The sequence below is a fragment of the Erigeron canadensis genome, chromosome 1, assembly GCF_010389155.1.
Source record: "Erigeron canadensis isolate Cc75 chromosome 1, C_canadensis_v1, whole genome shotgun sequence".
NCBI lineage: Eukaryota > Viridiplantae > Streptophyta > Magnoliopsida > Asterales > Asteraceae > Erigeron > Erigeron canadensis.
Window position 1 is genome coordinate 38,446,517 of NC_057761.1, and position 72,089 is coordinate 38,518,605.

A 72,089-nucleotide genomic window follows, 5' to 3' on the forward strand; every position below is an offset into this window, starting at 1 on the left:
TTGGTCGAAAACTTTTAAAAGCTAAAATTTATCTATGTACTTTTTGAACTAAAAGATTTTTTTTTTCAAATAAAAAACTTTAACCTTTTGTAACCAAATTAGATATTAGAGTAAATTGCATTTTGGGTCCCTGTGTTATCAGCCAATTTACAGATGCAATCCAAAATCACTTACCGTTGCAACCGTGGTCCAACTTTCAACTTTTTGTTGCACCTTCAGTCCAAAAAGTGACGTTCGTCTATTTTCCACCGTTAGTTGTGTCATGCGATACACACGTGAATACGTGATGAACAAGTCCTTTTATTGCACCTCATCTATCATAATTAACTAAGTATTACTAAATACTAATATATAGTGATACTATGTAATCTAGACATATATATGTATATAGGTTTGTTTTGTATATATATTATCCTTATTCGCATATCTTTCTCCCATACACCCCAAACACCGCCGGCCACCACAACCATCACCATCCCCAACCAACCGCCGGCGATAACCATCATCTATCATCTCTCTATTGTCATAATATTCTCTCACATATACCTATATATCTAGAAATGAATAACAGACTCATATATGGATATACCTCCAATCTATGTATATTTATGTCTCTTTCATTACATGTACATACATATATATATATATATATAGGTTTTAGGTAAAATAAAACAAGTATTAATGTAAAACAAATAAAACAATAGGTTTCTCTTCACTGAAAATCACCGTGCATCATAAAAATTATTTTGCATCAATTACTTCATGAATCTTCGTGCATCAATTTAACAATGATCTAAGGGTCAAGATCTTGTCTTATTTGTTTTACTTTAATACTTGTTTTACAATACTCAACCCCTATATATATATTAATATATATATATATATCGAATCTATATAACATATTCATATACACTAACAGACATAGGCTCCTACATGATTTTCGATGGTTGTTACCCGGATCTGACAAATATCCAATATATGTGTATATATATACATACATATCGTGTGAAGAATGGTGGGTTGGGGTGCGGTGTACAAATCAAAGAAAATCCGGAAACTTATGTTTAGATATAGCCACCGATTGTATTTTTAAGAAAAATGTTTGAAAAAAGAATTAGAAAATACATGTGTACTTTGTTTGATAGAGATGCTAACACTTGAATTTATATAGCATGATTATTATTTATTTTTTAGGTTATAATTTAGAATAGACAAATAAAAATATAGATATGAGAGATACATATATAGTTAAGAGTGATTGATGTTTGATGATGATTATATGTATTTATGTGTTTGAGAAAAAAGAATATCTTTAACTACCTATAAAGCAAACTAGGTATTCTATATTTAGAATCTCTTAATCTTTTAAAATATTTAAACATATATTTTTATTTACTAAATTAACTTCATTAACTCCTTAAATCACATGAATGATTTTACATCATCTATCTATCTTGTTCGCCGCCGTTGCTACTACAAATCGCCACCACCACCATCGACACACCGCCGCCTACATCGCCACATTGTGTGGGTATTCGTCAAGTTTAAAGAAAGAGATAGTGAATAAGTAAAAAAGTGGGAAAAAAAAAGTTTGACTTAATTGATTTATGATAATGTTTGTATTAAAATGACATATCTATCCATCATATGCTCTCCTCACATGACCCAACAAACGATGAAAATTAGACGAACATCGCTATTTGGACCGAGGTGCAACCAAAAGTTGTAATTTGGACCATGGTTGCAACGATAAGTGAATTTAGATTGTGCATGTAAATTGGAAGATAACACGAGGACCAAAAATGCAATTTACTCTAGGTAAATAAGTGTTTTTTTTTAATTTAAAAACTAAAACTCCAAATATCTCTTTTACAAAACATCCTCATTTTGTTCTTATTCGATAAAATTTGGTTGAATTGAAATTGAATTTACATCTTTAGTGTATTTGGTTGTTCAAACATAAAAGAATCTCATTTCGTTAAAATGTTAACATTTCATAATTTGATGGAATCTTCGTTTAGGAATTTTATTCCGTTCGCCAGTTGAATTCTCAAAAATAAAAAACTTTCCATTCAATTTCATTTTTTCAAATTTCAATTTATGAGAAAGATTTCATTCTTCAACCAAAAATTTATTAAATGGAAGAATTTCATTCCGTTCATCAGTTGAATCCTCAAAAATAAAAATAAAAACTTTATGTTCAATTTCATTTTTTTCAAATTCTAATTTATGTCAAAGATTTCATTCTTTTCAACAAAACATTTATAAACCAACCTCGCCCTTAGGTATACCTATTTCCAATCGTAGAATTATTAAAAGACCATTCTTTATATCCGTCAATCTATTCATCGGTGTTGACCTATTCCCAAATGTTACATCCTAAAAAAGAAAAAGGAAGTTCCCTAAAGCTTTCTTCAAACATTAAATGAGAGGTGGAAATAAAACTTTAGTTTAAAAATTAAATCCCGTCAAGTGCGCTCAAACTCTTTCCCACAAAACATAACAAGTCCAATAAACAAAAACTCAAGTCTTCTCTTGTTATATTCATTCCAGATACTTTAATAGCGACGTGTGTGAAAAATAAATCACATATTCGATCTATTGTCATATAATGAAAAGTCAAGTCTCCTCTTGTCATATTCATGCAAGACCGATTGAAAATTAAAATCTCTCAGCAGTAGCTAAATGAAACCAGGTTGAATACCACCCATGACACAATGTTTTTAATACAGCATTGCATCAGCGCAAAGATACGATAGCGAATAATATTGGACACTTTTAACATGTTTTGACAATATTAACAGATTACGATTTCAAAATCTTTATTGCATAAAAGAATTTATTAAAATATGAAAGTTAGCTCCACCAGTTAGTATATATTTTGTACGAGTAGCACCAACAAAAGACCTACAATCTTTTTCTACAAAGCTATAGATGCATAATTTTTTTATTTATGGACCCTTACTAGTGAACCTAAAAAGGAACTCAAGCTATAAAAATGAATAAACCGACCATATATTCTTGCATTTAACTCTATTACTTTCAACAATAATAAAAAGGCGGCTTAATGTAACCGAAGGCATAAAGCGAATTTTAATAGGGGGTCTTTTTGATTAATAAAATTGTTGATACTTTATTATAAGTTTATTTTTTAGTTTTCATGTGAAATATTCATTTGAAAACTAAATTTTTTGTGAAAACTAAAAAACTGATAAAAACACACTGTTAAGTTTTAACACAATGTGTTTTTATAAAACACAATGTGTTTTTATTGTGTAACCTAAAATACGTTGTGTTAAGTTTTAAATCACGGTGTCTTTTTGATAGCGTTGTAAATCGGAAAATTGTTCAAACACACTGTGATATGAACTTAATTAACACAATGTGTTTCGAAAAACATATTAAAAACACATTGTGTTAAATTCAGATCATAGTATATTTGACAGTTTTCTAGTTTTCACAAAAATTTTAGTTTTCAAATGTTCGAAACCCTTCGTTTCATTATATAAATCTTTGAAACTAGTTTGAAAAGATCACTTAACTCAATATCGATAAAGTTATTAGTTAATTTATTTAATTGATCTTTTACGTGATATTGTTAACAAAAATAATAAACCATATATATCAAAAGATCATTCTTTAACGAAACTGTAATGACTTTGACCCTTTTTACATTATATGATATCTAAACTTCTATACTACGACTCGTACTTATTAAAATCATTTACCCCATTGTAAGTTACACAATTTGAAATATACAAAATGATAATTTTACCCTTACAAGTTACACCTTAAATTATAATTAATACTTATTTTATATATTTAGTCAAACTTAATTTCCATTTTTACAATTAACTCATTTTTCTATTTTAATTTATATATTATTAATTCACAAATATGTATTATACGAAATATAAGTAGATATTTTTACATTGAAATAAACAACGGGTTTTTTCACGACATATACATATATAAGGAGATAGTTTTTATATGATTGGTTCATTTTATATGTCATGTCAATTTGTAAAATTATGTTTGTAAACATAACGTTTTCTCTTATGGTTGTATTAAACTTATTATTTTCTTCCCATTTGATTTTTTCACATATATATACATGTAAGTGAACATGTTTGCATATCAATAGTTTTTACTTTCTTCGACTTATTTTTATTTTAATTTGTAACCGATCTTATGTATAACTACAAATATAAGGCCTTCCAAGTCTTGGTGCCAAAAACTTAACTCTTGAGCCACTAACAAAATCAAACACAACAAAATACACAAAAGAACAGATACTAATCTACGACCAAACCATTGACTAGCCATGTAGCCAAGGGCTTCCCAGGTCCAACCATTGGTCGGGTCCGCTTTTAAGTTTTAACCCCTTGAACACGAGCTCGAACCCTCTTTAAATTTTTCCTATAAATCATACTCGATGGCATTGCTATTGCTCATGGTCCATACTATTTTCTCGTAATATGAGCTTGATTATCTCTATCTTCACTATTTTCCTCACCTTTCATATAGCAAAAACCCAAAATGTAACCCGTGGTTCTTCTTTAACGCCGACTGGTGCCACAACTTCATGGTTGTCGCCATCAGGCCTATACGCCTTTGGTTTCTATCCACAAACAAGTGGCTACGCTGTTGGTATCTATATTGCCGGAATTCCAGAAAGGACTGTGGTCTGGACAGCCGGCCGCAACATCCTTCCAATCTCAAATAATGCTACTATACGGTTCACAAATGATGGAGGGCTCACCTTGGACGGAATACAGGGGCAAGAAATCAGTATAGTTGATATTAGTGGTGCTTCTTCTGCTTCCATGCAAGATAATGGCAACTTTGTGCTCTATGATGGGACAACGGTACTGTGGCAAAGCTTTGACCACCCTACCGACACCCTTTTGACTGGGCAACGTCTTGCTAATGGCGAAACGTTAATTTCAAGTGTCTCGGAGACAGACCAGTCCACTGGTATCTTCAGGCTCAAAATGCAAAATGATGGGCACCTCGTGCAGTACCCGAATGTGGAGGAGACTCCAGATACTGGTAGCTATGCTTATTGGGCCTCGGGGACAGCAGGAAATGGACCTAATGTGACACTAAATCTTGATTCGGGTGGTTTTCTCTACTTGTTGAAAAATTCAACGTTTTTAATCAGGAATCTAACTCAAGGAGGTTATCCTAGAGAAAGGGCAATCTATCGAATGAAAATTGATGTAGATGGTCTCTTTAGATTGTATTATCATAATCTAAGCAGCACGGACAAGAATGGATCTGTCATATGGGCATCCACGGATAACAAGTGTGCAGGGAGGGGTCTATGTGGTGTAAACGGGTACTGTTCAGTCATGAACAATGCTGCACTATGTCAATGTTTGCCCGGATTTGAATTTGTCAATCCAAAGATTTGGAGGTTGGGTTGTAAAAGAAACTATACCGTAGAAAACTGCAAGATTGAGGATGCAGGTACCACTTTCTCGATGACACGTTTGAATAATGCTCGATGGGAAGGAGATCCTTATGCTATCCCAGAAGCACCAACCCAAAAAGAGTGCTCACTTGCTTGTTTGAATGACTGCAACTGTGAGGTGGCTTTGTTCACTGATCGAGTATGCAGGTTGCAAAAGCTCCCTATAAGATTCATTGAAGTAGTTCAGAGCGAGTCAAATGTTGGATTAGTCAAAGTATACGCATCTTCAGATCCATCTAATACTACAATCCAACAAAAGAAAGTGCGGAAAATGAAGATATTGGTTATCGGTATTTCACTCATCTCATTAGCCGTACTCATTCTGCTACTTTCTGGAGTACTAATCTTCATCGGTAGAAACCATGTTTTGGCATACAAAAAATTATCTGATAGTCTTAGTGTCAAATTATTCGAGGACATAGGACCTCGGGCTTTTTCATATGGTGAGTTAGAAAGGATGACAGATGGTTTTAAACAAGAATTGGGTAGAGGATCATTTGGGATAGTTTACAAAGGTTTTATGGAGAGTACAAAGAAGGCAGTGGCGGTAAAGAAAATAAAGGAAGAATTTGTTCAGCAAGGCGAAAGAGAGTTTCAAACTGAAACAAACGTGATTGGGAGAACTTATCACCGTAACTTGGCAAGGCTGCTTGGTTATTGTTGTGAGGGTCGTGAAAGACTATTGGTTTTTGAGTACATGACTAACGGATCACTTGCAGATATACTGTTTGAACCCAAAGAAGGCAAATCAAAACCATGTTGGATGGAAAGAATTCAAATAGCAGTTGATATTGCCCGTGGAATCCTCTACCTGCATGAAGAATGTGAAACAGCGATAATTCACTGTGACATAAAGCCTCAAAATATCCTCATGGATGAGTATGGATGTGCCAAGATTTCCGATTTTGGATTGGCAAAACTACTAGAACATGATCAAAGTAAAACTTCCACTTTGATAAGAGGCACAAGGGGCTACGTCGCGCCCGAATGGTACAAGAAGCAACCCATAACAGTTAAAGTGGATGTGTACAGTTTTGGAATTGTTCTGTTTACTATTCTATGCTGTAGGAAGAACATCGACAATAGTCTTCCTGTTGATGAAGCTATTCTTGAAGAATGGGTGTATGACTGTTATGAATCAGGTGAAGTATATAAAGTGGTGGATGATGAAGACGTAGATAAGAAGACACTCGACCGAATGATTAAAATAGGGCTTTGGTGCATTCAAGAGGATCCATCCCTCCGCCCCTCGATGAAGCAAGTGGTGTCGATGCTTGAAGGGACTGTCAAAATCCCAGTACCTCCAAACCCTTATTCATTCCTGAGTGTCGATTAGCTCAAGAAAATAGTAAAAACATTACTGTTTTGGATTTTGTAATTTAGCTAGTTCTTGCAAGTTGTAATTGTCAATCGGAAGTTTGTTTGTTTAACTATATATAATGTTTGAATATGTGATCATTCGTTGAACTGTAATTTCTAAATTTGTATGTTCAGTGTTTATATAATGTATTTGTTTTTGGAAGGGCAGTTCACTGTGTGTTTATACTTTGTAAATTTCTGGTATATATGCATGTTCATACTTCATGAATTACTCGCCTGCGTGTAGAGTACTTACGAGTTATGAATCACAAGTCTGTGTGTGATAGTGTGTTGAAGTGCCCGACTTATATTCACCAGAATCCAACCCGCCCATATTGCCACTTCTAGATACCTCATGCCTGTATAAAGTTTTTTTTTGCCACTGCTTTTCAGCAATAACTGTAGATTTTATTTTCAAACAGTTTTAGTTCAGAGTTCAAACCTTATAAGCTAATATTTGCCAAATATACACTTTGTGGAGACTTGTCAAGAGTTTTATACGCACAGCCATTATTCGAGACTACAATGTTTAATCATTAGTGTCCTGTGTACGTATATGCATAACTTTGTCCAATAAACGCACACATAAATGTCGATAACTTTCTTAGATAAACACACAAGAATCTTTACACACATCTGTACAAAGACCATTCTTTGTATCCGTCATCTATTCATCGGTGTTGAAAAGTCAAGTCTCCTCTTGCTATATTCATGCAAAACTGATTAAAATTGAGATCTCTACAGTAGCTCACTTGAACCAGGTTAAATGCCACCATGTTTTTAATACCAGCAGTGTATTAGCGCAACGATACAATAGAGATTCGATACTTCTAACGACCTTTAACGGGCTTTGACAATTCTAAAAATTTTTGACAGTTTGGGCGATTTCAAAATCTTGCTTAAAAGAGTATTTTGTACGAGTAGCACCAACAAAAAAGCTACAACCTTTTTCAACAAATTTACAGTTTGCTAGTAACGCTAAAAAAGAACATAGATGCATAAAATTTCTGATTTATGGTCAGGCGGATCCAGAGTATTAGAAGTGGGGGCAACCGCCCCCAATGAACTTAGATTGGCTATGGTACTTTGTTAAGCAGATGATTACTTTTTCTTAAGCAAAACCCAAATTGTACCCATCACCAAAAAACAACCTTTAGTCTTTGTCTGTCTGATGAAGGGTACTGTATTGTACATGTGATTTTTATCTCAAAGCTGCAATGCAAGAAAGGGTGTACTGTAAATTTAATATTCTAATGGCCGGTAGGAAAGAAGAAAGAGGATGGCCCACTTTTTGTCTTAATCGTTATTTCTATTAATATTTTTATGAGTATTATTTATAATTTCATTTTACCCCTATGTTTTTTAAGTCACTCCTTATTTATACTAATATATTTTTTTCTTTTATCATAATTTATTTATATTCTAGATTTTTAAGCCTTAGGTACATCTATTTTCTTTTAAAGAACTACCGACATGACTATTGAAAAATAAGACAATTTATTTAATTTGTTGTAGCTTAAATTCAAGCTTCTTTAGAATAAATTAGTGTAATTTCTAAATAAAAACGATATTTACACACAAACGAACGAGCATTCACGAATATAAATGAACGGATGTTTGTGAACGTAAAAACAAAACGGGGGTTGTGCTCATATTCGTTCATTTAACTAAACGAACTAATACTTTTGTTGCATGTTTGTTTATTTAACTAAACGAGCGAACTTCCCGTCAAATGGTACATGAACTAATTGTCGAACTTTTTGTTCATTTAGAGCCCCAATAATTATGCCCCCACTCCACTAATTTTTTGGATCCGTTAAATAACCTATAAAGGAACTCAAGTATAAAAATGAACAAATCACGTGGACCATTCTTGCATCTAACTCTATTATTTTCAAAAAAAAAAAAAACCGACACGGTTCAATGTAATGGGAATCCTAAAGCGAGTTTTTAATAAGGGGTTTTTTAAATGGTTTGAAATCATCACTTAACTCTATGAAGTTGTTAGTTTATTTAATTGATTTTTTATGCAAAATTGATAACGAATATAATAAATCATACTTAAAGATCATTCTTAATAAAACTTCTACAATAAATTTTATTCATCTACAACAATCACTGCTTAATACGTTACATATTGTGCATTAAAATACTCCTATTTATTGTAGATAAATAAATTGTGTTGTAAATTTACCACCATCCTTTATAAATGCCAACATTACAACTTTTGTACGTCTAACTTCGAATCTTATTGCAATGAGATTATACAACTTTTCCAATACACCTGTAATAATTGATTTTACGATTGTGTTTACGTGTTTTCTAACTTATTATTTTCTCCCCTCTTGATTTTTTCATATATACATCGAAGTGGACATGTTTGCATATCAATAACCACATAATTTTATGGTACTTGCTTTCTTCAACTTTTTTTATTCTTGTTTTTATCCGATTTTATGTATAACTATAGAGGTCTTCAAAGTTTTGGGGCTTTACTTGCTTTACTCTTAAACCACTAACAAATTCAAACACAACGAAATACACAAAAGAACATAAACTAGTCTTTGGCCAAACCATTGACTTATGTAGGCATGTAGCCAAGGACATTCCAGGTCCAACCATTGGTCTGGTCCGCTTTTAAGTTTTAACTCCTTGAACACGGGCTCTACCCTTCTTAAGAAGTTTCCTATAAATCATATTAGATGGCATTGCTATTGTTCATTGTCCAAACTAATGGTGACTTCTTTTTCTCATATTATGAGCTTGATTATCTCTATCTTCACCATTTTCCTCACCTTTCATATAGCAAAAACCCAAAATGTAACCCGTGGTTCTTCTTTAACACCAACCGGTTCCACAACTTCATGGTTGTCGCCATCAGGCCTATACGCCTTTGGTTTCTATCCGCAAACAGGTGGCTACGCTGTTGGTATCTATATTGCCGGAATTCCAGAAAGGACTGTGGTCTGGACAGCCAGCCGCGACAACCTGCCAATCTCAAATAATGCTACTGTACGGTTTACAAACAATGGAGGGCTCACCTTGGACGGAACACAGGGCCAAGAAATCAGTATAGTTGATATTAGTGGTGCTTCTTTTGCTTCCATGCAAGATAATGGCAACTTTGTGCTCTATGATGGGACAACGGTACTGTGGCAAAGCTTTGACCACCCTACCGACACCCTTTTGACAGGGCAACGTCTTGCTAATGGACAAACGCTGATTTCAAGTGTCTCGGAGACAGACCAGTCCGGTATCTTCAGGCTCAAAATGCAAAATGATGGGCACCTCGTGCAGTACCCGAATGTGGAGGAGACTCCAGATACTGGTAGCTATGCTTATTGGGCCTCGGGGACAGCAGGAAATGGACCTAATGTGACACTAAATCTTGATTCGGATGGTTTTCTCTACTTGTTGAAAAATTCAACTTTTTTAATTAGGAATCTAACTCAAGGAGGTTATCCTAGAGAAAGGGCAATCTATCGAATGAAAATTGATGTTGATGGCCTCTTTAGATTGTATTATCATAATCTAAGTAACACAGACAAGAATGGATCTGTCATATGGGCATCCTCAGATAACAAGTGTGCAGGGAGGGGTCTTTGTGGTGTAAACGGGTACTGTTCAGTCATGAACAATGCTGCACTATGTCAATGTTTGCCCGGATTTGAATTTGTCAATCCAAAGATTTGGAGATTGGGTTGTAAAAGAAGTTATACCGTAGAAAACTGCAAGATTGAAGATGCAGGTACCGCTTTCTCGATGAAACGTTTGAATAATGCTAGATGGGAAGGAGACCCATATGCTTTCCCAGAAGCACCTACCCAACAAGAGTGCTCAGTTGCTTGTTTGAATGACTGCAACTGTGAGGTGGCACTATTCACCGAACAAGTATGTAAGTTGCAAAAGCTTCCTATAAGATTCATTGAAGTAGTTCCGAGCGAGTCAAATGTTGGATTAGTCAAAGTATACGCATCTTCAGATCTATCTAATACAACAATCCAACATAAGAAAGTGCAACAAATGAAGATATTGGTTATCGGTATTTCACTCATCTCATTAGCCGTACTCATTCTGATACTTTCTGGAGTACTAATCGTGATCGGTAGAAATCATGTTTTGGCATACAAAAAACTATCTGATAATGTTAATGCCCAATTATTCGAGGATATAGGACCTCGGGCTTTTTCATATGGTGAGTTAGAAAGGATGACAGATGGTTTTAAACAAGAATTGGGTAGAGGATCATTTGGGATAGTTTACAAAGGTTTTATGGAGAGTACAAAGAAGGCAGTGGCGGTAAAGAAAATAAAGGAAGAATTTGTTCAGCAAGGCGAAAGAGAGTTTCAAACTGAAACAAACGTGATTGGGAGAACTTATCACCGTAACTTGGCAAGGCTGCTTGGTTATTGTTGTGAGGGTCGTGAAAGACTATTGGTTTTTGAGTACATGACTAACGGATCACTTGCAGATATACTGTTTGAACCCAAAGAAGGCAAATCAAAACCATGTTGGATGGAAAGAATTCAAATAGCAGTTGATATTGCCCGTGGAATCCTCTACCTGCATGAAGAATGTGAAACAGCGATAATTCACTGTGACATAAAGCCTCAAAATATCCTCATGGATGAGTATGGATGTGCCAAGATTTCCGATTTTGGATTGGCAAAACTACTAGAACATGATCAAAGTAAAACTTCCACTTTGATAAGAGGCACAAGGGGCTACGTCGCGCCCGAATGGTACAAGAAGCAACCCATAACAGTTAAAGTGGATGTGTACAGTTTTGGAATTGTTCTGTTTACTATTCTATGCTGTAGGAAGAACATCGACAATAGTCTTCCTGTTGATGAAGCTATTCTTGAAGAATGGGTGTATGACTGTTATGAATCAGGTGAAGTATATAAAGTGGTGGATGATGAAGACGTAGATAAGAAGACACTCGACCGAATGATTAAAATAGGGCTTTGGTGCATTCAAGAGGATCCATCCTTCCGCCCCTCGATGAAGCAAGTGGTGTCGATGCTTGAAGGGACTGTCAAAATCCCAGTACCTCCAAACCCTTATTCATTCCTGAGTGTCGATTAGCTCAAGAAAATAGTAAAAACATTACTGTTTTGGATTTTGTAATTTAGCTAATTCTTGTTAGTTGTACTTGTCAATCGGAAGTTTGTTTGTTTAACTATATATAATGTTTGAATATGTGATTATTCGTTGAATTGTAATTTCTAAATCTGTATGCTCAGTGTTTATATTATTTATGTGTTCTTGGAAGTGAAACTCACTGTGTGTTTATATACGTTGTGAATTGCTGGTATGCATGTTTATACTTCATGAATTACTCGCCTGCGTGTAGAGTACTTACAAGTTATGAATCACAAGTCTTTGTGTTTGATTTTATGAGTTGCCATTCTGTATGTGATAGTGTGTTGAAGTGCCCGATTTATTTTCACCAGAATCCAACCCGCCCATATTGCCACCTCCAGATACCACATGCCTGTATAAAGTTTTTTCCCTAGATTTTGCCAGTGCTTTTCAGCAATAACTGTAGATTTTATTTTCAAACAGTTTTAATTCAGAGTTCAAACCTTATAAGCTAATATTTGCCAAATATACACTTTGTGGAGACTTGTCAAGAGTTTTATACGTACAGCCATTAATGTTTCATCATTAGTGTCCTGTATAGTGTATATCCATAACTTTGTCCAATAAACGCACACATAAATGTCGATAACTTTCTTAGATAATCACACAAGAATCTTTGCAGACATCTGTACAATACTACGATGTATAACACGGAGATAATTTTATGGGAAATTAATGGAGTGGCAGCATAATATTTCTAAAGAGATTACCTTAAATTGAGTAGCAGCATAATATTTTTATTAATCTTGGGAAGATTTTCAGTCAATGCATTTTATACATACAACAATACTAGAAACTGTCAGTTAAACTTACTACATTAAAGTTTGAGAGTCCAATCCAGTGCCGTTGATGAACTTCTATTAGGAACCGAAGCTAACAAAAAGAAACGTTATAAACTTAACATTTATAAGAAATAATCACACTTATAGACTAACTGATTGGGTAAAAAATCGAAAATTAAAAGGTTGGAATGGAAATTATTCTATAATTTTGTATATAACTACTGCACCCATGAACAGTACAGTTAACAGCACCAAAGAGCTATAAGTTAATTCTTTTTTAAGTATTAACTTGACTTCCATCTCCTAAAAGACAATAGTCTCCCACTATTTTTTAACACATGAATAAGAAAAGCCTTGACGTCTATAAATAATCTTTGAAAACAGAACATTTGAATTAGTCACAGGTGTAAAAAGCCTGGATGATAATTCTATGAAATTACATCTGAAAGAGCTTTTAAAATAATGATAAAAATACATTCCTATAAATCATATAGATGGGATTAATATTGTTCATTGTCATAACTAATGGTAACTTCATTTTCACATACTATGAGCTTTATTGTCTCTATCTTCACCATTTTCCTCACCTTTCAAACAGTAAAAACCCAAAATGTAACCCGAGGTTCTTCTTTGACGCCAACTGGTGCCACAACTTCATGGTTGTCGCCATCAGGACTATACGCCTTTGGTTTCTATCCACAAACACGTGGCTATGCTGTTGGTGTATATATTGCCGGAATTCCAGAAAGAACTGTGGTCTGGACAGCCAGCCGTGACCACCTTCCAATCTCAAATAATGCTACTTTACGGTTCACAATTGATGGAGGGCTCACCTTGGACGGAACACAGGGCCAAGAAATCAATATATATGATATTAGCGGTGCTTCTTTTGCTTCCATGCAAGATAACGGCAACTTTGTGCTCTATGAAGGGACAACGGTACTATGGCAAAGCTTTGACCATCCTACCGACACCCTTTTGACTGGGCAACGTCTTGCTAATGGCCAAACGCTGATTTCAAGTGTCTCTGAGGCAGACCAGTCCACAGGTGTCTTTAAGCTCAGAATGCAAAGTGATGGGCACCTCGTGCAATACGCTATGACAGGAACTCCAGATTATATTGGTAGTTTTTATTGGGGCTCTGGCACACAAGGAAATGGACCTAATGTGACACTAAATCTTGATTCGGGTGGTTTTCTCTACTTGTTGAAAAATTCAACTTTTCTAATTAGGAATCTAACCCAAGGAGGTTATCCTAGAGATAGGGCAATCTATCGAATGAAAGTTGATGTGGATGGGATCTTTCGTTTGTATTATCATGATCTACGAGATAGGGGCAAAAATGGATCAGTCATATGGGCATCATCGGATAACAAGTGTGCAGGGAAGGGTCTTTGTGGTGTGAACGGGTACTGTTCCATCATTAATGATGCTGCCCGATGTCAATGTTTGCCCGGGTTTGAATTTGTCAACCAGGAGTTTTGGAGCTTGGGTTGCAAAAGAAACTATACCATAGAAAACTGCAAGATTACTGATGCAGGTAAGGCTTTCCAGATGGTGCCTTTAAATCACGCACGATGGGAGGAAGCCACTTATGCTATTCCAGAAGCATCAACTCAAGAAGAATGCTCACTTGCTTGTTTAAACGACTGCAACTGTGAAGTGGCCCTGTTCACAGAACGAGAATGCAGGTTGCAGAGGCTCCCTTTAAGATTCATTGAAGTAGCTGAGAGTGAGTCGAATGTTGGATTAGTTAAAGTATACACTTCCTCTGTAAATAATGGATCGGATACATGTAATCCATCAACACGTGTTAAGAAGGTGCGGCAATTGAAGATCTTGGTTATCGGTGTTTCACTCATCTCATTCGCCGTACTCATTTTGCTGCTTGCTGGTGTATTAATCTTCTGTAGAAATCATGTTTTCGCATACAAAAAAGTATCTGTTAATCATAATGTCCAATTATTCGATGACATTGGGCCGCGAACATTTTCTTATGGTGAATTAGAGAGAATAACAGATGGTTTTAAAGAAGAGGTGGGTAGGGGATCATTTGGGATAGTTTACAAAGGTATCATTGAAAGCTCAAAGAAGGCGGTGGCCGTGAAGAAACTAAAGAAAGAGTTTGCTCAACAAGGAGAAAGAGAGTTTCAAACGGAAACAAAAGTGATCGGGAAAACTTATCACCGTAACCTCGCAAGGCTGCTTGGTTATTGCTGTGAAGGTTCCGAAAGGCTGTTGGTTTTTGAGTACATGACGAACGGATCACTTGCAGATATACTTTTTGAACCCAAAGCAAGCAAACCAAAACCATGTTGGATGGAGAGAATTCAGATGGCGGTTGATATTGCGCGTGGAATCCTTTACCTGCATGAAGAATGTGAAATGGCGATAATTCACTGTGACATAAAGCCACAAAACATCCTCATGGATGAGTATGGATGTGCCAAGATTTCCGATTTTGGATTGGCAAAACTACTACAACATGATCAAACTAGAACATCCACATTGATAAGAGGCACAAGGGGTTATGTTGCGCCAGAATGGTACAAGAAGCAACCCATAACAGTTAAAGTGGATGTGTATAGTTTTGGAATTGTCCTGTTTAGTATTCTATGCGGTAGGAAGAATGTCGACAATAGTCTTCCTGTTGAGGAAGCTATCCTTGAAGAATGGGTGTATGACTGTTATGCATCAGGTGAAGTGTATAAACTGGTGGATGACGAGGATGTAGATAAAAAGACACTCGACCGAATGATCAAAATAGGGCTTTGGTGCATTCAAAAGGATCCATCCCTCCGACCCTCGATGAAGCAAGTAGTATTGATGCTTGAAGGGACTGTCAAAATCCCGGTTCCTCCCAACCCTTATTCATTCCTGAGTGACGTCAATTAGTTCTTTGATTTAGATTTTAGAATACCCTTATTCATAACTGTGAATTGGAGGTTTGTTTGTTCAACTATATACTGCATAGTATATGAATTTGTGATGATTCATTGGATTGTAATTTCCAAGTCTGTATGCTCAGTGTTTATATGATATATATATAAATATGAATTAACTGTGTGTTTTAACTTTGTGAATTCCCGGGCTGCGTATTTATACTTTGTGAATTGCTCGTCTGCGTATTGAATATGTGATTCTATAAGTTTCCATTCTGTGCGTTCATATATGCATATGTGATAGTGTGATGAAGTCCCAGCCTATTTTGACCAGAATATGTACAACCCGCCCATATTGCCACCTCTAGATACCTCATGCCTGGATGAAGTTTTTTTTCCTTAATTAGGCCACTTCTTTTCAGCAATAACTACAGATTATTGGCAAACAAATTCTAGTTTTATAAGTATAGCCCATTTTCAATTCTACAATGTTGAATGTCCTAAATAGTGAAGATTCATAGCTTTCTCATACAAACACACAAAAACCTTCAAACTCATCTGCACAATGATGAAGATAATTTTCTGGAAAATCCATTTAATTAGAAGAGCTTAAAACATTTTAAAAAATTACTTTAACTTTAATGCACTCAAACCGATGTTTTATTATTGTTGGGAAAATACATGTTATACATACAACAATATTACCAGAAGAATCAGCAAAAACCAATCTTCAAAAATAATCCCACTATACAACAGCCAACAACCTTAAGATATGCTAGAAACTGTCAGATAAACTTACAAAGTCAAAGTTTGAGAGTCAAATCCAGTGTTGTTGACGAATCTCTATTAGGAACCGAACCTGCGCCATCAATCTCCCTAAAGCTGCCAGGCCAATAGGCTTCTGGCTCGAAGTCCTCCACAAAGATCGGTGACCCATTATACATTTGGTCAAATCTAGGACCACCTTTAACATTATATATATTAGGCACAACATGTCGATGCATTGAGGCATGAGCTTTGATACCCAGAGACTGAAATGTGGACCCGTAAAGTGGAAAGGATGCCAAGCCGGCTTGGCTACCAGAATACAACCCCATCTTCACAGCTCTCTTGGCGATCAGTTTTTCTCTCTTGTGTGCGTTCTGGTGGCCTCCCAATGCCTGTGAACTGTAAAACTTCCGCCTGCAGTATTTACAAGAGAAGACACGAGGCACACCATGTCCTATACTGGTGTTTTGCGACCCTGTCCCTGATTCAGGACCTGTCAGTTCAGGAGTCGTGGACTTAAGACCAAGAGTAAAGTCAACCAGGAACGTATTGTCTTTTGGTGGTTCCATGTTTCAGTTAGGCTTATCTAAAATCAATAATCACAAGAAAATTGCTCCGGTTGTTGAGTATTTAGTCATTATCACCTGAAAACTAAAAATATCAACTCTGGTAAACAGAAGAATTACATAGTAACAAACTAAGCATTGCACAATCTATGCACCACATGTTCACCAATAAAAAGTTGAGTAGTATATGATCTCATAATTCATATATTTTCAACGAACAATTATAAACTGATCTATTTAGTGCATTGCACTGGCATAATTCTAGTTCTTACTATAAAAAAATAAAAGAGGTGATATATATACATTTCGCCTCCTGAACTAACCGAAATTTCATCTGAATCCCCAGCCCCACATACCTTATTCATTTCATTCATGAAGTCAGTAAAGCACACACACACATATATATATATGAGAAAAGTGAGTATGGGGTTGTATGCACCCAACTTGGGTGAAAAATCCTTCACATACCAATATTTTAATATTTTGAATAAATGTTTGGCCCCACATGATTTTTGTGGTTTAAGAAAAGGTATGTGAGGGGTTTTTCACCCAACTTAGGTGTCTAATAGCCCCATATATATATATTGGTATGTGAGGGGTTTTTCACCCAAGTTTGGTACATAACAGCTCCATACCACTTTTCTCATATATATATATATATATATATATACACACATATATCGATATATATGTAACTACATTCATTAATTTAGGCCGAATGTAAAGTGCCACAAATCTCTCATGTAGAAAAATTAATCAAAAGTAGACCTGTTAATAAGCATTACAAACAATGTTCTACTCAATATCATACATCTACTTTTGCATCTTAAATCTACTTGTACGTCTTAAACTCATTAATAAATACAGATCAGTCACTACTTAAGGTATATATATGAATATATTCTATATGCATTTAAATTAATTAAAGCCAATCATCAAATCATCATAATTCAATTTACAGATAACATCAAAATATAAGTTCACTACTACATATTGGACTTATTAAGATTACTTTTTATATTTCAAGAAGGCAACAAGCCAACAACACACAAAATTCACGTATATTTACAAAGTGAATACGATTAAATTAAACCTGTAACCTATACGTTAATGAGTCATCACACATAACACACAAGATTAAGGGATGAAAATATTTAATACCTGTGACACATGATGATGATGTAACAATGATATATAGTGGTTGTGAGTATTTTTGCCAAAAATGGGGAAAAAGATGAAAACAAGCAGATTAAGAAATGAGAATAAAATGGATAAGAACATGAAAATAATAGTAAGAGAGAGGGTGTGTGTTTTGGGTGGGTTGTCAGTGAAGTGATCTAGTCACTAAAACCTTGTTAATACCATTCTTGTTTTCTTTCATGTTGGACACTGACTAGAAAACAAACATGAACATACCGTTCCTTTTTTGAATAGTCTACAGGATACTGTTTACTACAGATACCAGCTATAACTAACTTATTATATATTATAAAAAATTATAAAGAGAAATATAATTCGGCCTGCTAATTGCCTAATTCGACTAGTCAATGCATAACTTTTCCTACTCTAGAGATTCTATAATAAGTACAATAACATTTTAAACATTTAAACTACAATAATCCTTAACTTCTTTATTTATACATCCATTTCACAAATCCCGTATGATTCCAACAAAACCAACAATTTTCATCCAAAATAACAATATTGTTCAATTCCAACAATATGTAGAACAACAACAACAATGGAACCAACAATAACAATTTTCATAACCAAATTCACAACAATTTCACCATCACCACCAACCTCCTGCACCACAATAAAAATTTTCACCCAATCACATTCTACATCACAATTTTGTATACAAGCCAAACTTTCATATTCCAAAAATACCAATAAATCGATAGAAAAAGCCGAATCTCAACCATCTAGCCGATTTTATTGGCGAGCATCAACCTTTGTCACTATAACAAAGTTAAATAAACCAATCCAATCATCTCTAATAATTGTTTGTGTTTGACTTAATAATAAATAAAAATTAATTGTATTGATTTAATAAGTACATACATTATTTAACCATTTAAATATTTTATTCATTTAGTAACATAATGGCTCAAAAATACCTTTTGGTATTGTATTTTGGATCTCCAAACAAGCAGTGGGCCCAGCACAACCGTACAAATCCAAAGAGAGTTATACAAGTGGGGTCAACGACTCGATGGTCCGCAGTCCACACTTGTGAGTTAAAAACCCAATCAACACACTTTGGATTCCACATTTCCCACTTGACAAAGAGACAACTTATCGGCTTCAGGCCCACTTAGTACATATGGAGGCCCACCTACGTACTTCCACTTGTAACCCCTTAACTATTTCTTGTTTACACTATTCCATCTCTTTTTCGAAAACTAGAATTGAGTGTGAACCTAAAATCCCAAAATGACGTGGTGGGAGAGTGAACGAAATAAATGACGGCTCTATGTTTTTTTTGGGTCAAAACACGTAACTTATAATAGGTGTTAAACGCCAGCTGGTTTAATAAAATAATCACCCAACACTTATTTTATAGCTAGCTTTAAATAGTTTGTAAACACGTGTGACACACATTGTTTTTATGAATCTGGTGTCAAAATATGAAAAGCTACTGTTTGATAAATCAATGAATTAAAAATATTGATCAAAATTGTATTCTATGAAATGTAGTTGAAGAAACGTATTCATACTTAACTAATGATCCGAAGTCATGACATAAACTCTGTACTTTTGTTAAGAACTTTGTACACCTAAAGTTATTAAGATGGATGTTCGCACGATGTGGTAGCAATGATAATAGCGGTTGCATGGTAATTGGGGTAGTGACGGATGGTAATGGTGTTAGACAGGGACGGAGCCAGTAGGTGGACTGACGGGTGCTTATCTCCCGCCAATTATCCATGATTTTCATTATAAGGCTAGCTCACACCGACTAGTATAAAGATTTTTTCGATCCAAGCCACCCCCAACCTATAAAAGTAAACCATGACCATAAAATTCTATTTTACTAACATCTTAACAGTTGGTTATGTCTTTTCCATTATATTGTATACAACCACCGGGAAAAGAATACGGTTGAGCCCCCCCTCCCCCCACCAAACTGTAAATTCTGGTCTCGCCTCTAGTGTTGGAGGTGGCTGAGTAGTATTGATGTAAGAGGATTTATGTGTTTTTGTATATATATATATATATATATATATATACGAGCATGGTACCCACACAATGCGGCGGCAATAACGGTGACGGCTGTTTAGTGGTCTTGGTGACGGGTGTTGATGGCATCGATAATTGGTGTCGAGTGGTATAAGTTGATGTAAAGATAATAGTGGAAATATTTTATAAGATAAAGACTTAGAATGTAAATTAGCAAGATAAGAGTTTAGAGTGTAAATTAATTCATTAAGGACAAATTTGGTAATCTCTAATAATCGTTTCCATAAGGGGTGTTTATTAAGGGCAATTTCATACTTTCGTATGTAACTATTGTGTATCACTTTCTATTTTTAGGGGTGAATAATCTTTATAAAAGAGTATATATTATATATATATAATAAAATGATTACAGAAGTGAAAAGTTATGTTAACAATAATGTCCCAGTTAGTAAGTCTTGATATATTGTATACCAAAAATGTTAACTCTATTATTTTTGGGCTTGAAGGACATAATAACAAGTTTGACGAAATTTGTTAATTCAAACAAGTCTTAATTGATGTGACACTGACATATTGCCGTATTGGACTTATCTCTCTATGACTTCGTGTATGTAATGGGGAATTGTCGGTACATGTAAATTGTCTACGTTCTGTTAGAGAAAATACATATAATAAGACAATTAATGAATAGGCACCTTTATAATGACAATAAAATAGGTAAATTTAATTTTGAATGTTGACAAATGATCTTTTATTGATGACAACTTAAACACATTGTTTATTCGAAAGCAAATTAGCATTTTAAATTTTGCTATGTGTCATTAAGTTGTATAAAAATAGTTTTATTTTTATCATAAGATTCATAAGATAGATGCGGTGGCGTCGACAGGGTGGTGGTGGACAGATGGTAGTGGAGGCAGTAACGACGACGATTGGTGGTGGTTGCAGCGTTGAGTAGTGTTAGTTATTGACGTAAAATGGTTAATGTGGTTGTTTTATAAATCAAGAGTATATCCAGTAAATTAATTGCATTAAATATATTATAGGTATTTCAATTTTCTAAGTGGCAATGTTTAACATAATAAATAGAAAAGATGAGGCATTTTAGGATTATCAACTTATTAGTTGAAAAAATTGGGTGAAACATGTATAGGTAAAACATTAACTCCTCTTCATTTTCTTAAATTTCAGGATTGATGTATCTACAATGCTCTCATCATTCAACATACCTACCACCAAGATACATGATCTACTAAATAACATTTGGATAACTAAACTATTTTATTTTACATTAATTGCATTTTTAAAATAGTCTACGCTATTCGTCGCCATCACCATCAATCACTACTTAAATCCTCACCGTTACCAACATCGATATCATATTGTATAGACATTAGTCTAGTTTAATATATAAGGCATAAGTTAATTATGCAAGCTAAAGGTTATTAAGAAAAATCTTTTGAATTTAACTTTGTGAAAATATACATTGGTCTAAAATGGTATGCAATCTTGTAATTAAAGCTATCTTTATGTCATTTTACTATTTAAACCATCACCAATGTTACTTGATGTTTAAATGTGTAGCAGATTTTCATTTGAGGTTTTGAGTTTTAACATCTTTCATTATAAAGATATTTTAATAAAAGTATATGCATTTAAGTTAAATAACTATTTTCCTCAAAGAATAAGGAAGATGTTTAAGATTGTGTTTTAAGGTGATTATTATTGTATTTGCATAAGGCATTGTATTTTTATAAAGATAAAACATTATTTTGAAAAGATAATTATGCGGGAACATTTTAAAACATAATCTCAAACACTAGCTAAATCAAAAACAGAAAAAAATCTTTCGTTTATAACCAACTATGCCACCTAACAGCACCGATGTTACTTAATGTTTATAAGTATTGATTAGGTTTTTATAAGAGGTCTTAGTATCTGAATTTCTTTTTAGACAGTAGTTATGAAAACATTTATAAAGATATTTCATTTTAGTGCATACGTTCATCTAAAAGAAATAATTATTTTTCTTGATATGAAAATGTAATTAAGTGAAAACTAGTTTAAAAGTTGAGAATCAGAGGACAAATCTTTGTAACATATTTTCCAATCTTCTTATCCCTTTCTTCCTTCCCACCGCCACCACCATTGTTCTTTGACGCAACCACCACTGGTCTTCTTCCCTGCCGCTCCATTACCGTCACCCGCTGCCTCCGCCACTGGAAATTCTGAATCGATGAAGACTTCACCCTTCAAGGTTGTAATAAAGGGAAGTCGGGTGATGATAGATCATGAGCCAGGGGTAAACAGTGTTAGGTGATCCAGTTGGTGGACCCCACAATGGACTAACCGAAGGATGGTGGTCAAGCGGTGCTTATGACGGCAACGATAGATGTGGTGGTGGTGGGGGGGGGGGTGTTTATCCCAACTAATTACGATAACCAAATCAAACACAAAAAACATGTTTCGTTTATTAGTTTTATGCTACTTAAAAGATAGAGTACTAATTTCTTTGTCGAAATAAGAATTTTTTGTAAGGATAGGAATAAAAACCAAGACATTGGTGGATCTAGGAAATTAACCAAAAACATTTGCAAAACATAAAGTCCGGTGTCTAATTAAGACGCTGAATTTTGCCACATCAACTGAAGTCCGGTGTTTAAGACATCGCACTTGACCCACGTGGTACTTAGATTTTGAAGTTCGGTGATATGAACACCGGCCTAATATTTAAATTTTGAAGTCCGGTCATGTGGACACTTGACTTAATAACCGTATTTGATTTATATATTTTATTTTCACCCTCCTTGCACGTCCAGTATATATATATATATATATATATATATATAATATGTTAAGGTTGATGTCAAATATCAAAATTTAAATACTAGCTAGTCCGGTGTTCACATGACCGAACTTCAAAATCTAAGTACCACATAGGCCAAGTGTGGTGTCTTGTCTTAGACACCGGACTTCAGTGGACGTGGCGAAGTTTGGTTCGGACTTCCTAGTTTTACGAATGTTTTTGGTTAAATTCTTATATGCACCAATGTCTTGGTTTAAAAAAAAAAAAAACTCTAAAAAAAAGCATTACGTACAACACCTATATTTCCATATCATGTACAATTATTCTAGCAAAACTTAAAGGATGTTCAATCTTTGGTTACATAAAATAACAAACAATTAAGAACACATTTAACAAAATAAGCATTCAGATACACAACTCTACTTGTAGAGATATATAATGAGGTAATTAAAAATAAATGTTCCACGATAATATATGTTTATATATGTCTTTTCATATATTACATATTTGTTGGTTTACAATTTTCATATCATTGTACAAATGTACCATTCATTTCTTCATGTATAAAAAAAAATTCTTAACTTAATGAACAAAACAAATGCGATATAAATCAACTAATTAAGATACCTTGTTAGGAGAGTAACATCTAAACAAGGAGAATCTTTCCACACATTTGAGTGTCTTTTAAGGATTTGCCTTGCTTTATCTTTTGTATTTGAATGATCACGGCCATTTACTTGAAGTACCATACACAATTTCTCAACGGTTCCAACCTTCATCATCTCTTGAAGCACTCCATCATTAGCCGAAAATTTCGAAATCAAAGAGATGATCATCAAGGCTCTTTCATCAACCTTGGGTGAAACCCTTCCAATTCTCTTGGTGATCATGGCTAAACCACCCGCATGACCAAGAAGTTGAGCACGCCCATCGGCTGTTGAACACAAGTGAAACAAGACTCCCATAATCAACTCGGTGGTCCCCTTTTCGGTTGACCCGGTTAGTTCTAGCTCGACTAGCTCGAAAACAGCTCCTGATTCTATCATCATTGAACAATTTCTTGGCCACGTACATGTGGTTAACATCACATGCAAACTTTCCTTGATTCCTTTCTCTAATAATTTATTCCCTTTTCTCATTTGTTGCAAAATGAGCACAATTGTTTTGAAGAAATCGCGATTTAACCTTTCAAGAACTTGTGATTTTGCATTTTGTATAATCTCTTTTAGCAAAACTATTGCATGGAACTTCATGGTTGTTATGTCAATATCATCACAATTATTATTATTATCAAGATCTAAAACCCATGTTAACATTTTTATAATTCGATCATGCTCTACAATATTAATAATCGAACGTGTTGCATTATCTTGTGTAAATCCAACAAGATAAAGAACATTAAGAGCTTCATTTAGACCAACAATCGTGCGATTTTTATAACACGAAACAATGATCATCACCATAGCTTTCACAACACCAACTTCCTTCAACAAAACCCGATTTTCTTCACTTTCCGATGCGATTTTTTCTATACTTTTAAGTGAGTCTACTTGTGATTCTTGTTGTTTAAGATTTTTAATAAGGTTTAGGACAATTACCTTATTAACCTTCAAATTACATGTTTGTTTTGACGTTGGAACAACATGTTGAGAGGCACACCAAGATTCGATAAGGCGTCGAAGGTTGTGGTTGGGTGTGAAATCGGAGGAGGGTGGAAGTGGTTGATTAGTGACGGGGCATGTATTGTTTTGACCGCGAGTCTGCCATCTTTTGATGCACTCGCGGTCGTAGGTGATGCCGGTGACGACAGTCACCGGATCTTTCATGATTTGGAGAGATATTGGGCAGATGAAATGGTGTGGGATTTCACGGTCGTCCATTTAGTCGAAAAAGTGTTTTTCTTTTAATTTGTTGATAAAGAGTTACAAGAAATGAAAAGAAAATGATGGTTGGATAGGTATATGGATTAAGTGAAGTGTATGGATATATGGTAAGACATTGCGGCTGATTGGTGCGTGTGGGTCTCTTGGTATAATGGGTTCAAAGACTTTTGGTACGTTCGTGAAGTAATTTGAAACTTCTTCATCAATTTTCATGCCTCATAAATGAAATAAATAATGGTATTAAATTTTGGTTTTTAAATATTTATTGTACGATTTTTATTTTAGTTCACGTTAACTCTACTCAGTTATAAGATAAGGATCGTAAGAGAGTTGTTCACACATGAACATAGATAGTATTGTAATATTAACTATAAACTAATGTATTCATATATAAACGAATTTGTTTACGTATATATTTATATACGAACATTAAATTGTAATTTAGAGGTTCTTAAGAAGAAGAATAAGAAGAATGAGAATATGTGGGTATTAAGGGGGTGTTTGGTATGATGGAATAGAAAGGGGAGAAAGGGAATGTGAAAGACCTCTCTTGTTTGTTTACGACGAAGAAAGGGAATGAGAAAGAAGAGAGGGGAATCAATTTCATTCTTTCCATTCTCTACATTGTAGAGAATGGGTGAGAATGGAAAAAAAAATAAAAATTTAAAGATGTTATATGTAATAAATGTATTATTATTTAAAATTTTATTTTTTATATATATTCATTCTCTGTGGTACCAAACAACGAAATCCATTCTCTTTCCAAATACTCATTCTCTTTCTCACTATTTCAATTCTCTATTACATTTTCATTCTCTATGATCCCTCCTACCAAACACTCCCTAAATACCTAGCTTTGGTGTGGGAACTCTCAAATCTTGATTTTTTTAATCAATAAAAAAACACAGGGGACTAATTATTTATATATTATAAAAATAAATATTAACATAATTAGCATATACCAGGATTTTGCACATAATTATTCCATTATCTTAACCTATCAAAAAGTTATTACTCCAATGATAAAGCTTTTTCTATAACTTTTTTTACCACTAAAAAAGGAAAAAAGTCTTTGTTCAAAATAGGTCATTTAACCCAATGCTATCAACCTTTTATAAAGACTTTTTTCTTCAAAATAAGTCTTTTATTAAACACCATTGGAGATGCCCTTACACCCAAGCTTAGATATATTCATTTTTCTCATATATATATATATATAGTAGAGATCCAGATGGAAGGTTCTTAAGAAAAGAAGGGAGAGAAGACCCATTTTTTATTTTTTTAGCTTGTTTTTTTATTATTTTTTTGCTTTTTTCATCTTTTTTTTTAATTAACTTAATCCATAAAAAAAATTAAAAACAAAAAATTTACAACCTGAGTTAGTGAGTTATACATGTAAGAGTACGGTACGGATTTCGCCCTTAAGGATATTAATAAGGGGTAGCCGATATGAGTGATAGATCATAGATGGTGATAGGCCATAGGGTGATCGGTCATGGGCGATCTACCTAACAGGCTTCGCCCTTAGCCATCATGGCTCTGCCATAGACTGAGGCTTCGCCTATAGCTTACGAGCTACGCCCTTTGAAAAAAAAAATATTTTTAATCTTTTTTTATAATTTTTATATGGAATTAGTTAATTAAAGAGAGAATGAAAAAAGTGAAAAAAAGAAAAAAATTTCAAAAAAAAACAAGCTAAAAAAAATCAAAATCAAATCTTTTCTACTTAAGGTACCTTTTCATTTGATCTCTATCTTTTATATATATATATGAGGAGGTGAGGAAAAAGATATAGAATCATCTCTTAAATTAGAACCATTAGATACAAATCACAACCATTCATTTTTTTTTCTCTCTTCTCAAATCTCAACCACTCATTTTTTTCACACCCTCTCCCCTCCCTCCTCCTTCCTCTCCGGCCACCACCATCACTACCACCACCATCATCTCCAACCACCACCATGATACTCCGACAACGGCGACCACCACCACCACGACCATCGCGATATGTTGCCTCTCTTTTCTATTTTGGCCACGGTGCCGGCAACTGTAAGGGCGGAGCCCGTACCGTATCCAAGCACCGCCATCTCTTGGATCACCTCTCATCAAATCCATACGATTCCCACATGTGTTGAGTGACAACCCCTTTATAACAAATAAGGGCAACGATTGTACCGTATCCACCTGAAAACGAAACTGATTCTCGCCGGAAATGTCGCCAGAGATATCTCTGGATTTTGGAAATCAGGATTTGAGATTTAAGGAGAGAAAAAAAATGAATGGTTGAGATTTTATCCTAATGGTCTTAATTTAAAAGATGGTTCTAAATTAACCCACCCTGAGTAGGTGATACCTAATTAAGTTTGGTTATATAACTTCTCACATATCAATTTTTTAATGCCTATATAATTTATTTATTATACAACAAATATTATAAACTTGGTATATGAGAAGTTTTATAACTAAAATCAGATATGACACAATTTTATATTCATTTTTCCAAGTATATAATATATATATATATATACACGATATAGATAACAACCTTAAAAAAAACTATAAGTTTATCTAATATTATCATGATCATGCAATAAAAGTAAGATTCATATAATTTTTAATGTAGTTTTAATTTGTTCAAATTCAGTTTGTTAGAATTTAACTTGTTAGGGGCAAGAGTGTAATTAGCAAATTTTATCGGCAAGTGGTTTTGGTAAGTTTTGGCAAACTATAGCATATGCATTGGCAAATTATTTTGCTCTTTTTGGCAAGTTGAATCGGCTAGAATTGACCGATTGTGGCAAGCATTGGCAAGAAGTTTATAAAGCAAAGATTCCTCTTTATTTTTGTTTTTTCTTTTTTTGTGGTTTTGTCTTTTTTGTGGCTTGTTTTGTCAACTACACCATCAAATTTGACAAAAATTAGTTAGAATTGGAAAAAAAAAATTTACATGTACATATGACACAATCCTATTAGTTTCTAATTTATTAAGACATTGGCAATACACCCTGCCCCTTATAACTTTAAAAAATAAAAAAACATCAAGCTAAGTTAGTGGAAGTGGATCATTTTGTCTTGCCGGTCAAACAAGAGTTCGGTGGTCAGAAGGGTTGAAAAATCGGGTCGTCGCCATACGCAGACTTGGAAAAGCACTGATTTTTCTACTTTTTGTCGTATTATCTAGTCCACGCCCAACATTTAGTTTTTTTGAACAGCACACACCTAAGATTTTACGAATAACAATTTCATTTGGTAACTACTTTCTAGAAATGGTTCTGGAGAAGAATAAGTTGTATGTAACATATTATAATAATATTAACAAGAATGATGAATACATTTAGCATATATGGTAGGCTTTAAAATTTGATGATCAAATTTTTTTTTTAAAAATCGCTTTTTGAATTACCATCAATACTTAGTTACCTGTGAACACCAAATTTTTTAAAATTTTTAAAGCTTATTTATAGTTATTCTTCAAAATATTGGCTCAAGACTTTTTGTGTATCTATCTACATATGCTTTTAATCTCCGGCTTAGGGATGGTACTCGCCAATACAGGTGCGGATACCCTTTTCTCATTACCATCCACATGGGTTTTCCTTGATCCGTCAATTCGCGGGTATTCACAAACGGGTTAACTATTGGATACATGCCCGTCATCCGCGGTTATACAAGTTCACAGGTAGATCCGCGGATTCTATATCATCTTTAAAAAATCTAACAGTAACCATCACTGGATCTTTAATTATCAATTCTTTGGAGTGCGTTAATGTATATTCTTTGAACAATATATGGTGAGACTTCAGAGAAAGGAATGATAATGGTAGAATGTTAAAAAATTTAAGCCGCCTGTCACATTAAAGTAATAATAGATTAATGGGCTACAATTAGGAATTAGGAATTAGGAATTAGGAATTAAGAATTAAGATCGGAACAAAACTCTAAACTAAATATGTAAAGGATTTGATATTTTTTAAAATTTACTAATATGTATCATATATATATATATATATATATATAATCCTTATTTTAAAAACCTCTATTTTTTAAGGAACCATAAGAACCTTTTTATAACTAATTATGCATAAGGATAGTTTTGTAACTATATAATCATTCATTATACTAATAAATGTTTAAAAAAAAAAAAAAAGAAGCCCATGATTATCTCCAATCAAAATGGGTGTATTATTTTCATTAACAACTAGTGATCGATTAGTGTCCTTATCTTTCAAATTAAAACAAAAGACGTTGTTCATGATAACTTGGAACCAGGAAGGTGTACAACAAAAACCTATCTTCTTCACCAAATTCTTAGTCATATATGGTATTAATCTAGTGATACGACTGAATTACTGAAGTGGCTCAATTAATTACTGATCCATACCGATGATGTTTGGATATACTATATGTTTCTTTCAAACAAAGATCGAGAAAATACAATCGATGGTAAATGGATTATTTGTCTACTTTAATTTATTCTTCCATCACCAATTATGCTTTTATATATAACTTTCAAACAAAGATTGGTTGCTCCCAGCGGTGAGAAACATATAAACGAACGGAAACTTCAATTGCATGAGTACAAATAAGAACATGGATACATTCACATATGATTATAGAAACATTCATATGTTCACATGAGAATATAATAAAATGTTCACTTGTAAACACATGTCCATCAGCTACAATATAATAAAATGTTCGCTTGTAAACACATGTCCATCAGCTACGTTTATATATGGTAACGGAAACATTCATATGGTGTTCACTCGTAAACACATCTCAATCATATATAAACATCGTGCATTCATATATGATCATGGAGATATTCGAATGTTGACATGGCATTCACTTGTAAACACACATTAATCACATATAAACAGAGTTGTTCATATGTGATCACGGAAACATTGGTATGTTCAAACGTGAATATAAGGGCGTTCACTCGTAAACACATGTCAATCACATATGTTCGCATATCATATATGATCATTGAAACATTCTTACGTTCACTTGTTACATGTCAATTACATATAAATATCGTACGTTCATATATGATAACGGAAACATGTCGATCACATATAAACATGGTACGTTCATGTAGAACCACTAAGGAAGATAGTTTGTTTATTTACACATGAATGACCTAGTAAAGCTTTAAGCTTTTTGTGTTCACATTTGATTTAAAAAAAATAAACAAAGAGGAAGAAACAGTCAAAAGATTTGTGATGTTTCTTCAGTTGATTTCACGCATGAAAAGGAGATATAGGTGACACAAAGTGCACTCGATAGACAATATTACCCTTTGGCCGTTTATAATTAATCATGTATTTAATAGATTATATAACTAATTACAAAGATGCCATCAAGTAATTTACACCGTAGATTAATCTAATCCAATGATCTCAAATGGTTCTCATGGTTCCTACAATAATAGGGGTTCTCAAAATAAGTCTCCCCTATATATATATATATAGGATAAATAATGTAAAACAGGTATTAAAGTAAAACAAATAGGATAAGATCTTGACCCTTAGATCATAATTGAATTGATGCACGAAGATTCATGAAGTAATTGATGCACGATGATTTGCATGACGCACGGTGATCTTCAGTGAAGAAAAAACTTTTGTTTTATTTGTTTTACTTTAATACTTGTTTAATTTTACCTAAAACCTATATATATATATAGGTTTTAGGTAAAATAAAACAAGTATTAAAGTAAAACAAATAAAACAATAGGTTTTTCTTCACTGAAGATCACCGTGCAGCATAAAAATCATTGTGCATCAATTGCTTCGTGAATCTTCGTGCATCAATTTAACCATGATCCAAGGGTCAAGATCATGTCTTATTTGTTTTACTTTAATACTTGTTTTACAATACCCAACCCCTATATATATATATATATATTTTATGCAAAACTTAAAATAGTATATGTGTTTGACGGATTATCCTACGGATATATTCACGAATCTTACTAATTAGTATCAAGGGTTCGCGCCACGGATATGATATATCCATTACTCATCCGCGATCCGCAAACGGATGCATATTTATACCCGTTGTGTATCCACGAATGAAATTATTGATATGACCCGTCCATGACGGATGGGTACCGGGGGTTACGGATTTTTTATATCCTTTTGAAAGATAATGAGTATACATATATTGGAATCGTAAGTATATTAATGGATGATACTTATGATTTTTTAGAAAAATAATTGAATTCAGTGTACTGATCAATTCATCCCCTCACACAGCAAGGGGCAAACAAAAACTCGTCGTACTCAATTTCGTTTTATATCATAAGGTTCGGTATGTATTGTTATAGCCAAATCCTATTGAAATTTTGTGACAAATATTGAAAATAGTCTCTTTGTTACTGACTTTTTTTTTATTTTAGAATAGCAAGGGCCGGATCACGGGTATCCGGGCTGGATACCGTGGACCTACCCATTCCCCTCCCCCAGCCCGCCCACCCGGTAAAAGCTCCACGAAAGCCAGGACAAAATGTTGGCGGCCAATCACAGGTCGAGAGTATCGAACCTGTGACCTCTTGAACAAAAGTCGGGGTGTCCAACCTACTAAGTTAATCACCAAAGGACTCTTTGTTACTGACTTACTGTTTTGTACGATAGGATTTTTGACATTTTTGTAATTTTGTTTGAGAAAAACTCTCATATTAGGTTAGGGATGTGCAAATAGCTCGACCCGGCCCGACCCGCTAAAACTAGGCCCGACCCGTTGTAACACCCCGCTAAAGCGGAATATACGGGATGCACAGATAAGCACAAGCACGCACAGTACAAGTTCAAACACAGCCAATAACATTAAAAGATAAGTAGTATCATAAGTTATTACAGAGCCTGGGATATACCCAGAATAGTCAATATCAAGAAAGACAGAACAATTGTCTTCACAGACCCAAGTCTTGAACTGAAATGAGCAAAAGGAAGTCTTCACAGCTACTGATCTTGAACGTACGAACAATCACCAAAGGAATGAGCTGAGAGAAGGAAGACTCCTATACTAAAAGATCTAATAGCCTAGCCTGAAAAGCATGTAAGTTCGAAAGGGTCAACTACGAAAGTAATTGGTGAGATTCACATAAAGTACTTAATAGGTATACATAATAACATAATATGTATAATAAGAACAAGTCATAAGGTCAGTACGTTTATCAACAGTACTTTGTAATAGCAAAATCAGTTTACGAACAAGTAATGTACTTTTTATGTATGTATATAATTACTGCTAACCCGATTGGCCAAAGATGAACAATAATATACCAGTAAGCTCACGTAAACCAGTAAGCTAAATATATGATCCAGATCAGAACAAGTACAGATAATATGCATCCTCCAGAACTGTAGAGAATGAGGGTGGGCCTACCCTAACAACGCTGTCCATAATTACCTACGGTTCATTCCCTGAACTGTGGGACATGAATTGATAGCAGTAAAAATAGAACTCATACATTGAACAGTAGGTACATAATAGAGAATGGTATAGTAATATGTATGTATTTAAGATCCTGCCCATTCAAGATCTAAATATACATTAGAGAGTAAATATGACCGTAGGAATGTATTCAGATTTAATTCATAAGCATTTCATGCGATCATAAAATAGTACGTAGAATAGTACAAGAACATATATATATAAGTACAAAATAGTTTTCATGCTTTTCAGTCCCCGATAAAGAACTTTGAACAAAGTGTACAAGAAAAAGGGATAAGTGAACTCATAGTGATCTGGTACACGCACAGTTATTGAGCACAGAGAACAAGCACAGAGATAGATAGGTTTTATCTATCAAAATCCGAGCACACCTTGACAGGAATCTAAGTACACGTTTTTGGTCACATAATATGCACATATATTAGTCTTGGTGATTATTTAGTCACAAAATGTCCTTGATGATCCGATGATTTGGTCCTTAATGAACTTAGAACGTTTTGACACAAAATGGACTTTAAGTACTCAAACTGAACTCGTTTTGTACATCTTTGACACACATGACATAATTATGTAGTCCGTAGTTTGATCATAACTTCACTTGTGAACTTTAGCTATAACAAGTCATTAATTGAACTCAGTTGGGGTTTGTACAAGATCAGATCATTCATTAAACATTTGAAGAAACATGTGAAAGTGGAATTATAGTTCGAGGTCGTCTAGGGTTTTGTACCAAATTAGGTCATCTCCATATGTAATTTAGAAAGGATCATTTTTAGTTTCTCAAGTTCAAGTCGTTTTGGTTCAGCCCAAGTTCCAATCGATTCAATGTTTTATCTTAGGGGTCGTGTTGGCACCGTTTCCCATTTGAGTTTCTTCAGGATCCAAACTGCTTCCCAAATTACCAAGTAAGAACAGAAGAGGTCGTCCTAGGTTTAGGTTCCTTTAGATCGTTCCACTGCCTCATCATTTAGATCGTTTTAGCTGCTTCATCATTTAGATCGTTTTACTGCTTCATCATTTAGATCGTTCTACTGCTTCATCATTTAGATCGTTCTACTACTTCATCCTTTAGATCGTTCTACTGCTTTATCATTTAGATCGTTCTACTGCTTCATCCTTTAGATCGTTCTACTGCTTTATCGTTTAGGTCGTTTTACTGCTTCATCATTTAGGTCGTTTTAGGTGCTTCACGAAAATACCATATTCACGACTAATTCGAATCAAGATTCGTTTGAGCAAACCGATCATTGATCAGTTACCCCTATGTGAACCAAGACCGAACCACACTTCAACCACAACAACAACAAGCAGCAATAGTAGCAGCTCAAAAACATGAACACGAGCCCAACCAACCAAGAAATCAAGTCTATAGAGGTCTAAGTCGATCTTGGAACGTGTTAGAACATTTTATTAGTATATATTATCATAATAACACTACTCTCTTATCACATTTTTAGATTTCAGAATCAAACTAACACATGAACACTTGGTGGTTTCAAGAACAAGTTATGTTCATATTTGAAAAATGGGTTTTGCAATTTAATCACGTTATGACCCAAATTTGTTCACCAAAATGATGTTAAACACATTTAGACACAAACCCATTGCTTATAAACATGATTTCTTAACAAAAATTTGACCAAATCATCAAGAATAAGAACATAAAAATTACACTTTTATTTTGATCAAATTCTCAAAAAAATGTTGTTATTACCTGTGATTTGATTTTAGAAACGTGTTTTGATCGTCACAAGGAACCCAAAGGTACAAGTGATTTTACTCAAACAACCCAAAATCAAAATGATGATTTTTAGTGTGTGAAAATGGTGGTGGAGGTGTTCCTGACTATGTGTTTTTAGAGAGGGAGAGGTGTTTGGAGGTGATGATGAATAGTGAGGGTTTCTCACTCTATAATTTTCTATTTATACCTTTTTAAATAGATGCACAAGGCATTTACAAGGGACTATTTGTGAACATTTTGCACTAGAACAATTATGGACATGAACATTTATGACCCGAACCTTCATATTTTATCGAATTAATTCATAATCCGCCACATAAATCAAGATTTAAGATCAAATTAACCTTCAAATAAGCACATATTTTACGTCTAAAGTACGTCAAGAACTTAATCAAAATGAACTGTCTGGCCGTTCAGGTGGCGAAAGTACTATTTAAGAAACTTAATTAGAATATTTATAAGGCGGTTGTTACACCCGTGACCCGCGAGTGCATGAAAATAGAAACCATAACCCGGCTCGTGAAGGTTCGGGTCGGGTCGGTTTCGGGCGGGTCGCGGGTTTCCTTCACCTTTTTTCGGTTTTTGGCTTGACCCGACCCGGCTCGACCCGCGTAACCCGTGACCTGAAAATACCACAAAAGCTTGACCCGTGACCCGACCCGTTAGCCCTAAGGGCGGGTCGGTTCTGGGTCAGGTCACGGTTTTTTTTCTCATCCCTATATTAGGTTGAACTTTTAGTTTAAATCTCAAACTGTATTTACATTGTAAAAGTTCTACCTTAGAAATTCATGATCGTAACGTATTCGATATTATAAAAAATAGAAACAGAATAAATAAAATATTGTAATCAATTAATCATCCAAGTCGGAACGGTTGACTTGCCACATCTTCATAGTTTCTTTCTGTTCCCCACCCACGTTTTGGCGTGTGATCTGATCTCAATCTAAATTTACTGTGGACGCACTAAATAGTGTTATCAGTTTATCACAAATTCATTTAAGTTTATTAGGCCAATGGCAACCATAAATAGCTTCACTTTCTTTTCCTTTTTTAATCGGCCGAATATATATATATATATATAGCCTGAACTTCGTCCGGGAAAATCTGATTTTTTTTTTTGTAGAACGACTTATAAAAAATCTGATGGTTAAAGCCTATCATCAGGAGTCAGACGCACCCAACCCAGCCAGAGAGAGGCAAGGCCCGTTACTCCCACGATCCGTGGAAAGCCAATTAACCCACCCACCCGTAGACATGACAACGAATTAATTGTGCAGTCCGGTGCTTGTTCGACTTGAACATATATATATATAGGTTAGGGTTAATGTGAGAACCACTAATTTTCCTCCCTCTTTTTTTATGCTTTTTTATTTTTTTAATTTTAATTTTTCATTTTTTGAAACATTTTTTGTTTTTTATTTTCTTTTAACAAAAACCTATTCCAAAAAAAAAAAAATTGTAAAAAATCATATGGGTTATGTGTTAAGAAAACGTATGGATAAGGTACGGGCGTTGCCCTATATCCAGTCTAAAGGGGTTGTCACCGGACGTATATGGGAATGGTATGCATTTGATGGGCGGTGATCCAAGAGATGTGACGGTTGTTATGGTACGGGCATAGCCCTTAATTCTAAGGGCAAAGCTCTTATAAATGATTTTTCAATGGTTCACACGGTTCTCATCATATATGTTGGTTCTCACTTGATCCCTTCACTATATATATATATATATATAGTAACACTCCGGTGAGAACACTTTTAAAATAAGAACAGTGAGAACACTTAAAAACATCATTTTGATGCATTAAAAATCCATAAAACTAACATAGTGCATAACTAATTATCATTATTTAAGTGTTTAACAACACATTGATCCGTCAAAATCGAAAAAATCACGTTTTTTGTTTCGTGCATACATCTCCAAGATGTATGCACGAAACAAAAAACGTGATTTTTTCGATTTTGACGGATCAATGTGTTGTTAAACACTTAAATAATGATAATTAGTTATGCACTATGCCAGTTTTATGGACTTTTAATACATCAAAATGTAGTTTTAACTATTCTCATTTGTTCTCATTTTAATTTGGTTCTCATTTGATAGGCACTATATATATATATATATATATTGGGTCCCAAGGGGCACCGAGCACCCCCGAATTTTTTGCTTAGTAGTAGTAATTTATCCGTATTACGTTCAAAGGCCTCCATCAATATATTTTTTCAAGATCCGTCACTGCACGGGTCTTCCTTGTTTGTTATATGCATTTAACTTGGTTTTTGTCTAATTCGAACAAGTTGATGCCACGTACAATGAACATTGATGCATAATTATTTATATTTTTGGACACTAATCTACGTACAGTTTGAAAATATATATATCTATATATATATATATATATATATATTAAAATAATAAGAATCCTAGCCTTCTTTCAATCTAAAGCTAATTTTATATGATAACATTAAGTGACTATTTAAAGGAAAGAAAAAAAATAGTTTAAGTTTGAGAGCCGGTACCAGAAAAAAATTTTAGAGGGGGCAAAATTAAAAAATCTGTGAAATATAAATATAAAAGGGGTCAAAGTGTTATAAACCTATAAGAAACTTTTTAAAGTCGATGAAAAATTTGAAAATACATGACAAAATCTAAATTTTGAGGGGGGCAATTGCCCCCTTTGCCCCCCACATGGTACCGCCCATGTTTGAGAGGATAGTATGAACGATTTAGTTAAAAGAAAATTCATGATAGTACGATGCATCTGTGTTATGAACCATGAAATTGTAACTAGCTAAAGCTAAAGGGCAACAGAAAAACATGTAAGGTTTGAGATGATTAAAACGAAAGTTTAAATAAAAAATTAGTATACGATAATAAAAAGTTACATGTGATGTAACTAACAATTATCATTATGGTGTGTTCTTTGATATTAAAAAAAAACTAACATTAATGAATTGGTGAACAATAAAAGTAAATTTTTTCTTGAATAGAATAATTAAAGTTAGGTGCTTCTTTTATGCCATTAGGCTAAAATGAGTAGTGAGGGGAAAGGTAGGGAGACTTGCATCATGTGATATGTGGAGTAGCAAGAGTTGTCCTTTGAAAAGGGTGAAAATAAGTGAAATTTGAAGACTTGCATCATGTGATATGTGGAGTAGCAAGACTTGCATCATGTGATATGACTTGCATCATGTGGCACATTCATATTGGTCCCCTCTCACAACATTCCTTTTTTTTTCTCCATAAACTGTGCCAAGTCAACAAGCAAGCGCCAGGAAAGTCTCCCCTCGGGGGCTAACTAGGGTGAGGTGGCGATAAGGTTCACCCCTTTTTGCTTCCACTCCTCTTAGTCTAACTGATCAATCATAATCCTAAAAACCATAAACAAAACAGATAAGGCCTTATCCGTGTGTATTTGCTGAGCTTGATTTTTTAAAATTCTAAAGACTGTCCACTCTACATATCGCGTAGGTATAATTCTTCAAACAAAACATGTTCAAAAAATAATTGTGCATATGTACGAGAATAAAACATAAAATAAAATAAAGAATATAAACAAACAAAAAGAAATGGGGCCAACGAAAATAAACTTGTTGGGCTAGTCAATCCATTAACAAAGCCTTGTTGTATACGTCGGGTCGGTCGGGATAGGGAAAGATTGGGCCTAAAGTCAAAGCGCGTCTCCACACGATAGTACTAAACTACTAACGGAAGTCTGTGTACATGTTTATTTTTTCTTCGTTCCAATTTCCAAATATGAGTATTTACTTGCTATTTTGAATTTTTGATATGTCTCTACTTTAATAGTCATTAAATTTGTCAAGCTAAAGTTTAATACATTTTTCTAAGAACTCACAATAAGATTTATGTACAAAAAAGGCATAGTATCTTCATGTTACTGTTATGCGATTATACGTCTCCTAAAAGGCGCAAACTTGTGTTTGTTTTCTCAAACATAAACTAATTTTGAGATAGAGAAAGTAATTTACTTAAGAAACATATATTATATTCCAAAATCATAATAGAATTTACTAAACACTGTCACCCCAAGATACCCAAAACCGTTACACACCAAGAATATGATTATTTTGGTTACCCGATACAAAATGGGTACTACCTATCATATTTGTCTCTCAGGAAAAAAAAATTCTTTGTACAAATATCACTTCCAGATATACGACCACTTCCAAATAAACTCAATTCTACTACAAAATAATTCTTGGTTTATGTTTGTTGGGTTGGGAATAAAATATAAACATTTTTGGTGTCTTGATGAGATAATTGGGCCAATAGCTATGGGTTTATTGGGCCAATGAAGTACTATTTACTGATGCACTTATGCACACTGTTTTCAAATTTCAATTGATTATGTCCTGAATATTGTTTGTGATTGTTTTCACTTTTAGGTATTAACAACATATCTAAATTGCAGGCAAAAAGAAATTTTACACGTAACTGTTATCGTTAGAAACTTAAAAGCTGAGAAACAAAATTAGTTTTCTAACATGTGTTTGGATGTACCTATTTAAAAGAAATTGTGTAACGAATTAGATTCATATTTAACTATTTAATAATCAACTGTCCTAATCTTAACATAAGTATTTTAATAATGCTCAAAAACCAGATCTAGGGGACATGACACCAATACTTTTATTTCGCTTGTAAAACATGTATATTAGAATTCGATAAGCTGAAAATTTGAACCTGTTGAGATATAAGACTGTTAAGAACAAGGGGTTATCAAGAACCTCAAAACTTGCACTTTTGTGCCATGTAGGATGTCATGTCATCAAAAGACATACCCCTTTTAATCTTTGGAGTAAGGCTTCCTCTAGAACCCCTCAAGAAGTCCTCTTATGTGGATCCCTTTTAATTATTTTATTTTCATGCATTAAGAAAATTATAAAAAAAAAAAAAAAGAGAGAAGGAATATGTCAGAAAATGACAAAAAAGTAGTACACCATGCCTAGAGACTTACACTTTGCACCCCGTCTTTTTCCAGCCGGCCTCACCAAATTTTCCCTCAAGAACGCCGCTTAGAGCGGTGTAGATGGCGTCTCATTGGCGTTTCCAAGCAATCTTGACCACTTTTTGGCCGAGTAACGCCTTGCTCCTACTAGTCTAATAGGTTTGGAAAGTTACAAAACGGACTTGATGCTAGCGATATATGTATTATGTAGTGATCCATCAACAAAGACTTTTATATGCAAATTATCTATATCTATAATTTTATATTATCTTATAAAGCATTTTTTTTTTTTAAATCTCAAAAGATGATTTAACCTACCAAAATTATCTTCCTTCTTTATTCACTAATTTAAACAAGGGTGGAGATCCCCTTAAGTTACAAATAACTTGAGGGGTCAAGTTAGAGTATTCATGACCCTTCATTTAAAATCAAAGGTAAAGATTAAAACATCATCTTTTAATCTTAACCCTTGATTTTAAATCAAGAGTCAAGATTTCCTCAACTTGATTAGTTAAGTTGATTAACTTAGGAGAATATCCTTCCTTTAAACATTTCTACCTAATATACTTATAATATCCTTAAATTCTAACCACTCTTTTTTTTTCTCTCTCCTCAAATCTCAACCACTCATTTTTTTATCTCTTATCCATAAATCATTTTATTCTTTTAATTTATTCAAAATCTTTTATCTCAAAAATCGTATATCAATAAATTATAAAAAAAAAATGTATGGGTGTTCTTAAAATTTCATTCTCTTTCATTAAAGATGTCATTCGATATACTTTCGATGAATTTTTTAACTTGAATACGGAGCCCGTACGGCTAAGACATTTAGCTATCACAATCTATAACTTATCACTTCCTATGATCTAGCACCCCCACCATCTCACCGTCGCATTGCGCGGATAGTATTTGTCACACCCCACCTTAGGCGGAATCGTAGGATATGACGAAAAGATATAGCATAACACATGGAGTTTATAATAGAGTAATACTAAATGAAATCCAAATAAATGTGATTCCCATAAGCGGGATAAGGCTATGTAACACGCCTCAAAATAGCAAAAGAAAAATGTAGCAAATAGCAGATAGAGTTTAATGATTCAAATACAAACTAGGAGTCCATGAAGGATCCCTTTATTAGTCTTCATAAAGTCCTTATGCTTAGTCTCCTTAAGCATTGTTATTACCTGAAAATAAATGCTCGAAAATGTCAACATAATGTTGGTGAGTTCGTAGGTTTAAAGTAATACAAATGAATTTGTTGTGCATGATATATATGAGGTTTGGACAATAGTGTAAATATAAACATGTAGTAGCATGTATGCATACTGAATACTGATCAATGTCATCATAGTTATCCAACAACACAATCCCCATTACTCCTACCAACAACTCAATCACATCACTTGCCAACAACTCAATCACACATTGTTATGCCAACAAACTACCAGCTGGAGTATAAAGTTGGTTAGTTGTTATCATTGTTATCCATTGTCATAAATTGTCTTCAATAGATATCGACAGACATCTATTGCATCATGAAATCAACGCAAGCAAGCTAACATACACATTTCATAAGTACACGTATATGTCCAATAAAACAAACTAGTTTTGGCACAGCTAGTAAAAAAATAAAAATGTTTTGAGCATCATTTTCCCCCAAAGAAATAATATAAAAAGGGGTCACGAAACTCACCTCAATCAGCAAACAGTTGTGCAAAGTCCAAAAGATCACTAGAATCTAGACAACATATACATGTACAAGTTACAATTATGGACATGGTCAATAACCGTCCATTGTAACCCGCATTCGAAGATATACATATATGGCTACTTTCAAAATATTCACAACTGATTTGTCATGTATTATTAAGTTACAAGTCACATAACTTAATATAGTGTATTTGTTTTAATGATATGCCATTAGTTTCTACAAGTTCATATTCACTGAAATTTTTGGTGACTTTATCTATTTTTTATTAGGATGAAATGACCAATTCAAGTTTTCAAATCTTAACTACTGTAATCTTAGAGTGTTATAAACTTACATAAATTTTTACTTAATTTATTTCGCACGTTAACTATTTTTAAAAAATTCCATAATCACAGACTAGTCAGAAAATTCACTGTTTGCGCGCAGAAAAGTTTTATAAAAGTTAAGGGTCTTCGAAGCTTCAAAAAAAATCCAAATTTTTACTGTACACTCTTAACATCTTAAAAATATCTCTGAAAAAAAATAACCTTCCAGTTCGTAAAATCGACCAAGATATGACTATTTGAATTTGACCTAAATCTGTTCGGAAAACTCAGCTTTGCGCAGTTTTGTTATAAAATTCGTTTGATAACCTTAAACTTCATATTTTGACATGAAACCACATTCACCAGAAAGTAGACTTCCTGAAATTAATTTTAGACACCAAAAACATGACTTAACCATCTTCCATGACCAAGATACGACCTTTCAAAGTTAACAAACCGAATCTGTCCAGATTCTGAAATAACCTAAACTTATTGTTTTAAAGACTACTACAACTAATATTCATATATAACCTTTCAAATCTTTCCAACACCTATTTACATCTGTTATTATGATTTTCATGCCTTCATAATTAAATTTCTCTAATTACATTAATTATTATGCTACAATAAATACGTAAACTTTTAACATTAATATGATTTATACTTCAATCTTTTGATTTAACCTTAAAAAAAACCCTTTCATTCATTATTATAAATTTGCCATAATATATATTCATCAAATAGGTTACTTATAATAAAAGATCAACAAATATAATGATATATTATATATATAAAAAGAAAAGATAAGTAATTTACCTCAAAATTGATGATCACTCCTTAAATACCTTGACAAAATAAAATATAATTCTATAAGAATTTTGATCATACATTGTTATATAAAAGATCTTTTAAAAACATAAGAAAAATTAATTTAGACTCACCAAAATCCAAAAATTCTCTAGGATGAATGCCTTGAAAATAAAGTTCATAAACTTTGGCTTTGGTGATGAGTTCTAGTCGACGGCAGAGAAGCAAAAAGAAGTTGTGTTTTGAGATTTTTGTTTTGATCATTAATTTTACATATATTTTATAAGTGTAGGGATAAGTGTTTGATATAGTTTATAATTAGGATAGATAATTTATTATACACAATAATCATGTTGGACTACAATTCCTTTAAACCGAGAATTCCAAGCTAGCATATAGTATGTTGTATTATGACTAATTTGCTTGTATTTAATTTACTTAAGATGATAGATTATCTAGTATTATCTTATTATATAAAATAAAAATGAGTTACAATGGGATTCTAAATCCTTTTGCATCTGGCCGACTTGCTAACGAGACACATCCTCCATATGTTGGTCTATGTTGTGTGATTTTTATATATATGTTGATCATATAAATCTTAGATATATATATATTTTTTTATATTATACTTTAGTATTATTATTATTATTATTATTATTAATTCACCTCGTGTAACTATTGTAACTCACTTTGATGATCATAGACTTAAACTCACTATGAAATAGTGTATAGAGATTTATTAATGTCCAGAAATGAATATGACATATAATGATATCAATAGAAATAATTATAACCGTATACATTTAGGAAGAAAGAGTGTCTAAATCTTACACTATTGTAATGATCACGCACCTCTACTTTTGTTATAGTATGTAGGCACACTAACTAGTCAAGAAATTAGAAATTTAAATTGAAATACTGTGACGGGTGTCACAGTATTGCTCGTAGATATGTATGGCTAATAATGTAAGGCCAGTTTATTTACGCAATCCCAAAACTCTACAAATTAACTCAAAGATGGTAATTATGCTTGCCCGTTGTTGTTGGTTCAATCAGCGTACATTTTCTTTACGGAAAAAATAGTTAATTAAAGTTAGGGGAAAAAAGAAATAATTTTTGAGAGGACGAAAGGAAAGTTTTATTTTTTAAAAAGGAATACGATAAATGCGATGCAACCCGTGTAATAAGCGGTAAAAATAAAAATAAAAAGAAGTAACTAATTAAAGGTGGAGGGCATTAGGCAACAACAATAAAAACATGTGAAGTTTGAGGGGATCAAAATGAAAATTTTAGTTAAAAAAAAAAGATAGCATTCGTGTTCTAACTTCTAACCAAAAAGACAATTGACTAATTAAAGTACCGGGAAGGCAGGGAACAACCATAAAAGAAAATGGAAAAATTGAAACGAGAAAACGAAAATTTTAGCTAAAAAATAATGTATGATAATATGGGTTCACTAGGATAAAACTGAGTAAAAAGTAACTAATTTATTACTTTATTATATTTTTACAATTACTATTACAATTAAAAATACTCAACATCACATATTGTAAACTCATCGGATAGATTCGAAATCCAATTATGTCATCCTATGATGTCCGATTGCAAGTGCCTTCGAACCATAGTAATGTAGAAAGTATAAACAATGATTGTTGAATGTTCAAATACTAATAATAATTTCGATAATGCACATATATATGATCCAAATCTTTTAGCACCAGCATATTATGACCCATTAAATAGACAAATATTAGAAAATTTGGCTTCATGCCTTCATCCATTGGGCCATTTCAATCCCTCGACAATATCCACAAGTAAAATCAAGGTTGTGTTGGAGTGTTGGTGACTTGGTGTACTCACTCACTCATATGACCAATGTCAGTGTTTAGATTCCATTTGAAAACTTGTAGAAACTATTGCACTTGATTAATCATCATAAAATTATAAAAATAGCTCTTTTATTTTATTTTTTTTATCACTTGAAACAATACACTCCTTCCAGTTTTTCAATGAACTGTATACAACATAAATAACTATGACACAGGGTAACACTACTAGGTCAACGGTCAACCCCACCAGACTATTAGCGGCGACGTCGTCGCAAATAGTGGGTCCCCCGGCACCTGCAACATTGACTGACAAAAGGTGGTCACGTCAGAGGTATTAGCGGCGACGTCACCACTAATAGTGGGGCCCCCTCTGACAATTCACAGTCTCGGTAAATCGTTATTCGCCATTGATAAGATAAGAGTATGACAACCCTTTCTGAAATAATTCGGTAGTTGGCCAGAGTATGTTAGCCCATATTGATTCTGCAGTATAAATTGTATATTTCGTAGCGGTCCATACGCATAACTTTCGTTTTCAATCTTTTAGTTTTCATAGGCATAATTTTCATTTTCAGTCGTTTTCAAAGCCATCTTCCAATTATATTTAGCACAGGTATATTGACGTATATGTCTGTATATATATATATTATGAATATAAATATAGATATTATACATATGTGTATATTATGAATAGTTAATGAAGTAGTTGTTTACTTGAATTGTTTCAGATGGATAGTTTAGTGGATATTTGGGCAAACCTAGAAAACGTACGTATTGAAGTGCCGGATAATGTGTTTGAGCAACCTGATGCAAACGGTGAATTGAATTTGAATGCGAAGCTGGGGACTTAGAAACCGATGAAGTGTTCGGTTCCGTTGAAGAATTGACGGAGTGGGCTCAAAGAACAGCAATGGAGTTGGGTTATGTTCTAGTCATACGGCGGACGAACAAAAACTCAAAAGAGGTGGTCAATAAAGTGATACTTATATGTCACCAAGGTTAATTGGGCCACCCAAACGGTCCACCAAGATAGTTTGTCCCTTCACTTTAATAGGTCGCCCTGGGCGTGATGCTGGTTGGAGGGTAACTGTCAAGGACTAGAGACACAATCATGATCCAACTACCGATATGCAAGGGAACGCGTCGTCGCCGCAAATAGTGGGGTCCATGGCACGTGAAACGGTCGCGTTGAATCTCTGCAGTTTGTCAGTGGGACCCCACTATTTGCGGCGACGTCGCCGCTAATAGTGGGTGGTGGGGGCATCCTGTTTGACCTGGCCGTATTACGCGTTTCGATAACTATATATTTCAAAAATAAAAATCTATTACAAGTCTTGTAATGTGAATATATCGAGTAAATGTATGTAATGTTATTAGTTAGATAAAACATAATCAATAACACACAAGAAATTATATTAACCCTTTGTGTTGATCCATTTATACCGTCGATCAACATTATCTAACAAACTAAAATAATTTAAGTATACGACTTTTTCAGTTGTGGTCGATGACCACATCCAAGCATCGTATACACAAGTATCAGTGGCGGAGACACCCTTCTATGAGGGTGATCCCCCACCCTCAATTTATTGTTTTTGGTGAGACATTTTGTTATAATATACAATTTGAGCTTAATCAGTTCATTAGGTTCCCAAATTTTCATGTACTTCTTTCTCTAGGCCTCTCACTTCATAAGCTTCTGGATCCATCACTGTAAACTACATTTTGTCATGGTGATACACTCAGTGTGCTAGTGGTGCTCCTACGGCTAATATCACGTTATGTGTGTTCTGCCTGCATTATATTGGTGTATGAGTATATGGGATATATCTTATTGGTGTTCTTCATCTACGATTCTAAAGGAAAAAAAAAAAAACTAGAGGAGATGGTCCATAAGTGTCTTGGCATGTAGCATGTCTTCGGTTGGTCACATGGCGCAATCAATTAAATCATAAAACTTTTGATTTTGGTGAATCTTGTGGGATATCATTTTATTCGCTTTCATGTGTACATTAATTAATTGACAAACATAAGACACACAGAAACAGAACAAGCTAGAATTTAATAGCTTTTTTCCTTGTTTATTCTATGTGACAAAATAGATATTTAAATTGAAAATTGATAGAGAGACCTAAATATAAAGACCTAAAAACTAGCGTGAGACCTGTAACTCGCGTGACAAAATAGATATTTAAATCGCGTGAGACTTAAATATAAAGACCTAAATATTTTTTAATTTTAAAAGTTAAAATAAAAACTAAATTAAATTAAGTTAAATTAAAAAATAATACAAATTACAAAACTAAAATAATTACTAACATTTTCAGCGAACAACTTTTATAACTACATAACGAAAATTATATAAACAGTTAAAACCCATTAAAACTAGATATATACTCGGTCGTTGACCGGGTTAGAAACAGTACATGTTGAACTTTACATACAAAGATAAATAAATTGACAAAAGTCTAAATATCCAACTTTTTTTAGCAAGCAACGTTAAACCTTTCAACCCTAAACCCGTCCACTATCCTGCCAGCTTGATTAAGTTAAGTTGGTGAGTTAGTTTCGGGTTATCTGGTTAGTAGATTCGGGTTATTTTTCTACCCAAAAGTTATCAAGCTGGGTATTTTCAACTCGTCAACCTGAACCCGACCTTATTAACACCCCTATACAAATAAAAGACATAAATAGTATTATAAAAAATATCAAAACTTAGATGGGCACGTATGTTATTAGTATTAGTTTAATAACAATTATTTTAAACAAATACGTATAAGATCATGACAAATTAAATTTTATTGCATTGTCAGGTGTCGGGTTTGCACGGCTTTGGTCGGGTTTTGACCCCTGCTCATGCCTAACACTGCTGCCATCCGTCACGACGCCACTGTTGTCACCCATCACCAATGCCACATTGCATTCACTTGAAATATATTTACTTTTAATTTAAAATTACAAATTTAAAACCTCATTTTATAAAACCTTTCTTTCTTTCTATATATTTCGATCGAAAATCCCACACAACAATATTTATCTGCACTTGATATAAAGATTTTTAGATGTGAGTGCTTTCTTAAATTCTTTCCTTTTTCCTGGTTTCAAGTCTCACCATTTTAATTTCATTAGCTACATAAAATATTTATATTTAAATTGAAAATAATAAAAACATGACATAATTAAAAAAGTGTATATATATATAACATTAAAAAGTTAACATTTTTAACAAAGTTTGACTTTAACTTCAAGGGCTCGGATTGTTTTGTGTATTATTTTAAATGGCGTAGATCAAAACTTGAATTTATTTTTTTCTCTTTGTAGCATGGGCAATATGTATATTCTAGATTATACCCGGTCGATAACCAGGTTACCAAATAAACTTACAAAATAAACTTATACAATACATGTATCACTCACTACAAAAATATACGTCTTATAGTATATGAAAATACATATTTTATATGAAATCCGTCATAATGTTAAGATAACAAACCTTCTACCTTTTTTGGTATAACATATATGGAGTCGGTTTGATATATATTAAGATTTTCAATATCGACCTTACTAAATAGGGTTGTGAAATCTCGACTCGGTAACCGACAAGTTGATATTTTAGGGTCAGGGGATTGGGTTCACTTTTTGGGTTAATAGCTCAACCCACCTACCTAAAATATTTTAAATTTAAATAAAAAATTTTAATAGGTGGATCTACCAACTTATTTGATCAGATAACCCATAACCCATTTTACTTAAAACTAATCCGTCAACCACCAATCATGTCACCTAAAATCAACCCACCAAACCATTTAATCCGCCCGCTAACCTGATTATTTTTTTTTGTTTGTGGTTAAGTTTAGGTTGACGGATTGACAGGTTTGGGTTGAGATTTTCAAATCAATTTTTGATATTAAGCCATAACCACGTTGATGATATAGTTATTAAGGATTTTTCTAATTGAGAATTTTAATACTTATTTGTTAACTCTTTGCTCAAAATAAAGCTTATCTTAATTGTGACACCTTACGATATTTTTAATTTTATATTTATTTTTTAAGTCACATATTAAGTTGAAAATAAAATAAAATATTGTATATATGAGTATCAATTTATATACAACATGTATTTCCATGTTCCCCTTGCATGCATAAGCTTGAAAGTTTTACTTTTAAAAGTAAAATTGTATTAAATTAATGCAAAAAAATATATATATATTCACATCCGTAGTTTGTAGTAATGGATTGGAATCTGTAAAGCGTTTTGGAAGTTTAGTTAAATAGCATAAAGTAATTATCATAATTATATAAGTAGTCAAACATTAAAAAGTTACCATATATAAAATAGTGAATTTTGACTTTTAATTTAGATGGTTAAGATTTATTTCTTGATCTATTTCAATGGCTAAGATCATCCTACAACTAAATTTTTTCTCTTAATTGTGGTAGCCATTAATATATATAATATTACTAATGATAATAGTAATGTATATAAAACATATAGAGAAAAAAGGAGCAAATATAATAAATAAGTTAATTCGAGGGTATAAAATGTAAATTTGAATTTAATAAATATATACAGTATATGTATCGATGAAATGGATAGCCGTCTTCTTCCCTGTTTCCCACCACACACACCTGCATATACACATATATGTTGAATGTGTGTGTGTATAAACGACTAATGGTGTTGGGGTGATTAGGGATATTTTGAATTTATTTAAAAAAGCACACAAATAAGTATTTCAGTTAGATGCAAATAGACTATATATGTAGAATTATTGTACCTTTTTTTCCAACTAGCTACTACATCAATAAGAAAAAACACCAAACTGTAAAAAAAAAAAAAAAAAAAAAAGAGATAATGACTAACATATCTAGTACTTAGGGGAATGGGACATACTTAATTGATTCTGAAACATTACCGCATGCTTCTTCAAGCCTTAATATCAAATGAAAAGGAGATGCGAATAAAGAAAATGTAGTATCTCTGAAGTCTAATGACGTCAAATCTTCCTCATACTTGAATACTTTCAATTAATGTGTCGTTCTAAATCAACCGTTGTTATATACTATCTTATATATAAGACATGAAAATAAGTACACTGTGTACCACATTACCAAAATATTCAATTTTTATCTCCATAAGAAGTATATGTGTGGCCTACTCACACAACTAAACCTCTAAACAAACAAAGACAGAATAAATAAACTATTCAATTGTTACATGTAATTGATATAAAGTTCAGAAGGGAACAAAAGCAAGAAGTATAAAAAGTTAAGTTGGATAAAGCTCAAAGCTTGAGCTGCAATAAGCTTTTATTGTAGACATCTTTAGACGATCTAATAAATAACAATGATACAACTCAATGTAGATGAATTATCCAAACTTACCTAAACTCATTAGAAAAAATACACAAAAAGATAATGAATGAGAAGAGCTCCCACTGAAGTTAGTTGGAGCAAGACACCAGCCAACCACTTGAATACCATCAGGAAGAACTCTATATCAATATTCTTTACATAAGTCACCTCTCCTTCTAACATTAATACATCCCTTTTATTGTTAAAATAATATAGTACATTACCGTTTTCCTCCTCACCCCACTCCGTCCACCCTTAAAGTTATACGAGTAATTTAGAATGCAAACTTTACAAGATTAATTGTAACATGTTGTGTATTTAATATTCTTGAAAATCACTAATTATGCATGAATATATCGATCAATTATGTTAATTGCAAAAAACTAGACTGGAAGTGACTGCATGTGTCAATCGTTCGTCAATTTATTTGATTCATCATTGGTTGGTAATGAGTATTTTTTTTATCATTGACAATTATTGTCTTTCATTTTCTAGAAAATACTAGAAAATTATAAGCCTGATAAGATGGGTATCGTGTAACTGGGTTTGGTCAATTGAAGGCGGATTAAGAAATCTTATATTGTATCGTTGTCTTACTTAAACTCCCGTTGTAAGAAATAAACTCATTTTTAAATTGTGAGTTTATCATGAAATAGGCTTGCCGTAGTAAAAAAGTGAAAATACAGACCATGTTGATACATATAAGTTTAACTTGGAAAACAAAGTTATTTTCATTACTATTTGTTAAGATTAAAGGACTAAAGCCATCATAAGAAACTGAAAAGACGTTCTATGAATAAAATTTGACAAGCCTTAATCAATATTTATTCTGCAAAACGTTTTATTTGTGTTCTTTGGAAAGAAAAATCCTAATTTTGTAGTCCTTTGGACCAAATTTATTAAAGCTGGGTGAATCTAATAGAATCTGTTTTTTATATATCACCGTATAGAATTAAGGGGATATTCGTACACATGTTTTATTTTTAGCAAAAGTCGTCAATAATTCAATAGTGACTCCAAAAAGTATTTGTAATAGAAAAATGAGTTCAATATACTCGAAGACTACTAAAAATTATTTAATAAATCAACCTAATTGGTATACCTATAAATCAACTTAATTATAGGATGATAAAAAATGAAAAAATCAAAGAGAAGATTATTTAAACTGTTAGCATTAAGAAGTGGTTGACAATAGTAGTATCACATAAAGGGTATGAATACTGATATCGAATACGATATTATTCGTATAATAAAGCTTTTATCTATGCTGTATTACTAACTGTTTTTCTTGGGAAGAATAAGTTGGTTTCAATTATTCAATTGATCACGAGGTCCGCATTTCTTCGTGAAACTAAACCTTAAAGAAAAAACTCATATATGTAAAAGTCGGTAGATAAATATTATGAATCCGGTGAGTATATCATAACATCTTGCTTTCGTTGGTGCTAGCAATTGACCTATATAAAGCATCAACAAGTGGAAGATTATATAAAATAATTAGCCATCAAAACCATTTTATTCGGTATGATTAATCATTGACAACATATCATTATACCAACAACCTATTAATTTTTCATCAATATGCGTTGATCATTATTCATGTCACCGTAATAGAATTTAAAGAAAATTATCAACTATTATATTTAAACTATTATAGAAAAATTGCTTAAAAACAGACAATGAATGTTATTTTCACAATAAAGGGATCGTGTAAATTTTAAGACAATAAAGTAGCTTTTTAATAAGCAATTTGAACAGATAAAACATAAAAGAATAATTTCATGACATGTAGTATGGTATTACTTTTCTTTTTTTTTAACAACTAACAAAGTAGTATGGTATTACTAATATATTATAATCAATAGAAAAAAACTAACAAAATGATATAGCACCAAAGGATAGAAAAAGGGAACAAGATAATTCGGTTGGTCTAATTCGTACGACACATTATTTGTAACAGTTATTTTGCTAAAATAATAAAAGAAAATGCGTGAAGGAACCACGCAGCTGCATATAACGTGTATAAAATACTTGTATTGTTCATATTAAAAGTTCACTTTAAATTTTATGGTAAGTATACAACTATTAAATGTACCTTAACTAGGGTTAGCATTAAGCAAAAAAATTTTTTTTCCTTTAATAAGCATCACGACTTGGCTTTCATGGAATAATGGACTTTAATCACCCATGACAATTATGGCACGACTGCATCATAAATTTTGGATGTCTTTGTACGTAGTTCACCATCATCTCTCAAAGTAATTTAACCCTCCCAATAAATCTTAACTGCTTTAATTGACAAAACTATATATATAGCAGACAATCAAATGTTCGAATGCAAATGAAACTAGCTCAACTGGTAGATGCATCTTTGGTTTTTTCTACAGGTTTTGGGTTCGACTTTTAGGAGTGACAAGTCTTTGGGTTTTTTCCCTGAATCACCTGTAACGGCTTATGGTTTACGTCTCGTAGTCTAGAGTTCGTGCAAGGCTTCCTCATTATACGGTGAGGTATTCCCTGATGTCAAATACTGATTAACTGTTTAAAAAAAAAATCAAATGTTCGAATGTTCTGACAAGAGTTTCTATATTCAAAACTCCTTCATTAATTAGGCAAATATCTAAGTCACAAAGATGTCTCAATTTTTTTGAAAGACAGCATCAGACTAACACTTTCCATACGGATGCGTTCATGCTGATTCGACTCTTAACAATATCTAAAAGGGTTTGCTCTACATATCTTAAATGGATATAACATTGCTAATTAGACCGTATATATCTAAGTCTATGTTTCGTTCTCCTTGAGTAACATAAACAAATTTAACCTCCGCCGTTTATTTATTATTATACCATACATTTTTAGTATATCCAATTAATTAAACATATTAATTAATGAGCCATATATTTTCACTATGAAACACCACTAAGTTATATCAATTGTTATAGTTAACCCTTCTTTTCAATCTGCAGTTTACATACTTCTTGTGATTTGAATTTCAATCTTCGTAATTTTCTGATTAATTTAAATCAATTCACATTAACATGTAGCTTATGTGATCCAACACACGTATAGAGTAGTTGTCTTTCAAATGTTGGAACCATGTTGACCTGAACAAACAATATAAATCGTGTTTGTCATGCAACAAATCAAGAATTAACATGAACGAAATATATTTCGTATCAACATATAATAAACATTTTGAAACAAATTTAATCAGACTGTATTATTAATAGCCTAGTGGTAAAAGGAAGTCCTTAATGGAAGCTTGGATTCAGGGAGACCTGGGTTCGAGTCTTGAGGGGGCAAAGTTTAGTCCTATAATTGTTGTGTCTTTGGGCAAATTAATAGAAGGTTTTTACTACTACTAAGTATTGGGTGAGGACTCTCTAGTGTGGAGAACTAGTTAAGACAGCATAGCCTGGACTCCGTTATGATATTCGATCTGCACCTATCAAAAATAATACAGTAAAATACATAAAACTAAATATACCTATCAAAAAGAGTAAAATACATAAGACTACATATACTTTTAAAGGTAATATTAAGTAATTTTTTCCAAAGAATGGAAAACTTGTTACGAAAGGGATAAGGAGAAAATCAGAGGCAGAAGATATGCGACTATGCAAGTCGTTCACAACCTCTTTTGTGTTTGACTGATTATGGAAGACTCTATTTTCCTTTGTAATATGACTTTTATGTCATGATATGCAATTTAAAGTTATTGTTTTCCATTAGCCTACGTCATTTAGTGCAGATTGTCAACTATATACAAGATTCCATCATTAGAGGATAGAAAACATTATATAATTTATCTAAAAAAAGCCTATATCTTCGGTAGATGTATCGAAAGTTTGACATTCATCATTTAACTTACTTATGCTTTTTAGCACTCCTATATACCTGATGGTAGCTTTGACATTAGATGTGCAAATGTTCTAATTCGATATATATACTTTTTATCTTTCGATAGATATGTATGAATAATGCAGACTTTTTTAGTCTCTAATATGAGACCACGTGTGCGCCAATAGTATATATATACCACGTGTGTATGAAATGAAGTCATTATTAATTTATTCACTATGCACTAACTTGTTTACAAAAGTTTATTGTTCCATGACAATATTAATTTGTTCTCGATTTAAAGTGACAAGGCCGATGATATCATAGCATATATAACTCATACATGTATAATGTACCATGCATTTTAATTAGTTACGTTATGCATTTTCTTTGTGCGCACATCGAGTGATCATGTAGATCCTCACTATATCTTTGTGCTCTTTGCCATTATACTACGGAGTATATGATATCATTCTAGCATGAGTTTCATATATTGTAACAATATTGTGAAAAAAGCATTTGTATAATATGCGACCGACTGCTCATACGGGAAAGTTGACTCCTGGAACCTGGGGGGTTGCTCCGAGAAATCCTTTCTTTCTCGTCCACTCATAGTTTATTATTATTTGTGATAAACATTTAAAAATAACGGTAAAGGTATCATTGTCGACCATTATATTTTATCTGATATATGTAAAGAGATAGTACATGATATATCCTCTAAAAATATTTTTGTTATATTGTCTAATTCATAAAATTATAACATTTGCAAACATGTTTGTTAAGAATAACCAAGAAGTCGTTAATATATATCAAACATCGATTACTTGATGCAATTGATTAAAGAGCATCCGTACGTGATGGATATTTAATTGTTTATGGGAAGTAATATATTTACAACTAAGTTTTGCCATCTATAATAATATATGCATTGATAAGTTGTATACTGTACTGTAAAATATGTATAATTGTTGTAGACGTCTAAAAAGTAATGTAGATATATCACTTCCAATTATTTATACACCAAGTCCATGATGACATGTCACTAAAATGAAAGCTCATAGCTAGTTTGTTTGATATTATTTCTAAAAGTTCAAAACAAGTCCGACGTAGAGTTTAAAGTCCATATCCCCATCGACTCTTGGTAAACTCGCAGAATAAGAAAAATATGACATGCTAATATAAGATTATATGGTTGTCATGCATCCAAATTTAGATGAAGAAGTTGGAACCTTTCATATCTTTAATATTTAATTAATTAAAAAATATGGAACTCAAATCATTTATATAACTTTTAAAAATTTAAAATATTTATATGTGAATAGTTTCACATTTAATCTTAGATGTACGTGTATCACTGTATGTATGCATAGCATTCTATAGGGAAAAAAAAGGTCTAGCTATAAATTTGAGTAAAAATTGAAAGTTATAAAAAGTATGAGTTTATATAGTGTGATACAACAACAACTGTACTCAATCTCTGAGCGGGGTATGGGGAGATGAGCTGTAGACAATCTTACCTCTACCAAAAGATAGAGAGACTGCTTCCATAAGGATCTCCGGCCAAGAAGATGTAAAAGTCGTAAAAGGGTAAAGTGTTTATACCTGTCTGTCGAGAACATGATAAGACGATATACCTGTCAGCTGGGTCCGCTGGGTATGGCTACCTTAAGAGTAGGAAAGAGTAGCAAACGTACGACCTAACAATACCTTAGCCCAGTACCTAAACTCTAGCAACCATAGTCCTCAAATAACAACATAAAAAGTAGGAACATAATAAACAAAGTCTTGAGCAAGGAGGTCAAACAAGAGGAACGTAAACCGACAGGACAACCATACCTATACATATGAATTGACTAAAAACTAAGGGGATTAAACTATTTCTAAACAACCTACGGAGTAAAGTACTTTAGGCTGCTAAGCCAAAGTAATCCTAATCTACTCACAAAAACGCTCACAACACGATAATGTAACCTAGACGCCTAGTCCTATACACCTAGTCTTCTAGAAACTGTCTGTGATATTGTTATGAAATCCATAAATTAGTAATGCTCTATAAGCTAATTAACTATCCAAGGTTAGGGGTGGTGTATCCATGTGAATGTTATAATGGTAAAAAGGGGAATGATTAATATCGTAACTCATTAGTTTAAAAATTATTTTAATTTATTGAATGGTGACATGTGTAAATTTAAGAGAGATATTATGAAAGGGATTAAGTGGAATGCACTTGACATATTCATAGGATTTTAGAATAATTTTTAAGGTAATATTTAGAAGGATCAATATTTTTTATGGTAAAAAGCTAGAGAGAGACATAAAAAATGATGATGATTATGAACACAATGTACAGGAAGATCCAATAAAGACTTTCCTTGCCTGATGGGAAAGTGATGGGGTAATGCTTGACCAGGCCAAAACACACACATTTTGAGTGGAAGTGGGGCTAGGAGAATGGAGGGGCCAAAACACACAAATTTGTTGGTACCCATTTGAAGGTCTTGGGCAATATGACAAAAATCAAAGTTATATAATAACTACCCCACATATACTATATATGCAATTTCAAAATGGTCCCCATGCAATCTTATGCTTATTTCATCAAAATAATATTTATACTTGGACCAAACCCGGCCAAATACACTATTTATTGATTCAATGTATTAATCAACCTCACCAAGATTAACGTATCGACTGAGGCGGAAGTGCGGAACTATATAGAGGTCGAGGATATTAAAAGTTTATGTATTAATATAGTTCAAAAACTATATAGAGTAAAGGGTATTAGAAGTTTTACTATTATTTTTATGTATTAATATAGTTCAGAAACTATACAGAGGTCAAATTAAAGGGTACTAAAAGTTTTAGTATTATTTTTATGTATTAATATAGTTCAAAGCAAATTGAGCACCCAACAAAATATACCCATACGCTCACCTCTAGCTCAATTTATGGTTATTAGTGTATTTTATCCAATTGTTAATATTTTGAAAACTGTTCAGTGTATACTAAAGTTCTTGTTTCGCCACTACGTATAGAGATCTTTATAAGAGATCTTACGTTTGAAATCCTGCTATAAATAACTTTGGGGTGGTTAGGAAGGGTTTAGAAACACTCACCGGATAACCCGAGTTGACTACGTACATCTAAGTTCAGAAGACTCATTCTTCCCAAATTATCTAAAGAAATAAAACATCATCTGTTTGTAGATAATTCATCATCCTTAATCAATTTGGCGAATTGGTGATTCATCTAAACTATTTGATTATTAGATACAATTAAGAGAACTAAGTACAGAAATATGTGCTTTAATAGATCTTTCGAACTGGTGAATGAGAGGGAGTTTCTAATTTGTTGATATGTCATGGAAAGTGCCCGAAGGCAGTTTTCGAGATTTAAAAAATTCAAATTACACTATAATATTCAACAATAAAGGATGCGATTATGATTTTCATAAACTTTAGAAGATATATATGATTTCGGATAAAGCAATGATGAATTGGTGGAGTGGTTTGGAATTTCCCTGGTTACCTAAAGGTCTCGGGTTCGAATCTCCATTCCACCAACTTTGAGATATAGGTAGTCCTTCTATGAGAGTTTGACTTGGGTATATCCAGGTTCAAGTCTGAGTGACAGTGTTTACCCCTATTAATCGTCGTGCTTTCGGGAGAATTAGTAGGGGTTTTTCCCCCATTGAGTATTTGAAATAAGCATTTCTACTTCGAGGGAGCTCTTTAGCACGGACTCGGTTAATACGACGTATGCTAGACCTCTCACTGTCGAATCGCGACACGGAGTTTCAAGCGAAATTCACCTTTAAAAAAAAAGATTCAGAATAAAAATAAGCTAAGAACTTTGTTTAGCAATTTTTTCTTAAAATAATGCCATTTCCATCTCCATATTCATTAAAGAAAATAATATACACATACAAGTACACACATACTAGCTTTTGGTTTATATTCGCAATTAACTATGCATATTTTAGTTTCAAGTTAACAAATATAAAAGAAAAACTATTGCTTGGAGCGATATGTTAATATGTAAACAACCCATGTCATGAAGACTACGCATGGTTGAAAATGATGTGAAGGGAATCGTAGATAAATACCTATTTTCAATTTTTCTATAAATATATTCTTTATATGTTTTGATATTGTGAAAATGACAAATTGATGCAAATCTTCATGTTCAATCAATCATTTGTTTTACATTTCAACTTTATGTATCACATATTCACATCTTATACAAAGTCTTTTTCATAACTACATATATCTTTAATATAAAATTAAATTCACTGATATCGCATAAAGTTATTTACGGGATGAAATCAAATTAAATTCACTGATATCGCAGAAAGTTATTTACGGGATGAAATCCATGCTCCGGATTCCATGAATAATAATATACCAACTATATGAGGTCTTGTGTTAAGTCTTGAGGAGGACATAAGGAAGTCTATTTATGAGGGTTTGACTTGGGTTTACTCAGGTTCAAGTTGAAGGGGCAGAGTTTACTCCTATTAATCGTTGTGTCTTCGGGCGGATTATTAGGGGGTCCCCTCCATCGGGATATTTGAAATAGGCATTTCTACTTCGAGCGAGCTCTCTAGCGCGGATCCGGTTAAGACAACGTATGCTAGACCTCTCGTCGTCGAATCACGACACAAAGTTTTCAGCGAAATTCACCTTTAAAAAAAAAAATAATACACCAACTACTTGTGAACCACTGTCTCATAATTATTTATTTTCTTTCTAGTTATTATTTAAAAAATCATTTAAAAATGATAAACTTATAATGATTGGAAGAATGGAAGTTACATATACAATAAAAGAAGATAACATTTATTTAATTATATCAACTACTACAATTTAAAGTCAACACAACCCGTGTACAGTTTGGTATCCTATTCCTATTCATCGTACCATACCATGACTTTTATCGAGCGAAAGTAGTTAATGTTTAATATACAGAATATCAATAGTTGAAAATCAAAGAAGAAAAATTCATAACTTGGTTTGATCGAATGATACTACATTCTCGATTCAAATTAGCTGTTAAAATTATATAAGAAACAAAGATGACTGACTTAATCTCATCACAATGGGTCAGTTTTTCATATTGTAACTTGAAGTCATTAATTTATAGCAATAGGTTTCCTTATATATTTAGTTGCTCGAATACATACATATATATATATATAGGGGTGTTTGTGGTCCGGTTTTGACTAAATCTCAAACCAAACCAGGATTCGCGGTTTCAATTTATTTCAAACAAACCCGGACCAGGTGTGTTGTAAAACCGGACCAAACCAAACCATGTAAGTCGGTCCGGTTTGACCGGTCCAACGGTTTCGTTATTTTTTTTTATTATTTTTATCCCCAAATAATTTTATACATATATATTCCGTATATATATTTTTTTCTTTCTTTTATTACTCAAATAAATATCACGAACACTATGATCTTAATATTATTAATAAAAACACTAATAAAGTTACAATTATATTGTGTTTTATACTCATAAAATATGACATATTAAAGGTGATGAAGGACTCGAGTCTTATAATTTTGATCTTTGAGTGGAAAATAGTTGAGTAATGAAGATGAAAAAAATAAAAGGATAAACTAAAAATAGGAAACAATGAAAGAAAAAGTAGATTTATATAATATAAATAAATGTTTATTATAATATCTTAAAATTGTCTACCAAATTTTTTTTTATAATATATCTGAACTAAAATACCTTATAATATATTGCGCATAATACTAAAATATGTAAGTAGAATATCTTCGGTAAAAGTTGATAAATATGTGAAGTAAATATATTATATATATACATATATATTTTTTGGTCCGGTCCGGTTTTTGACGGTTTACGTTTTGCTCAAACCGTAACCGGACCAAGGAACCCGGTTTTTCAAAAATTAAAACGTCAGACCAGACTTTAACAACTCAATCCGACCAAACCAATTCAAGTACCACGGTTTGGTCTGGTTTTTACGGTTTGATGAACACCCCTATATATATATATATAGGTTTTAGGTAAAATAAAACAAGTACATTAATAAACAAATAGAACAATGGGTTTTTTTACAGTGATAATCACCGTGCAGTATAAAAATCATTGTATATCAATTGCTTCGTGAATCTTCGTGCATCAATTTAACCATGATCTAAGGGTCAAGATCTTGTCTTATTTGTTTTAGTTTAATACTTGTTTTACATATATATATATATATATATAATACTCCCTCCGTCCCATATTAAATGTTTAATTTTGACTTGTCAAGTCTTCTGCTTGCAACTTTGACTATAAATATCTTTTCTTGTGTTATATAATAGTTGACGAAAGTTACATCAATGAAAAGTACATTGAAAACTTAATCCGTCCATATATTTTATATGATGTGTTATATAATATAGACAAGTATTTTTACGGTCAAAGTTTAAAGCAGAAGACTTAACAAGTCAAAATTAGACATTTAATATGGGACGAAGGGAGTATGTATATAGGGGTGGGTTATTTTAGTACCAATTAGGAAGACTTTTTTGTAAAAACACTAACACTTTCCGGCGACGCGGTGGCCGGAAAATCATGGTGGTGGTCGGAGATGATCATGGTGATGTGTAAGTTACAAAAAATAGATGTCCTAAAATTGATCTTAAAATAAGTGATCCTAAAATAACTCGCATATATATATATATAATATATATATTTCCTCGGAATACATCTTTGGGGTAGGCATAGAAATCCCTCTATAAAGGTTTGAGTATATTCAGATTCAAGTCTCACGTAACAGTTTATTAATTGTCATGTTTTTAAACAGATTAATAAGGGTTTTTTTTCCCATGAGGTAGAGGACAAACATAGGAGTTCTTCAGTATGGACCCGGTTAAAACAATTTAATCTAAACTCCCAAGCTGAAATTTTGTCGTTCTAAATGAAAACATAATGACAAAGTAAATATGAGAAAAAAGATATAGAAATGGTGACGAAGAAAAGTAGATTTTAGGTAAATAAAAGAAGTGTTAAAGTAAAACAAATAAAACAATAATTTTTTTTTACTGAAAATCACTGAGAATCATAAAAATTATCGTACATCAATTGTTTCATGAATTTTCGTGTTAACCATGACTTACAGGTCAAGATTTTGTCCTATGTATTTTTACTTTAATACCTTGCAATACCCCGCCCCAAATAACTTATACAAATTATAATTGAATAAAATAATAATAATAAATTAAGAATATTAAGTTCACTAAACATTTATGTTGCAACTTTATCTTTGTCAATTTCACAAAATGTGAAGCCATGATTCCATGTTTACCCTCGAAAACAAGTGACACTAAACAAGAACAAGTGTAATGGTACCATGGTAGGCAGTTAAGTCAGGAAATTGTTAGGATATTATAGTAATTTCCTACCGGATAAAGAGATCTCCTCTTGTCCCCACGTCATAATCATAAAGATATGGGAAAGTGATGTTTGATATTCTCAACTTCCCATGTTATTAATCTTTTTCCATATATATTTTGATGGTATCTTATTTATGATTTTCATTCTTATTTATTTTTACGTATAAATAAATTATTTTTCTTCATTTTAGTTTTTTTATTTTTAACATACCGAAAATCTTTTTATTAATATAATTAACATTATCTATGAGCATATAATATACTCAATATAATCTTGATGAAATTCATTTATAACATTCATTGCTTAAGTCCTAACAGAACCAAACTACCTATTACATCAATAACCTATACAACACCGCCACCCCTGATCACGTCTGCTACCATTATCGCTGATACATTGCACGGTTATCCGTTTAATATATTATAGTATAAACCTAACAAATTTATAATATATTATTAAATAAAAGCCATTCAATGAAATACTGGGACATTTGTAACACCTCGCCTTAGCACACATAATATTATCCGTTTTGCCAGCAGGCTCACGGCTTTGTTTCTAGTTATTCGGGCAAACTTCTCAGAAGGGTCACCCACTTAGCATTGCTGCCGCCCAAGCACACTTAACCGTGAGCACACTTAACCGTGAAGTCTCTTATAATAAATTAAATATATAAATACCTATCTAAATATCAATTCCCGGTTTTGAACTCATGACTATGTCTACAAAACATCAAGGGTAAACCTTAGGGCCCACTTGTAACACCCCGCCTTACCACAACACAATATTGTCCGCTTTGCCCGCAGGCTCATGGCTTTGTTTCTGGTTGCTCGAACAAAATTTCCAGAAGGGTCATCCATTTGGCATTGCTGCCGCCCGAACACGTTTAACTGTGGAGTTCTCCTATCATCCACAGCCAATACGCCCAAAACGCGTTGTGTTATGTAAGGCCAATGATATTACTTATAGCCAGGATCCCCCTTGTATGTCAGCGATGTATGCTTTCACACCCGATCAACACAACTCAACGTCCTCGTTGAGTTATGCAAGTGCGCCATACATTCCTAACAATCTCAAGGGTTGCTCTGATACCACTTGTAACACCCCGCCTTACCAGAACACAATATTGTCCGCTTTGCCACAGACTTTGTTTCTTATTGCTAGGACAAACTTCCTAAAAGAGTCATCCACTTGGCAATGCTGCTGCCCGAGCATGCTTAACTATGGAGTTTCTTATCAATTATTTGTATAGATCTGAGTGCTCTAAGAGATAAGTTAGGATTTCTGTTTAAGCATTTAATGCAGATGATTATTTACCATTAGAAATACACCATTACGTTTTCATGGCCAAAAGTATAATTGATTTGTTTTTATACAGATATTTATGATCAGGACTAAAATTATTGATGGAAAAAAAATGAACTAAAAATGTAAGTTAATAAAAGTTAAAGATGAAAGCTGCAAATAAAGTTCTATGATAAAGACAATCTATGTAATTGACTATAAATATAATCATAATTATAATTGGAAGGTGATCCGCATATCATTTTTTAGTCGTATCTTACAACATCATAAATCACCTAAAACGGCATACAATTAAAAAACTTTGGTGCATGGATTATCTATCAATTTTGCTTCTCAGGGTTTTCCTAATAATAGTTATATGTATTGTTATTTACGTACATAATATAGTTGTACTTTAATCATTAAATTAAAGGATGAGATTTTGATTTAAAAGGTATAATATTTTTATGCACACTCACGACACCCTTGAAGTTGTAGTTAACAATTTTCTTCGAACTATTATGTGTTTTCCTATACGGATTTGTGTTAACTCATTCTTGTATTTTAGCTTTGGACATAGTGAAATAAAGTTTTGTGCTTAGAAGGTTCGTTGGAGAAGAATATTGGGTAAATTTACTAGAAATACCTTCATTTGAGTTGGATGTGGTAAAAGTTAACACATGAAAATAACACCTTTACTTAAGTAGGTGAGTTTGGGACGAAAAATGCAACCGCAACAATAACTAATGTTTTTTTGTTTGGAAAAAATGATTGAAAAAAAAATATTAAAAAACAGAGGGACAATTTTTGTAATTTACGTTATGTTTTGGGAGGGGGTGGGGTGTTGGAACAAAAGCGTATCTTGAAAAAATCCCAAAAATTCGATTCAGTTGCTTTTTAAAGTAAGCTAGCCAAAAACATATCCCTTCTTTTCTTTTCTTTTTCATTTTTTTCCTAAATATTTTCCTATTCACCCCCTCTATTATTAATTAAACAACTTATTATTATTATTATTATTATGTTCATAGCTTAGACCTATACTTTATTAAATTAAACTAAACACAAACAAACACACACAAACACACTTTTTTTTCTATCCAAATTTACAACTTGTTTAGGTTGGTTTCTCATCTTTTTGCTTTGCTGGTCAAATATCTTCTAACTTGGCTTAGATTTGATACCTTTTTTTTATTCTTGTTATTATTATTTATTATTCTTGGTTACAGAGAAGAACAGTGAATGTGTCTGTTTTCCTTCACACCTCAAGTTTATAATTGTTTTTAGTGTTTTAATAATTATTACTCTACATTGTTTTTTTAAATCACAAAGTTTCTTGGGAATTTGAGCTTTTTTTTCTCTGCATCTTTTTTGGGCTGCAAAAAACAGCCATGCTTTGTTCCCTTGAGACTTCAATTTTAGAATTTTTTTAAAATTACCTTTTTTAGCCTTTTTATTTTTTCTTTTTCTTTTTAGTTTTTGGATTTTTTTCTCTAGGGAATTTCTTGTCTTTGATTATTACTAATTTAGTGACCTTTCTGGGGTTGTGTGTTTTCTTGACTAAATTCACACAAAACAATGCTGCAATTATATTGTTTGTGAAAAACCTTTATATTTCACTGAAAAAGTTCTCTGCCCACAATATATATATATATACATATATGTCTGTTGAGCCAAAAAGTTACTAAATTTCAACACACCCACATCATTTTTAGTCATGAAGTGTTCAAGTAACAACTTGAAGATTCAAAAACAAGAAAAAGTTTGAATCTTTAGGCAAAAAAAGAAAAGAAAAATGGGCCAAAAACTGCAAGGGCATCATCATTTAGTGGCAGTGAGTTTGAATGAGCAACAATTGGGAACAAAAAGGAAGTATACATCATATATACCGAGAACAAATCAAAGGATATACTTAGCATTATGGTTAATAACATTTGGATTTTTTGCTGTAGAAGTATATAGATGTATAGATGCAGGGCATCAACAAAGAATTGAAGAAGGATTAGTTAGTATGTGTGATCAAAGAGCAAGAATGTTACAAGATCAGTTTAGTGTTTGTGTTAATCATGTCCATGCTCTTGCTGTTTTGGTTTCTACTTTTCATTACTACAAGAATCCTTCTGTTATTGACCAGGTTTGACCCCCTTTTTTCAGCATTTTAGCTTTTTAGTTTGTGTTTTTATAATGGTAATTTAGAGGATAAATAATTTCCTTTTTAACCAAATTGGTTTGTACTTAATATCTAATCTAACAATACATATGTATATATCCCAGATAGTAATTAAGTTTTGGTGGATTGTATAAGATAAAATTTCTGATTTTTAGGTGTACTTTAATGATTTTTTCCTGCTTTTGTTGTGTTTTTTTCTCTTTTTTAAATAAAGGAAAGTACTAAATTGTAGGTAGTTCAAGAAACTAAAAGACCTGAGAAATATATGAGCTAAAGTTATTATCTTTTTATTTAAATAGATGAAAAATTGATGTGTACTGTTATAGATCTCATGTACATCTTTTATTTCATTTCATTACTCGTATATTTTATTTGTATTCATCACTAGTTCTTAAAGTTGAATACTTTTTTGGAATTCATAATCAAAGCTGAAGTTGCAACATTTGTTCATTTGACTGCAAAAGTCAAAGTCATAAGCATTATAAAACTGTCTTCATGACTATATGGCAGTGTTGTTTATTTTCATATATTCCAGAAGTGCAAAACTATAACCATTTTTGTTACATTATAATTCTTAAGCTAAGTTTGTTGGTGGTAACTTGAAGTAATTTATGTGTTGTCTTATGCAGGAAACATTTGCAGAATATACAGCAAGAACAGCATTTGAGAGACCTTTACTGAGTGGAGTAGCATATGCACAAAAAGTGATGAATTCGGAGAGGGAAGAATTCGAAAGTCAACATGACGGGACAATACGAACAATGGAGAACAAGGAACCTTCACCTCACCGTGATGAGTATGCGCCTGTAATTTTTGCTCAAGAAACTCTTTCTTACCTCAATTTGCTTGATATGATGTCTGGCGAGGTGAAATTTGTTAACTTTCTTGATTTCAAGTCATATATGAGTAGTATTTGTTGAAAATTATGTTTGAAAGAATCTTGAATTTGATCACAGGAGGACCGAGAGAACATCTTGAGGGCTCGGTCAACCGGGAAAGCAGTACTCACAAGCCCTTTTAAGCTCTTAGGTTCTCACCATCTTGGAGTAGTTTTGACTATTCCTGTGTATAAATCAAAGCTCCCCCCAAATGCATCTGTGCGGGATCGCATTGAAGCTACTGCCGGGTACTAATTCTCTCTGTTTTTTGGATTTTTTAATTTGCATTTTAGAACTAATTATCTGGTGCTTGCAATTTTTGTCGCATTGTTTGATTTAATTACAGCTTATTTTATGATTCTTATTATGCAAATGTCACATTATCACATAATCACCTCAAAATCCACATCCAAGCACAACCCCATTTATTAAAAAGAAGCTAAAATAAATGTGTTTTCTGCTTTTCGGTGAATAATCTAGTCTGCATGGTATTCTATTATTCTAATGCAAAGTTTGGTAACTATATCTTCTTGAACACAGATATCTTGGTGGAGCATTTGATGTCGAGTCACTTGTTGAAAACCTGTTAGGTCAGCTTGCTGGAAACCAGGAGATAGTGGTGAAGGTTTATGACGTTACCAACACGTCCGATCCATTAATCATGTATGGTCAGCAGACTCAAGATGGTGACCAGTCACGTGTACGTGTCAGCATGCTAGACTTTGGTGATCCATTTAGGAAGCACCAGATGATGTGTAGGTATCTTCACAAGGCACCTATGTCATTGACCGCCATTATCACTTCATGTTTGGGATACGTAATAGTTGGATTAGTTGGTTACATGTTTTATACCGGAGCCATTCATATTGTTCAAGTTGAAGACGATTTTGACACAATGCAACAGTTAAAGGTTCGAGCAGAAGCTGCTGATGTCGCCAAATCGCAGGTTTCTTAAACTTCAATACGTTTTACATGTTATCTTGTGTTATAGGTTAAGAGTTATAATTGTTCTGTATGCGATTTGAATGCCAGTTTCTTGCTACTGTCTCACATGAAATCCGAACACCCATGAATGGCATTCTCGGGATGCTTGCGTTACTTTTAGATACGGATTTAAGTTCGACACAAAGAGATTATGCTCAAACAGCTCAAGCTTGCGGAAGGGCATTAATTACATTAATAAACGAAGTGCTTGATCGGGCCAAAATTGAAGCTGGGAAGTTGGAACTAGAAGCAGTCCCGTTTGATCTTCGATCCATATTAGATGACGTCCTCTCGTTATTTTCTGAGAAGTCTCGAAATAAAGGGATTGAGGTAAAACGGTCTTTTTATTGCATCTGGTATATTATTTCTTGTTTTTTCAGTATCTGACTTTTTACTCGTTTTGGGGAAAACGAAGTTGGCTGTTCTTGTATCTGATAAAGTTCCACAAATTGTGATGGGCGACCCGGGGAGATTCAGACAAGTGATAACGAATCTTGTGGGAAATTCTGTAAAAGTAAGCAACTTTCGTGAATTTGAGTAGAAATGTAATTGATTATTGATTTTAGTTATTTAGAAGGTTTGAATTTGTGACAGTTTACGGAACAAGGACATATATTTGTTCAAGTCCACCTAGCTGAACATTCTAAAGCTGTTCAAGATGTAAAACCAGAGTCTTGTATGAATGGAAGATTCAAAACATTAAGTGGTCGTGAAGCAGCAGATGACCGAAACAGTTGGGACAAGTTTAGGCATTTAGTAGCAGATGAAGAGTTCCCATATAAAGTGTTGACATCTGACGGGACTTCACAGAATGTTAGTTTAATGGTGTCGGTCGAGGACACGGGAATCGGGATACCGTTACACGCCCAAGAGCTCGTTTTCATGCCATTCATGCAGGCTGATAGTTCAACCTCCAGACATTATGGAGGAACAGGAATTGGGTTGAGCATTAGCAAGTGTTTAGTTGAGCTGATGGGTGGTCAGATAAGCTTCATTAGCCGGCCTCAAATTGGTAGCACATTTTCTTTTACAGCTATTTTTAAAAAGTGTGAGAAAAATACAGTTAGTGAACCGAAGAGATCACTTTATGATGATCTGCCAACTACTTTTAAAGGCTTGAAAGCAACCGTTGTCGATACAAATCCCGTTAGAATTTCTGTAACAAAGTACCATTTGAAACGGTTAGGTGTCCTCGTTGAGGCTGTTAATAGCATAAAAATGGCGACCTCAGTTTTTGCCCATAATGGTAGAAAAGAATGGAAACCCGACATGATTCTAGTTGAGAAAGATGTTTGGTTATCTGGTGACAATGTGAACAGCTTACGTGGTTTTGGGCACGTATTAAAGTCACCCAAAATGATCATTCTTGCTACAAGCATAACAGGAACTGAATTCGACAAGGCAAAAGCAGCAGGATTTTCCGACACTTTGATTATGAAACCTTTAAGAGCGAGTATGGTGGCAGCTTGTCTTCAGCAGGTACTGGGAACAAAAAAGAAGGCGGAACAAGGTAAAGTCATGACAAATGGATCGGTGTATCTCAAGAGTTTGCTTTGTGGGAAGAAAATACTGGTGGTTGATGACAATATGGTGAACCGTAGAGTTGCAGCCGGTGCACTTAAGAAGTTTGGGGCTGCAGTTGAGTGTGCTGATAGTGGGAAAGCTGCTCTTGATCTGCTTCAGATTCCACATGGTATTGATGCATGTTTCATGGATATTCAGATGCCTGAAATGGACGGGTATGTAGTAAAACTTGTTTATTTTTTTAGCAATTAGTAAGCCAAATTGTTACTTTGTTCCTAAGATTGTATGTATCTGAATTGCAGTTTTGAAGCCACGCGACGTATTCGATTAATGGAGAGACAGGCAAACGAGCAACAAACAAGTGGCTCGATGGAGGGGTTGTTGCATCGGACCAAAGAGTGGCATTTGCCCATACTAGCCATGACTGCCGATGTTATTCACGCCACATTTGAAGAGTGTCAAAAAAGTGGCATGGATGGTTACGTATCAAAACCATTTCAGGAAGAAAATCTTTACCAAGCAGTCGCCAAGTTTTTCGAATCCAACCCCACAACGGAGTCGTAAGAAAACCAGAAAAAAGTTGCCAGCAAATTTTGCATATTTCTCCTGCTGGTGTTGCGTAGTTGTATGTACATTTGATGGTATCAGTTTTTTTTTCTGGATCTCACGAGCCGGCAGTATAGTTCCCGACAACCGGTTGTAACACCTAATTAACCAACTTCGGACCTAACTGGATTAGCTTCTCGATGAAACTCATACCATGATTTGAACCCCTAACATGTTTGTATAGATGGTTTAGGCAAGAGGGCAAGAGTTTTTTTATAATCTCGTTAAGATTGCTTTGTATTGTTTTATCGGTCTCGGTATATCGATATCCTTGTCAAGAAGCTATGAGAAGCACAGATGTAATGTGTTGTATTTGTATAATTGTCTTTGTTATCAGAATTGTGCATGTTTGGATTTCTAGTCAAGACCATTAATGGTCCCAAGTTTTGACACTCTTAACTTTTGAAGTACCTGTTTATGCACAAGGTACAACCCAAGAAGCCAAGGACCACCATGTACTTGAAATGACCAGTATTGGCTCAGGGTCTGTTGGTTGACAGACCTGGGTATGTACTGAGCTCATATTTGACCATTTCTGTGGGGTAGAAGGTTTTAGCCTTTTTTTTTAGTGTCTGCAAATTGTAATGCTAGGTGTACTACTTTTTTGGTTATCTGAATTTATAGCAACAACTCAATTTTTTATTTATGTTTTATTTCTTTTGTAATTTAATTGGAAAAAGATAAATAAGTTAATGACTTGTAAAATAAAAACTCAAGCTTGGAAGAAGGTGCGATAAGCCGATAAGGTGTTTGTAAAGATATTAGGCTTGTACAGTGCGATAGAAGAGGGTGCGATAAGGTGTTTGTGAAGATATGTATGCTTGTATAGCACGTATCGCGTAGATGCGGAAATGGATGGTCTGGTATCAGGTCAAAACAAGTTTGGATCGAATTCTGTACAAGAAAAAATGTTAGTTGCGTATGCTTTTGGGCATTTTTTCTTTATTATTAGATACGTTTATTTCTAGTGTCTATTAAGGTGAGATTTTTAGATAATAAGTTGTACATGTCATTATTCTTTGAAAAATGTTACAATAGAAACAAGCCCCACCTCGCCTCACATGCCCGTGACCCTCTTCCCCGTCCTCTTTTCACCGTGAGCCTCACACGGTCGACGATCATCGGGTAGCTTTCCCCGATTGTAACACATTTGGGGCGTTCACTCATAACTTTTCAGCATATAATTAAATGAAATAAACTTACACGTGTTCTAACAATTGACTTGGAAATAAATAATTGGTCGCTAAAAAGATATGAAGAACATCTTTTAATTACTATATTAATATAATTTTGTACATTCTTTCAATGCAATGTATGTTGCGAAAAGATTCGAAACATACGAAGATAATAGTTGCAAAAGATTTTCGCCTTCATATGGTTATTGTTTGTATCGATCATACTTTATTGGGTTATGTTACATATAAAAACAAAGTTACGGTTTTACGTTGGAAAAAAGATGGACCACCATGTGTGTTTTTATAAAAAGGTGTATAACTTTTTTATACAGTCAGGGTACTAATCAGTTAAATGAATTAATTATTTAGTTGGACCAATATACCTTTACCATAGAACATTTAGAACCAACAAAAAACAACACTAGTTTCTAAGTTCCTTTTAGTACTTTTCTATGCCAATCACAAAATTTCATTAACATTATGAATTAAAAACCTTTCAAGACTTGAATCATGTAACATGGGTGATACTTTATCAACGTATAGGTTTTGTGGGTTCTAATATCATAATCGTACGTTTTATGTATAAGTAATTTGTGTGAAGTTTTTTATTAAATAAAACCCGCAATAAGAAATTATTTAGAGAATATTCTCAATTAAGTCTATAAAACTTGTTAGATATTCCTTATTTTTCACATTCATGGATGTGAGTGCACTTGTTAAATAAGTTTGTTGTCTCCACAAATTAGTTAAAAGCTTACACTTTTTATTGCTTTAAAGTAAAAAAGAAACTGCTCATGTCGCATTTCGCGAGTTTTGAGCCCCAATACCTCCACGGTGTATGGGGAGGTTATGATGTAGGAAGACCTTACCTCTACCTATGTAGAGAGGCTGCTTCCATGTCTACCTAAATGGTAGCAAAAACCCTTCAACCTTTACATGCTTTAAAGTAGAAATGTTAATGTTTAATACTCTGGCTTGTTGGGTCGCTCTGTCTGGGTCCATAGGCGAGGAAGAAAATTGTTTTGCTTCAGAGTTCAGCCCATTAACGACCACTTCAGCCCATCTCATCGGGCCACAAATCTGGTTCCCAGATATTTGATCTATTATCAATATAGAGCTTACAAATTAGTTACATTTGCTACAGGGTCGGGTATTGTAAAACTATTAAATTAAAAAAGATAAAACAAAATCTTGATCATTAGATCATGGTAAAATTGATGCACGAAGAATCACGAAACAATTGATGCATGATAATTTTCATGATGCACGGTGATTTTCAGATAACAAAATTATATTGTTTTATTTGTTTTACTTTAATACTTGTTTTATTTTACCTAAAATCTATATATATAATCTTTTGTTTGTTATAGCACATAAACAACTGAACAAGTTAACATTGCATGTTCCTGCAATATGAACGCATGGCAATCCATTGATAAAACATGCCATACTAAACAAAGTTCCAAAACTATAAATGATCAAATTTCATCTTTGTGTTCCTTAGTCATAACATAAGACAATTTTATATCTATTTTTTAATACATTGGCTTTAAAATCGATCCCCAGCTATATTGTTATCCACGCATTTATTTTTTGAAAATAACTGTTTTAATTTTATGCAACAAAGAAAATACAAACTAATTACTCCCTCTGTTCCATATTAAATGTCAAATTTTGACTTGTCAAGTCTTTTACTTGTAATTTTGACCATAAATATCTTTGTTTGTGTTATATGATAGTTGATGAAAGTTATATCAATAAAAAGTACATTGAAAACTCAATCCGTCCTCCGTCCATATAAATTATATGAAGTTTTATATAGTATATACTAATATCTTTACGGTCAAGTTTAAAGTAGAAGACTTGACAAGTCAAAATTGGACATTTAATCTCACAATTTGCATTTTCTTCTTTGTAACTATTCAGTTATTGGGAAAGATCAAAATTTGATTTATCTATCTAATGTTATTATTGTTTTTAAAAAATGATTTATTGTTGTTAATTTAGCATAAGTTTCATCACAACAAGCCAATGTGTGTTTAGTCCGCTGAGTAAAAATGAAAAGAACGAAAATGAAGAAAGAAAAAAAAGTTTTACATGTAATCGGTACATTTAATTAGACATATGAGTTTGTAAAAGTTTGTATGTAAACCTAACATTCCTAGTAGTTAGATGTATTTTAACATTCTAAACTTTAAAACTTATATATTGTAGAAGTTTAAAATTTAACTAGATTTAGGAAAAATAAAAGTAAAACGCATGGAATATTACTAATAATCTCATGTTGTAACATAAAAAGTGACTTTATAACGTAAAAATGTTTATATCTAGCAAAACAGAAAAAAAGATTTGTTGAGAAATATTGTGTGACTCTCTAGAAAATAAGACCCGTTCTAATGGTGAGATCCGAAACTTTGCAAAACAACATAGATCTTAATTGAAAACAACACGTTACATGTTTGATTTGACTTACTTGTTTCGGTGCCATCAATGACGGGGCAGGATAAGACTTTTTCGACTAATTGAAGGGGGCTTAGAGAAATTTTCGACCGGTATACATAAAAAATCCATTGCATTCATGCTCATGGCTCCAGCCAACCCCGCGTAAAAGGAGCATCCTCAAGTCGTTGGTCTAAAGATAGTTTTGTTAAAACATTGCGAAAAAAGAGCGTATTTGGTTTACCTGTTCGCGAGGTCCTTTAATTTAATTTTCTCCGAGAATAAGTATCACGTACGACACCACCACTCTATAGGCGGTTTCAAGTGCTACATACGATTTGGTTCAATTCAATCTATGCCTTGCAAGTTACCACCAAAAGCAGTTTCACTTTTCTTTATATGTATGTAAGGGTTGGGTATCTACCAATTTATTTCATACTCACAAATCATGTATGACGGATATTCAAATTTCTTTATGATACAATCTATATAGCTACCATACATCGTACGTGTATTAAGATTAGTTGTAAAACATATATTAAGGTAAAACAAATAATACAAGATCTTTGTCGTTTAATCATGATTAAATTGATGCACGAAGATTCACGAAACAATTGATGCCCGATAATTTTTATGATGCACAGTGATTTTCAATGAATAAAATCATATTGTTTTATTTGTTTTACTTTATTACTTGTTTATTTAACCTAAAACCTATGTATATATTCAAAAATCTG

General features: G+C 33.1%; 6 protein-coding genes across 7 annotated transcripts; 4 read left to right on the forward strand and 2 right to left on the reverse strand.

Annotated features, from left to right (window-relative positions):
- The first annotated feature begins 4,471 nt into the window (after positions 1–4,471).
- On the forward strand, positions 4,472–6,976 carry LOC122584798 (G-type lectin S-receptor-like serine/threonine-protein kinase LECRK1). Its single transcript, XM_043756862.1, has one exon. The coding sequence runs from the start codon at positions 4,479–4,481 to the stop codon at positions 6,810–6,812; it is 2,334 nt and encodes a 777-aa protein (XP_043612797.1). The 5' UTR covers positions 4,472–4,478; the 3' UTR covers positions 6,813–6,976.
- A 2,592-nt stretch (positions 6,977–9,568) lies between these two features.
- Positions 9,569–12,087, forward strand: LOC122591920 (G-type lectin S-receptor-like serine/threonine-protein kinase LECRK1). Its single transcript, XM_043764147.1, has one exon. It carries the CDS (start codon positions 9,569–9,571, stop codon positions 11,921–11,923), a length of 2,355 nt encoding a protein of 784 aa, XP_043620082.1. The 3' UTR covers positions 11,924–12,087.
- A 1,200-nt stretch (positions 12,088–13,287) lies between these two features.
- On the forward strand, positions 13,288–15,701 carry LOC122591928 (G-type lectin S-receptor-like serine/threonine-protein kinase LECRK1). Its single transcript, XM_043764155.1, has one exon. The coding sequence runs from the start codon at positions 13,288–13,290 to the stop codon at positions 15,655–15,657; it is 2,370 nt and encodes a 789-aa protein (XP_043620090.1). The 3' UTR covers positions 15,658–15,701.
- A 560-nt stretch (positions 15,702–16,261) lies between these two features.
- Positions 16,262–18,380, reverse strand: LOC122582070 (zinc finger protein 4-like). Of its 2 annotated transcripts, none has more exons than XM_043754423.1 (2): positions 18,140–18,380; positions 16,262–17,056 (listed from the first exon to the last, which is right to left on the reverse strand). In XM_043754423.1, exon 2 carries the CDS (start codon positions 16,979–16,981, stop codon positions 16,448–16,450), a length of 534 nt encoding a protein of 177 aa, XP_043610358.1. In that variant the 5' UTR covers positions 16,982–17,056; positions 18,140–18,380; the 3' UTR covers positions 16,262–16,447. The 2 variants fall into 2 exon arrangements, with proteins under 2 accessions (XP_043610358.1, XP_043610364.1); XM_043754429.1 differs by having other exon boundaries at positions 16,262–17,063.
- Positions 18,381–23,414: 5,034 nt separating this feature from the next.
- On the reverse strand, positions 23,415–24,933 carry LOC122585530 (E3 ubiquitin-protein ligase PUB24-like). Its single transcript, XM_043757657.1, has one exon. It carries the CDS (start codon positions 24,845–24,847, stop codon positions 23,582–23,584), a length of 1,266 nt encoding a protein of 421 aa, XP_043613592.1. The 5' UTR covers positions 24,848–24,933; the 3' UTR covers positions 23,415–23,581.
- Positions 24,934–63,149: 38,216 nt separating this feature from the next.
- On the forward strand, positions 63,150–68,077 carry LOC122606926 (histidine kinase 4). Its single transcript, XM_043779823.1, has 8 exons — positions 63,150–63,710; positions 64,376–64,612; positions 64,703–64,872; positions 65,165–65,570; positions 65,657–65,938; positions 66,024–66,122; positions 66,203–67,347; positions 67,435–68,077. The coding sequence occupies exons 1-8, from the start codon at positions 63,372–63,374 to the stop codon at positions 67,694–67,696; spliced, it is 2,940 nt and encodes a 979-aa protein (XP_043635758.1). The 5' UTR covers positions 63,150–63,371; the 3' UTR covers positions 67,697–68,077.
- The last annotated feature ends 4,012 nt before the right edge of the window (positions 68,078–72,089 follow it).

Bases quoted from the DNA above. Each gene is read 5' to 3' on its own strand.
- LOC122582070 (XM_043754423.1), bottom strand. From the start codon at position 16,981: ATGGAACCACCAAAAGACAATACGTTCCTGGTTGACTTTACTCTTGGT.
- LOC122591928 (XM_043764155.1), top strand. From the start codon at position 13,288: ATGGTAACTTCATTTTCACATACTATGAGCTTTATTGTCTCTATCTTC.
- LOC122591920 (XM_043764147.1), top strand. From the start codon at position 9,569: ATGGTGACTTCTTTTTCTCATATTATGAGCTTGATTATCTCTATCTTC.
- LOC122584798 (XM_043756862.1), top strand. From the start codon at position 4,479: ATGAGCTTGATTATCTCTATCTTCACTATTTTCCTCACCTTTCATATA.
- LOC122606926 (XM_043779823.1), top strand. From the start codon at position 63,372: ATGGGCCAAAAACTGCAAGGGCATCATCATTTAGTGGCAGTGAGTTTG. The intron at 65,939-66,023 runs GTAAAACGGTCT...GGGAAAACGAAG, and splicing joins CTCGAAATAAAGGGATTGAG to TTGGCTGTTCTTGTATCTGA. The intron at 66,123-66,202 runs GTAAGCAACTTT...AATTTGTGACAG, and splicing joins TTGTGGGAAATTCTGTAAAA to TTTACGGAACAAGGACATAT.
- LOC122585530 (XM_043757657.1), bottom strand. From the start codon at position 24,847: ATGGACGACCGTGAAATCCCACACCATTTCATCTGCCCAATATCTCTC.